Here is a 72,089-nt window from a genome sequence, read left to right on the forward strand (position 1 = left end):
ATTAAATAGTTATGGAATTCAAAACTTGAGGTCCTTATATGGTAATTAGACCATTAAAGAAAAGTATGTAGGTATTTTTTGGTGACTCATCCATGGAAATTTAGAAAAAGTTCAAGGACTAAATTGGAAATTAAATTAATTAAATTAATTAAAAGATGATAAAAGAAATATCATATTATTTTATTTCATCTTCATCCCCAAAATACATGGAAATCCTAGGAGAGAGAGAAGAAACTTTCTTGGCTTAATTGGGTAAGTTTTCTTGTCTCGTTTTTAGTAATTTTGATATTTTTGAAACTGGGATAGCTTAATCTATCTATTTGGGGGGATCAATTTGAAAAGTTATCAAAGTATGGAAATTATTTCATGGATGAATATTCTAAAAATTTAAAATTTATGGTAGAAAATGAAAGATTGTTGATAGATAAATAACTTTTACAAAGTGATATTTGATGAAAACATGATTTAAGGACTAAAATGTAAAGCTGTGAAAATTGAAGAAAAATTCCAAATTTTATAGAATGTACGTGCTGTAAATTTTATAGTGAAATTTTGGTTAGGCTTGGAATAGGGAGTAAATTGCATAAATTTCATTTTTCGAGCTAGAGATGAAATTGGAATTTATGGAAAAGTTAGGGGCAAAATGGTAATTTTTCCTAGGATGTAAATTGATCCCACTTGAATGTGAAATTGATAAATTGATGAATAAATTCATTTATATAGATCCGGATAACACAAATTCGAAGCTAGATCGAGGAAAAGAGAAAGTTTCGGATTAGTAGAGCTATATACGCGAACAAGTGTCGGGGTAAGTTCGTGTAACTTTATTGAGCTTATAAATATGATAAATTGAATGTTGTGTTGTATGGAATGTGTTTTATATTTATGTGAGTTAATTTGAATGTTATAACATAAGAAATGGTTACATGCTTGAGATTGTTTGAAAAGGGTTAAATTTCGTTTGAATATTGGATTTCGATGGATAAACGAAATTTCCCTACTGAATGAGGTCCTGCATTGTTGCTAACAGGGTTTAGCCTGGACTGGTAATCCTGATATAATCTCTCTCGAGCATATGTTACAATTAGGATTTAGCCTGGACTGATAATCCTAATTGAGCTCTTCTGAGCATATATTACAAAAAGGATTTAGCCTGGACTGGTAATCCTGTTATATGTTATGCGGCTCGAGAGTGTGCTTTCCAATTAAGTGCCCTAATGGGTACCCCTGAATATGAATTGGCAGGTTATTAAATTGTACCCCTTGAGTGTACTGTTTGAATATCCATCGGAATTTCAATGATTTAACGGATAAAAATACTTGACATGATATGAGAATTATGAGATGAAATAAATGATGTCTTGAAAGAATATAGTATGATGAGATCATCTATGCTTACTTGGCGCTTATGTGAACATTTATATAACTAACTTGTTTGATTGAGTGTATGTGTATAGGTAAATTTGCCAAATTGATGAAAAGGCATGTTATTGAATACTTAATATTAATAAATGTAAATTAGTAAGTTTCGATTTTGTTATACGAACTTACTAAGCATGTAATGCTTATTTAGTTTTATTTTCCCTATTTTATAGTGCTCGGAAGCTCGCAAAGGTTGGAGATCAGTTGGAGCATCATCACACTATCTACTAGCTTATTTTTGGTATATATAGTAAAAATCATTTTGATAATGGCATGTATAGGATACTTGGCCATTAGTGACTTGAAAATGATGTTTGTAACCTAGCCATTGGAATGACTAGTAATGATATGTTTTGGTACTTATAAAGCATAATGTCATGATAAACACTTATGTGTTAAATATAAATGTCCAAATGATGTTCAATGTTTAGGTTAAACAAATGTAAGAATTTAAATATGTATGGATGATATGTTATATTATATTAGATGTTAGAAATTTGTTTAAAATCAATGCTTGGATTGGTTGGCATTTGGATGTAAGTTTTGGTGCAAGATAATGGTAAAATTTTGGGTGAGAAATGAAGCTAGAAATGGCTTTATTTTGTCCACACGGGAAGACACACAGGCGTGTGCCTAGACTGTGTGTGACACACGGCCTGGTACATGGGCGTGTGGTTAGGCCGTATGTCCCCTACATGTAACACCCCGAATTTTGGGGTAGAAGTTTTGGGGTTCAGCAATTAGGGTCACAGGAAAGGGTGCACATATATGTTTAGTTATGCACCGTAGTGGCAAGAATGGACCTGCTGGTCTAGTGGTTAAGTGGAGTGTTAGTGTGTTGGAGGTTCTGGGTTCGAGTCTTACTTTGAGCATTTTGGAGAAATGTTGTTATTTTGTTTGTGTAGTTATTATTTTACATTTTCGTTATTATTATATTTTATTTTATTGGGGTATTTTTTTATTTTTACTTTTTGGGGTCGTTTCACGTTCTTTCTTTTTCCCTTCTCTGTTCTTTGTTTTTCCACTTATTTTGTTTTCTAAATTTTTCTCAAACGATTACTTTGTGGATTCAAGAATTTTGTGCCTCTGTCGTCTTCTTCGATCGCAAACAAGTGTGGGATTCAAACTGTTACTACACTGTTTTACTTTTCTTTGGAAAGTTATGTTTGGTTTTTTTTTTTTATTGTAGGCTAACCATTGATTTTTGGTTGTTAGTCAATGAAAGTGATAAGAAATCATCACTTTCTAATGTACTTTGATAAGGCAAAGGTTAGGGACTGTTACGGCGGCTCAAATGACGGTTTTGGGACTGATTTGGGGTGGACGTGTGCCGTGGCACACGGCCGTGTGGATTTGGGATTTAAGGTTCCAGCTAATTTTGGTGCCACACGGCCATATGGCCTGCTGGGGGTTTTTGTCAGAAATCACACAGCCGTGTCCTTTGATCCACATGGGGGTGTGAGTTTGGGAATTAGGGATTTGAGATTTGGGGTCACACGGCCATGTGACTAATTGGGAATAAGGGTTTCCACACGGGCGTGTGCTGTGGAGCACATGGCCGTTTTCGGGTGGCCACACAGACGTGTGAGACCCTTACAGGGCCATGTCTGCTCTGCACTTGATTTTGGGAAAATTGGACAGTGTCTTACACGGCCTGATCACATAGTCGTGCCTCTACACCATAAGGGTGTGTGTCTCTGTCACACGGCCGTGTGCTACCCTTCACACTAGCGTTTGGACCCCTATACGGCCTGGAGTGCTCCACACAGCCGGAGCACACGGACGTATGACCCTATCTCGCCAAGCATTGGTTTAGGCCAAATGTACGTGCAAATGTGACTCTGTGTGTTCCAACCCTCGACTGAGTTTTACTGAGGGTAATTATGACTCTGATCTGGACTTGATATGTGTGTCATTTGCGGTTGGTTGTGTGATGAGCTTGATACTGAATTCGAGTTATGAGTGTGCACTTGTTTGATTCTGTACTGTCTGACTGGGTGTGAATGGTTGCTTCTGATCTAAATGTCTGGAACTGGTATTCTGAGTTGGTGCATCCGCATACATACATCTACATACATACATCTGCATACAAAGCTTTTGGGTTGGATGTTGAAGAGAATGGAGATTAACGATTTGGCAGTTTATCTGCATACAGATAGCCCTAATACCCAGAGGGTCGTGGGCGGTCCCAATACCCTGAGAGTCATGGACATTACTGATAACGTTATAGCGGTTTACCGCCTAGACACTGTACCGTATGTACGTTAGCTACGCTATGTCCTATTATCTGATTTAGCAGTTATACTGCACGTCTGTACCGCGGTTTACCGTATTGCACAATACAGCTTATATGCTAGCTTTGCTGCGTAATATATCTGATTTGGCAGTTCATACTGCATGCCTATACTGCGGTTCTTTGCATGGCACTGTACGGCTTACTGATAGCCCTAATACCCAAAGGGTCGTGGGTGGTCCTAATTCCCTGAGGGTCAAGGACAATGCAGATGATCATCGTTTCCGGGAAACCCGGGATGACATCCTTTGGAGTATAAGGTTGGATGGGCTTTTCGAGGTCCTACTAGGAGTGCAGGGATGCGTGGGTTGATTAAATCCCCATAGGATGTATAGGGTTGGACGGAGTTGGTGTGTTGGCTGGATGGGTGGGTTATTTTATAACTCATTTTACACTCATATGCTTCTGTGCAATTCTGTGACTGAAATATTTGACTGTCTGATTGACTGAAAAGTCTGATTGTACTATTCGACTGAAAGGCACTCGTGCCTAAGGAAACCTTGTGTGATGGGCTAAGGCCCAAACTGATTCTGATTTTGATTTTGGAAAGGGCTTAGGCCAAGTTTGTGACTATTGGGTATTATTGTTATTGTGTTTGTCAGAGCCATACGACTGTAAAGTTACATATGGTCTGCACTTGTTTTAGACGTTCTGTAAGTATGTTCCTCTGTTGAACTGTTCATAGATTACTGTATTGGTATCTGTTTCTGTCTCTGTAGTTAGATAGTTATGATCTCACACTAAGCTCGAGTAGCTCACCCCCTCTTCTGTTTCCCCTTTCAAGTACACTTCGGAATTTGGATGCTGGACTCAGTAGGCAGAGGACTCAGGCAGTCTAAAAGGGAACTAAATTATAAGTTGTGTTTCAGTTTAAATTTGATATTCAGTTTGGAATGTAAGGATTTTAATATTGTGGTACAAAATTTGTTTAAAAGATTTAAACTGTTTTAAGACATACCTACTTATTATCCTAGTTTTAAATACTTTGATATTAATGTTTTCGGAAATGGAATTAAGGTTGATTGGTTTTATAAGATTTTCTCACAATCACTTCGATGATCAATGTAGCATTCCAAATTCTGTCTAGACTTCTAGGCCAGGTTTGGGGTGTCACTGTGACAGCCCAAAATTGACCCTAGTCGGGATGTGGTTTCGGGACCACAAAACTGAGGCATAAAAATAATTTAAAATTTATTTTGATGCCTATAATATGTGTGTGCTCATGTGTGACATTTTTGATGATTGATTTAGTGTTATAAAGGTGAATTTCACTAGAAGGGACTTAGTAGTGAACTTTGAAAGTACGATAGGGAAATGTGTGATGACTAATTAAAGCATGCATGCAAAACTATGGACTTGCATGTCAAATTTCCCCAAAACAAGCTAGTGGCCGCCATGACATGGTTTATGGGCAAAGAAAACATGTTGAAACGTGTTTTGTTAATGCATGATGAATTAAATGATAAAATAATTAATGATGTTGGATGAGAAACAAAAAAAATCAAAAAAAATAGCTCATCCTTTCCCCATTGCTTGTGCAAGTGAAAGAAAAACAAGAAAAAATTGTTCATCCTTGTTCTTTCCTTTTGGCCGAAAATACTAAGGGAGGAGATAGGATTTTTGCTTCATGCTTGGTTTAGAAGAGATCTAGAAGGAGATTTGGCTAAATTTGCATCAAGATTAAGGTATGTATGAGGTTGTGTTAGGAGTTTCATGCATGTTTTGGTTGCTAACTTGATGTGCATGTTAGCCATGGTTCAAATCCTTGTTATGCCATGGAAATGGCATTTGGCCAAAGTTGTTATTGTGTTAAAGCCATTGCATGCTAAATGTGAAGCTTGCTAATGATGCATGCAATGATGGATTGACTACTCTTGAAACTTCTTTGTACCAATTTTAAGTAAGACATTGAGTTTTTTTTTTGTTTAACCATGATTGAAGTTGAAAGGGCATGATTGTGATGTATTCGCCATGATGCATTCATGAGCATGGTTCATGCTTCTTGCATGTTAGTTAAAATTTGTGTTTTGGATGGCTATGGACACCTTGAACTTGACCTTGCACTTATATGTGTATATATGATTGCACATGATATTTTGATTATGAAGAAAGTGATGAATATGTTGTTTAAAGAAGAAGTTTGTTGAAGAATGTTGTGAAATTTGCATGTACATTCGGCCTAGTACACATATGATGTGAAAATCTTGCAATTTATTTTGATTTTATGCAAGAATGACTAAGCATAATCGGCCACATGAGGGGAATTATTGTGCATGCATCCGGTTAGAGGCAAGCTTAATGATGCCTATTCTTGACTTAGGTAATCGGCTACCTTGTTGTGAGCTAAGGCCGAATGTGTGCGTAATTAAAGAAAATTGACTAAAGTGCTTAGTTATGTGATGTTGAATCAATGATATGTGTATTCGCCAAGGCTAGCAAGCGAGACTTTAATAAATTGAATTTGTTTGAATTAGCTCAAGAGCTTAGAGGGCCACAATTGGATAAGGGGAAGGAAAAAGTGATCGAATAGCCGTCAAAGCCGTTCGACAACATCCGAGGTAAGTCCTCAAGAAATGACCCTACTCGAATTATGTGAAATGAAAAATTGATGTGTAATGACTATTGATTTATGTGTGTATGAGTATTTGAATGATACCCGGGCTAAGTTCCGAAGGCGATTATGCTAGTGATATGTTTGTGTTTGAGCCTTAGTAACGAAAATGAAATATGAATGGGAAATGATTATTGATGTATATGTGTGCATGAGCAATTGAATGATATCCGGGCTAAGTCCCAAAGACATTTATGCTGGTAATTACATCCGGGTTAAGACCCGAAGGCAATTGTGCTAGTGACTACATCCGGCTAAGACCAAGGCATTTGTGCAATTTGTGAAATCCGGGTTAAGTCCGAAGGCCTTTGTGCGGGTTACCATAACCGGGCTATGTCCCAAGGCGTTTGAACAGTAGCTATATCCGGTTAAACTCCGAAGGTATGTGATTTGAAAATTATAAGCTTGCTGGAAAATTTTCAGCTAATGCATTTGTGAAACTTCCCAATAACAAGGTATGTGTTGTGTGTGCTTTGCGCTAGGAGTAAGAGCGTATGAATATTCGCTCCTATGATGGAACGAGTTATCGGCCTTAACGAAGCCGTTATTTGTGTATGAACATAAGAGTTGGGATGGTGAAGTAAGTATGATTATGTGAATGTGTATTAATGAAATGATTCATTTGGCTATGTGAATGTAATGCTTTGGTTAAAGCTGATTTTATTGCTTGAGACTTACTAAGCATAAAAATGCTTACTCCGTTGCTTTGCCTCTCTATTTTATAGATTTTGCTCGGTAGCAATCGGATTCGGGATCATTAAAGTCGAAGTCATCTACACTATCAAAGCCTCCATTTTGGTATAATTTTGGTTGAACTTTGAAATGGCATGTATAGGACTACCCTAATGTTGAAGGTCATGTACCTTTCGGTTTTGTGTAAGCTTGGATAGCCATGCGAAAATGGCTTATATACGTTTTTAGTATGATTCTATAATAGTTTGTATGATAATCATTATGGGGTATGAAATTGTTTGAAAGGATTAGCCATTGGAATGGTTAATCATAATCACACTTTGTGCTATGTGTGCAAAAAGGGCCATTTGAATCGTGGAAATCATGAAATAGGTAATGGTTACTTTGAAAACAGATGCTGGCAGCAGCAGTGGTGTGGTTTTGAAAAATCACCAAAATTTGTAGGAATAGTATTAAATAGTGAATAAATTATGTAAATGAACCTTAATGAGTCTACTTTCATGTGGAATAAACGAAACAGTCATAGGAGTTACATGTTAAGAGATATTAAAGCTATTGTGAGATAGGGCCAGAACGGTTTCTGGGTCCCCTGTCGCAACTTTAAAAATTTATTATAAATTATCCAGAAAGAATTAGGAGTCATGCCTTATATGTACAGATTCCATTTTGAGTCTAGTTTCATTAGAAACAAACAGAACCAGTATTAAAGCCCTGTACAGAGAGATATTCAAGTTGTAACGCGCGAAGGTCAGAGCAGTCGATCCCTGTAACATGGGTGACTTTTACTAATAAACTGTACCAATTGGCCCAACAAAAAATTCTAGAAATAAATACATGGATGGATATATGAGTCTAAATTTAGGGAAAATTTACGGAATCAGTTTCCGAGTTTTGAAACTCGAGATATGATTTTTAAGGTGACAGTGACGCAGATTTCCAGCCTGTCTGGAAATGTCAAATTGGTGGGTGAAATATGTGGATTTGGCTTGTTAACCCTCGTGTCCGACATCGGCGATGGTCTCGGGTTCGGGTGTTACAATTTTATTGGTATCGAGCCACGGTTTAGTCGATTCTAGGACTACCGTAATATGTTTGGGGTCTAGCTATACATGCCATTAAGTGATAAATTGATAGTGTGGAGATTTCGACAATTTGAATTTGTGTTTGTTTATAGCAATGGATCCCGATCCCAATCGAGCAATAGCTGATGATGTGGAGAGTGTGGCGCTGCTCCCGCAAGGGACAGCCGGTGGACTCTCAACCTATGGCCAGCAATTGAATGATGAGGCTAGGCAAGCCTTTTATAGTGTGATGAATGATTGGTTCAACCAATACATTCGAACTAACACTACTGTTCCACAACCTCCATTCCCGACTAATGCAACCCCAAGACCTACAATACCTCCGAATCGACCAAATAAGGTCAAGTAAGCCCCAATGACAGAATTCGTAAACATGGGGCCACTGAATTCAAGGCTACGGATAGCGACGATGCCGAGCAAGCTGAATTTTGGTTGGATAACACTATCCGGTGCTCGATGAGCTATCTTGTACACCGATGAGTGCTTAAAGTGTGCCATCTCCTTGCTACGCGATTCCGCCTATTATTGGTGGAGTACTCGACTTCGTGGTGCCTAGAGAGCAAGTGACTTGGGAATTCTTTCAAACCGAAGTTCAAAAAAGTATATCGATCGAGATTCAATCGACCAAAAGCGAAGGAATTTCTTGATCTTAAGCAAGGTTCTATGTCGATCGACTCACGAACGAAAATTTGTGAGGCTTAGCCGGTACGCGCGAGAATGCATTTCGTCCGAAGCTATTATGTGTAAACGCTTCGAGGATGGGCTGAATGATGATATAAGGATGTTCGTTGGCATTCTTGAAATACGAGAGTTCGTAGTACTTGTTGAGCGAGCTTGTAAAGTCAAGAGCTTAGAAAGGAGAAACAAAAGTTGATGTGGGAACCGGAGAATTCGAAAAGGTCCTCGGAAAGTCTCTTCAACAGCATCAAGAGATTTCGAGATGATGTGAGCCGGTCTAGAGGCGCTTCGCTTTTCTAGACGAGGACGCGATCGACCCCGTGACCACACGAGTCACTTGATCGCCATGGTGGAAATGATCGCCGAGAGAGGCGAGTGTCTGCATTGTGGCAAATGGCATTCGGGAGCTGTTGGTTCCGTGATCGCTCTGCTATAAGTGTGGATCGGCCGACCACCTTATGAAGGATTGCCCGAGGTTGCTTGAACAAAATGTAAGTCGAGTGGAAACCCGGTGCTACCATCGCCGAGGTAGGCCACCTAGAAATGTGGGCAATGTTAGTGGCGATCGAGAGGATCTAGAGATGCTACCATCGATCCGAGGCTCGTGCTCTGCTAGGACTTATGCCATACGCACGCGCGAGGATGCTTGCCTCACCGGATGTCATTACCGGTACTTTCACTCTTTTCAATACTAATGTGATTGCTTTGATTGACCCCGGTTCTACTCATTCTTATATATGTGAAACCTTAGCATCCAAGAAGACTTTGCCTATTGAGTCTCTCGAGTTTGTAATTCAGTGTCAAACCCTTGGGTCATTACGTGCTTGTCAACAAAGTGTGCAAGAAAAGTCCCCTAGTGTTCCGAGGTTCTTTTTTCCCATGGACTTGATGCTTTTGCCGTTCGATGAATTGACGTTATTCTTGGTTTGGATTGGTTGACCATGCACGATGCGGTTGTAAATTGCAAAAGCAAGACTATCGATTTGAGGTGCGCGAATAACGAGATAATTCGGGTTGAGTCTACGGACTTAAAGGGTTACCAAATGTAATATCAACAATGTTGGCCCGGAAATATGTAAGAAAAGGGTGCGAAGCATACCTTGCGTATGTGCTCGATGACAAGGAATCGAAAAGAAACCCGAATCGCTGCGTGGTTTGTGAATACCGGATGTTTTCCACGAAGAATTGCGGGTTTACCACTGCTCGGAAATAGAATTTGGCATCGAATTGGTACCGTACCACTCCAATTTCGATAGCTCCGTGTTGTATGGCACCAACGGAATTAAAGGAGTTGAAAGCTCGGTTGCAAGAATTGGTGGATAGAGGTTTTGCTCGCCTGAGTTTTTTCGCCTTGGGTGCGCCGGTGTTGTTTGTGAAAAGAAGGATGGAACCATGAGGTCGTGCATCGACTATCGTCGACTTAATAAAGCGACGATAAAGAACAAATATCCGTTACCACGTATCGATGACTTGTTCGATCAACTGAAGGGAGCCTCAGTGTTCTCGAAAATAGATTTGAGATCGAGCTATTATCAATTGCGAATTCGAGATTCGGACATACCCAAGACTGCCTTCAGAACGAGATATGGTCACTATGAGTTCCTAATGATGCCGTTTGGGCTTACTAATGCCCCTGCGATATTTATGGATTTAATGAATTGGATCTTCAGACCATATTTGGATCGATTCGTAGTCGTGTTCATTGATGACATCTTGGTCTATTCAAGAAATGAGACCGAACATGCTGAACACCGAGGTTAGTGCTTTGCAAATTTTACGGGATAAGCAATTATATGCTAAGTTCAAGAAGTGTGAGTTCGGTTAAGAGAGGTTAGCTTCTTGGGTCATGTGGTATCTCGTGATCGTATTCGAGTCGACCGAATAAAATTTCAGCCATACTTAATTGGAAGCCTCAGAAATATTAATGAGGTTCGAGAGCTTTTTGGGCTTGCTTGTTATTACCGATGATTTGTAAAGGTTTCTCAACGATAGCCACGCCGATGACGGTACTCCAAAAGGATGTTAAGTTCGAATGGACGGAGAAATGTCGAAAAGTTTCGATCAATGAAAACTTATTTGATCGAAGCCCCAATTCTAGTGCAACCCGAATCTGGCAAAGAGTTTGTCATCTATAGTGACGCCTCCCTACTTGGGTTAGGTTGCGTATTGATGCAAGAAGGTCGAGTTGTGGCCTATGCGTCGAGGCAATTAAAGCCACACGAGAAAAATTATCCGACCCATGATCTCGAATTGGCTGCCATCGTATTCGCCTTGAAGATTTGGCGACATTACTTATTTGGTGAGAGGTGCCATGTGTACTCGGATCACAAAAGTCTCAAATATTTGATGACCCAAAGAGACTTAAATCTGCGACAAAGACGTTGGCTCGAGCTGTTAAAGGATTATGAGCTGGTCATTGACTATCACCCGGGAAAGGCGAATGTGGTTGCGGATGCCTTGAGTCGTAAATCATTATTCGCTTTACGAGCGATGAATGTGCACTTGTCCGTTCGATCCGACAACGTGTTAGTAGCTGAATTGAAAGCCAAACCATTATTGATACATCAAATTTGTGAAGCTTAGAAGGTCGACGATGAGTTGGTTGCAAAACGGGTCAAGTGTGTTCCAACAAGGAATCGGAGTTTCGGATCGATGATGACGATTGTTTGAGGTTCGAAGTCGTCTGTGTGTTCCAAGGAATTGAACTTATTTCGATAATTCGAACGAAGCCCATTGTAGCCGAATGGCAATCCACCCGGAGTACGAAGATGTACAACGATTTGAAACGTCGGTTTTGGTGACATGGTATGAAACGAGACATCTCCGACTTTGTTTGAGATGTTTAATATGTCAACAAGTGAAAGCGGAACATCAAGTGCCTTCAGGATTACTTCAGCCGATCACGATACCCGAGTGGAAATGGGATCGAGTCACAATGGACTTTGTGTCCGGACCGCCATTGTCGTGAGTAAGAAGGATGCGATTTGGGTTGTTGTTGATAGATTGACTAAGTCGGCTCACTTTATCCTCGTGCGTCACGGATTTTCATTAGATAAACTAGCTGAATTGTACGTTTCTCGATTGTGAGATTACACGGGTACCGATTTACATTGTGTCGATAGAGATCCGAGGTTCACCTCGCGATTTTGGAAGAAATTGCAAGAAGCTTTGGGTACCAAGTTGCATTTCAAAGACCGCTTTTCACCCCAAACCGATGGTCAATCCGAGCGGATAATTCGGATACTTGAGGATATGTTGAGATGTTGCATCCTCGAGTTCGATGGTTTATGGGAACGGTACCTACCTTTGATTGAATTCGCTTACAACAATAGTTTTCAATCAAGTATTAAGATGGCGCCTTACGAGGCTTTGTACGGGCGTAAATGCCGTACACCATTGTTTTGGACCGAGCTCGGTGAAAACAAAATTTTCGGAGTGGATTTGATTAAAGATGCTGAATGTAAAGTAAAAGTAATCCGTGAAAGTCCGAAAATAGCCTCCGATCGTCGAAAGTCGTGACGGATTTCAAACGAAAGGACATTGAGTATCGTGGGAGATAAAGTGTTTCTTAAAGTTTCGCCGTGGAAAAAGATACTCAGATTCGGCCGTAAGGGCAAGTTGAGCCCGAGATTCATTGGGCGGTACGAAATCTCCGAACGAGTTGGCCCAGTTGCGTATCGTTTGATTTTGCCCCCTGAACTCGAAAAGATTCACAACGTCTTCCATGTTTCAATGCTTCGACGCTATAGATCTGATCCATCGCACGTGATTGATCCATCAGAAGTTGAAATTCAAGCCAATATGAGTTATGAGGAAGAACCAATTCGTATCCTGGCACGTGAAGTGAAAGAGTTGCGAAACAAGCGGATTCCGCTAGTGAAAGTGTTATGGCTCAAACACGGGATAGAAGAAGCTACTTGGGAAACCGAGAACTCTATGAAAGAGCGATACCCAACCCTATTTACCGGTAAGATTTTCGGGGACGAAAATTTCTTAAGTGGGGGAGAGTTGTGACAGCCCAAAATTGACCCTAGTCGGGATGTGGTTTCGGGACCACAAAACCGAGGCATAAAAATAATTTAAAATTTATTTTGATGCCTATAATATGTGTGCTCATGTGTGACATTTTGATGATTGATTTAGTGTTATAAAGGTGAATTTCACTAGAAGGGACTTAGTAGTGAACTTTGAAAGTACGATAGGGAAATGTGTGATGACTAATTAAAGCATGCATGCAAAACTATGGACTTGCATGTCAAATTTCCCCAAAACAAGCTAGTGGCCGGCCATGACATGGTTTATGGGCAAAGAAAACATGTTGAAACATGTTTTGTTAATGCATGATGAATTAAATGATAAAATAATTAATGATGTTGGATGAGAAACAAAAAAAAATCAAAAAAAATAGCTCATCCTTTCCCCCATTGCCGTGCAAGTGAAAGAAAAACAAGAAAAAATTGTTCATCCTTGTTCTTTCCTTTTGGCCGAAAATACTAAGGAGGAGATAGGATTTTTGCTTCATGCTTGGTTTAGAAGAGATCTAGAAGGAGATTTGGCTAAATTTGCATCAAGATTAAGGTATGTATGAGGTTGTGTTAGGAGTTTCATGCATGTTTTGGTTGCTAACTTGATGTGCATGTTAGCCATGGTTCAAATCCGTGTTATGCCATGGAAATGGCATTTGGCCAAAGTTGTTATTGTGTTAAAGCCATTGCATGCTAAATGTGAAGCTTGCTAATGATGCATGCAATGATGGATTGACTACTCTTGAAACTTCTTTGTACCAATTTTAAGTAAGACATTGAGTTTTTTTTTTTGTTTAACCATGATTGAAGTTGAAAGGGCATGATTGTGATGTATTCGCCATGATGCATTCATGAGCATGGTTCATGCTTCTTGCATGTTAGTTAAAATTTGTGTTTTGGATGGCTATGGACACCTTGAAATTGACCTTGCACTTATATGTGTATATATGATTGCACATGATATTTTGATTATGAAGAAAGTGATGAATATGTTGTTTAAAGAAGAAGTTTGTTGAAGAATGTTGTGAAATTTGCATGTACATTCGGCCTAGTACACATATGATATGAAAATCTTGCAATTTATTTTTGATTTTATGCAAGAATGACTAAGCATAATCGGCCACATGAGGGGAATTATTGTGCATGCATCCGGTTAGAGGAAAGCTTAATGATGCCTATTCTTGACTTAGGTAATCGGCTACCTTGTTGTGAGCTAAGGCCGAATGTGTGCATAATTAAAGAAAATTGACTAAAGTGCTTAGTTATGTGATGTTGAATCAATGATATGTGTATTCGGCCAAGGCTAGCAAGCGAGACTTTAATAAATTGAATTTGTTTGAATTAGCTCAAGAGCTTAGAGGGCCACAATTGGATAAGGGAAGGAAAAAGTGATCGAATAGCCGTCAAAGCCGTTCGACAACATCCGAGGTAAGTCCTCAAGAAATGACCCTACTCAATTATGTGAAATGAAAAATTGATGTGTAATGACTATTGATTTATGTGTGTATGAGTATTTGAATGATACCGGGCTAAGTTCAAGGCGATTATGCTAGTGATATGTTTGTGTTTGAGCCTTAGTAACGAAAATGAAATATGAATGGGAAATGATTATTGATGTATATGTGTGCATGAGCAATTGAATGATATCCGGCTAAGTCCCAAGACATTTATGCTGGTAATTACATCGGGTTAAGACCAAGGCAATTGTGCTAGTGACTACATCCGGCTAAGACCAAGGCATTTGTGCAATTTGTGAAATCCGGGTTAAGTCCGAAGGCCATTGTGCGGGTTACCATAACCGGGCTATGTCCCGGCGTTTGAACAGTAGCTATATCCGGTTAAACTCAAGGTATGTGATTTGAAAATTATAAGCTTGCTGGAAAATTTTCAGCTAATGCATTTGTGAAACTTCCCAATAACAAGGTATGTGTTGTGTGTGCTTTGCGCGCTAGGAGTAAGAGCGTATGAATATTCGCTCCTATGATGGAACGAGTTATCGGCCTTAACGAAGCCGTTATTTGTGTATGAACATAAGAGTTGGGATGGTGAAGTAAGTATGATTATGTGAATGTGTATTAATGAAATGATTCATTTGGCTATGTGAATGTAATGCTTTGGTTAAAGCTGATTTTATTGCTTGAGACTTACTAAGCATAAAATGCTTACTCCGTTGCTTTGGCTCTCTGCTTTTATAGATTGTGCTCGGTAGCAATCGGATTCGGGATCATTAAAGTCGAAGTCATCTACACTATCAAAGCCTCCATTTTGGTATAATTTTGGTTGAACTTTGAAATGGCATGTATAGGACTACCCTAATGTTGAAGGTCATGTACCTTTCGGTTTTGTGTAAGCTTGGATAGCCATGCGAAAATGGCTTATATACGTTTTTAGTATGATTCTATAATAGTTTGTATGATAATCATTATGGGGTATGAAATTGTTTGAAAGGATTAGCCATTGGAATGGTTAATCATAATCACACTTTGTGCTATGTGTGCAAAAAGGGCCATTTGAATCGTGGAAATCATGAAATAGGTAATGGTTACTTTGAAAACAGATGCTGGCAGCAGCAGTGGTGTGGTTTTGAAAAATCACCAAAATTTGTAGGAATGGTATTAAATAGTGAATAAATTATGTAAATTAACCTTAGTGAGTCTACTTTCATGTGGAATAAACGAAACGGTCATAGGAGTTACATGTTAAGAGATATTAAAGCTATTGTGAGATAGGGCCAGAACGGTTTCTGGGTCCCCTGTCGTAACTTTAAAAATTTATTATAAATTATCCAGAAATAATTAGGAGTCATTCCTTATATGTACAGATTCCATTTTGAGTCTAGTTTCATTAGAAACAAACGGCACCAGTATTAAAGCCCTGTACAGAGAGATATTCAAGTTGTAACGCGCGAAGGTCAGAGCAGTCGATCCCTGTAACATGGGTCACTTTTACTAATAAACTGTACCAATTGGCCCAACCAAAAATTCTAGAAATAAATCCATGGATGGAAATATGAGTCTAAATTCAGGGAAAATTTACAGAATCAGTTTCTGAGTTTTGAAACTCGAGATATGATTTTTAAGGTGACAGTGACGCAGATTTCCAGCCTGTCTGGAAATGTCAAATTGGTGGGTGAAATATGTGGATTTGGCTTGTTAACCCCTCGTGTCCGACACCGGCGATGGTCTCGGGTTCGGGGTGTTACAGTCACACTGCATCTTAAATTTGAGAAAACAGGATGCTCAAAATTGAGTACACGAGCAGAGACATGGACATGTGTCTCAACCTTGTGTGCGACACAGCCTGGAACACGGGCGTGTGTCTTGGCCGTGTGAAACCTGCACCTAATTTTGAAAAATTAAATTAACCACATGGCCTAGCACACGAGCGTGTGGCTGGCCGTGTGGCACAAGTCAGAGAATTACACGGGGTCGAATAGGCCTACAGCATGGGTGTGCCCTAGGGTCACACGGGCGTGTCCCTTGGACCACACGGGCGTGTGAACCTTGTGACTTGTAAATTTTTTGAAATTTCACGAAAAATTTTTAGAGCTCTCAGTTTGATTTTAAAGCTCATATTGGGCATCGAGGGTCCATTTAAGGGATGTTATGAATAATCTCAAGAAATGAATAGTGGCTATTATGAATTATCTGTAAATGTCCTGAAAACTCCAGTAACACTCCGCAACCCTGTTCCGGCTTTGGATTCGAGTTTAGGGGTGTTACAGTACCACTTATTTAATAGCATCACATACATTATACTTATTATAGCATAGTACCAATTCACACGAAGTTATAAAACATACCTCATATGCATGTTCAACTACTATTTTACCTTTCATCATTCAACCACAAATCATTCCACACTTCAACATTATAAGGCAAATTATACACATACCAAAATACCAAAACATAAGCCAAAACAAGTGGCTAATCTCAACAAAACATTTATAGGCCAAGATTAGCCAAAATAACCTATACATGCCATTATAACCAAAATCAAAACATCTAAAAGTACCGATAGAACCGATGGATAGTTTGGTATAACTCTGACAAGCTTCCAACCCGATCGAGCTTCTGATAATCTGTAAAGTAAGGGATAAACAACTATGTAAACAATGAATGCTTAGTAAGCTCGTACAAATTTTAAACATAATATTCCAATTCAATAATAAACTTTATGTGTTAAATATAAAGCTATACCAATGCCTTAAGATTTATCAACTACATAACCATGAACTCATAAATGAGTAAATCTATCAACATCATATATATATATATTCATTTCTAACTTAATAGAATTTTATAAACATTATACACCATCATTAACCTTTTCATAGAACTATGAATTACTTCATTTACTTACTTTCCATTCCATTTAGTAAGCATAAACTTAAATAACAACAGCAACTCACTTATTAGTATATCTATTCACACCATAGACAAGTTCATCCATAACATACGTAATTTCTCATATATAAGTACATCATTCAATTCATCAATCCCTTTTTAAACATATGACATTTTAATAATGAACTTACCGTTTCATTTCCTTTTCTTACCTGTTTCATTTGTATTGTAATATCCTGATTTTGGACCTAGTCGGAATGGTGGTTTCGAGACCACAAATCTGAGATAGAAATAATTATTTTATAATTATTTTGTGGTCTATGATATGATTTCATGATTGTGTGAAAATTTCATGAAGAAATTCTATGCATAAAGTGCTTAATTTGAAGTTAAGGACTAAATTGAATAAATTGCAAAACTTGTGTTTTAGAAGCATTTTGCATAAAATTGAATTATATTATTAATTAGAGGTCCTTAAAAAGTAATTTGACCAATTTCTAAAAAAAATTTGGACAAAAATGGGCTTGGAAGGGTAAAAATTTAAAGAATAGTAAAAAGGGCATTTTGGTCATTTAGGGGTAAAATGAATTAAAAGACAAATTTTAAAACCCAAATGTGTCCATCTTCAACCCCATGGCCGAATATAGCAAGGAGAAACCATGGATAGGGTTTTTCAAGCTTCCAAGCTCGATTGTAAGTCCGTTCTAGCCTCGTTTTTAATGTTTTTTACGTTTTTGGAGTCCCGATAACTTGATTTAGCTTATGCTAGCAATAATTCAACCTAGGGTTCATAATTGGAAAAATACCCATAGGTGAAATTTGTGTATTTTGGTGTTTTATGATAGAATATGAGGTTTTAAATTATGTTAGACAACTTGTGCTACTCGGTTTTAAGTGAAAATGAGTAAAAGGGCTTAATCGGTAAAAATACCTAATAATCATAAGTACATGTTAGAGTGAGAATTTGATGTTGCTATAGAAGGGAAAAACGATTAGCATGTCATAAAACATAAGAAAATAGGCTGAAGTTTAATTTACGAGCTTTGGGGAAAAAGTGTAAATATGCAAAAGTTAGGGGCAAAACTATAATTTTTCCAAAATATGATTTTGAGTCAATTTGAATAATGTGAGTCCTAATTAGACTATATTTTAAATGATAGAGCAAGGAAAACTGAAATTCGGGCTAAAATGGGGAAAATACCAAGTTGTGGACGAAATGGTAAAAGTAGCCATTTTCGTATACGAGGTAAGTTCATATGTAAATGTTGGTAACATAGTTATTATTTTAAATGTTTTAATGTTATTTAAATGATATGATAATTATTATGAAATATTATACTTGTGATAATTGTTTGATAATATGTCAAATTATGTGATATACTTGGAAAATGTGAAATACTACCGAGTATCGGTATCGGCATTCCGTAGAAGATGGTTGAGACACATGATTGGGAAAAAGGTCCCATTGAACCTTAGGAATGGATTAGGATACAAATGACATGTCACTGGGATATTTGGGCATCCGAACTTGTTGAGTTGAGTCCGAGTTCACTTATGGATGCGAATGTCCGAACTCGTTGAGTTGAGTCCGAGTTCGTGAGATGTAACTAAGCATCTGAGCTCATTGAGTTGAGTTCGAGTTCGCTTATGGGTGGGTTACATGGTAGCTTGGCTACATATGTGGCACTTATGTGCAAACTTTCCATGTATATCCGAATTATATTCCGATGTGTTAAACGGGTAAAGTTCTACTCAAATGGAGGAATACTCGAGATGAAAGGGACGTATTGGTAAGTGTTGTGAAATGGATACTTTGAACAGGTATGTACTTAACCCTCGGGTTGAAAACTCAATATAACAACAATATGGTAAGATGATAAATGAAAATATGATATGAATGTCTTGGTGATGATTATGCAAATGATGTTTTATGTTTGCTTATATGGTTATGTTACTTGCTATTTGCATGTGAACTTACTAAGCATTATGCTTACTCCCTCCTTTTCGTTCCTTGTAGTTTTGACAAGCCAGCTCGGAAATCGGGAACGGTCGGAGGCTCGCTCACACTATCCGTATACCATCTTGGCATAATGGCTTGTATATTTTGGGTATGGCATGTATAGCATTATAATCATTTTGTATATATGGTCTTATGATATGGTTATTGAGTGGTATGGAAATGCTTGGTAATTATTAGCCATTGGAATGGCTAATCATGATCATATTTGGTGTTATGTATGTCAAATTGCTAGCTAATCCATGGAAACCATGAAATAGATAAAATTTACCATAAAATAGATTCAGACAGCAGTAGTGACGTAAATTTGAAAAATCACTAAAAATATTAGAAATGGAATTAAATGATAAATAAGTTATGGAATCGAAGCTTCATGAGTCTATTTTCATATGGAAGAAACAAAATAGGTATATGAGTTATATTTTGTGAGATATTTAAGTTTTGGTGGAATAGGGTCAGAGTGATCTCTGTATCCCCTGTTCTGACTTTAAAAATTCACTATAAATTTTAAAAAAAAAAATTAGGAGTTTTATTTTATATGTATGAAATCCTTATTAAATCTAGTTTTATAAGAAACAAACAGTATAGTCATTGAAACTCTGTATAGGGAGATATCTGATTCGTAATACACATGGGTCAGAGTAGTTGAACCCTGAAATAGGGGAGGGTTTAACTAATAAACTGTACTAATTGGCTGGACCAAAAATTCTAGAAAAAATTTAGTAGATAGTTATATGAGTCTAATTTCAGGAAAAATTTACATAATTGGATTTCGAATTTCGGAACTCGAGATATGAATTTTTAAGTGACTATAATGCAGATTTCCAGCTTGTCTGGAAGTTTTAAAAATAAATTGTTTGAGCTGTTAAATTGATAAATTAAGTTTAGTAACACCTCAAGCTCGACTCTGGTAACGGTCTCGGGCGTAAGGGCGTTACATGTATAATACCAAACATAAGCATAAACATCAATCATGATATCAAGTTTGACATAAGCCTAATCACCATCATCCATACACAAGTTAACGCATTTTAAGTATACAATTCATTTGGAGTCAATCACATAATAAACCATTTTATAAGAAAATTCACCTTTTGAATCATACCAGTTTTGCATGAACATAAGCATATTCCTATTTTTGTCAATTATCATTTCATTGTATATCATTAATATTAAACATGATATAATGTAACCATAAGCTTAGCATAAACCTAAGCATTATCCACAATCTCAACTATTGAATTCATTTATGTTCAGATAAATATTCAATAAATAACAAATCTTTCAAAATTCTTTAAACAGACCACCTTACCGAGATTTTCCATTCGAAGAATGACTTACGGATAAGAGTACATCATCAACAGAAGCTCATAGAGCTGATTCACCAGAACACACCAACAGAAGCTCATAAAAGCTGAGCAGAAGCTCGTGAGAGCCGAACAGAAGCTCGTGAGAGCCGAATAGAAGCTCGTGAGAGTTGAACAGAAGCTTGTAAGAACTGATCTACCCAAATCACTCCAAACAGAAAGTAAAACACGAGAGTTCACAACACATGCTAAACCTCGATTTACTTGGGTAATATGCCGATATCTCCCTCCAATACCATCTCCACTCCCCCGTCATACACCAAATCACGAATGTACTCAAATCTCGCGTTCAATCTAAATTTAGTATTAAATTCGATAATATATTTCCAAAAATAATTCAATTCTAACAATAGAACATATATATAATACCAATCATCAATTTATACAAATGTTAAATTTTAACCGTATGAACTTACCTAGCTAAATTGCAGAAATGTCAAGGTACATGGGTATTTTGGTAATTTTTCACTCTCCTTGATTTTCCACCCGACTTTGATCTAAATTAATAATTTAATTCAATATATTAATTTATACAATAAAACAATTCATTTCATGCAATTTGGTCATTTTTGACATTTTTACAAAATTACCCCTGAAGTTTTACTTTTATTCAATTTAGTCACTGAGCCCAAAACATGCCAATTGTAACATCCCAAAATAGGGCCTAAACGGAATAGTGGTTGCAAAACCACAAATCCGAGGTATAAAATTTATTTTATTATTATTTTGAGGTTCATGGTATGATTGCATGATTGTGTGAAAATTTCGTGATGAAATTCTATGTATAAAGTGCTTAAGTTGAGGTTAGGGACTAAATCGAATAATTTGCAAAACTTACATTCTAGAAGTTTTTAGTATGAAATTGCTTTGGAATATTAATTAGGAGGGTTTAAATAAGAATTTGACCAATTTTAAGTTCATGGACAAAAATTAGGACATGGAAGGAATTTTTGAAAGTTTAGTAAGGAGGGGCAATTTGGTCATTTGGATATTAAATGAATTAAAAAGGGAAAAATAACACAAATATGGCCATCTTCTCAATTAGTTTCTGCCGATTTTTGCTCTCCTCCATAGCTGGGGTTTCTTCAACTTTCAAGCCTCATAGTAAGTGATTCTAAGCCCCGTTTTTAATTATCTTTACGTTTTTGGAGTCCCGGTAACTTGATTAAGCTTATTCTAGCAATAATTCAACCTAGGGTTCATATTTGGAAAAATACCCATAGCTGAAATTTGTGTATTTTGGTGTTTTATGATAGAATATGAGGTTTTAAATTATGTTAAACAACTTATGCTACTCGATTTTAAGTGAAAACGAGTAAAAGGGCTTAAATCGGAAAAAAAATACCAATAGTCATAAGTATATGTTAGAGTGTGATTTTGATATTGCCATAGTAGGGAAAAATTATCAGCATGTCATAAAATATTAGAAAATAGGATGAAGTTTAATTTACGAGCCTTGGGGAAAAAGTGCAAATATGTGAAAGTTTAGGGGTAAAAATATAATTTTGCAAAAGTTTGGGCACAGACTGTTTTAATAAATGTGAATATTAAATAAGTTAAATTTTCTATTATAGATCAAGAAGAACGAAATTCGGGAGTAGATCGGGGCAAAGAAAAAGTAAAGGACTAAATTATAAAGTTTAGTCACATTTTGTATCAAGGTAAGTTACAGTAAATAAATGCAATATTCTTTTATTTTACATTATTATTTTCAATATCCAGCATTTATATATTTATGTTATGAAAATGTTTAAAGTCGAATTTAAGGTGAAGTGACAGAGGAAAAGTGTTAGAAAGCCCGGTTGAACCCTAGGAATGTTAGGATATTAGGGTTGACAGATGTAATGAAATGAGCCATGTAAGTCCATATTAGAAATATGGCTTTGGAGACAGATTGAGCCATGTAAGTCCATATTATATATGGCATTGGAGACAGGAATAATTCATGTAAGTCCATGTCAAAGACATGGCATTGGCGAGATATTGAAAGACGTGAATGACCCTAGTATCCTTAGTATTCCGAGTGGTTCAACGGGTCAGGTACGAAGTTAAATTACAATGAATTAACAGCAAAGGAAAAGTAGATTATATTTATGAAAAGGAAAGGTCGTAAGAAAGAAGGTAAGGGATAAAGAAGAAGATAGAAATTGAGAAGTAAAGAAATTTATGATGTTAGATGATATTATGCATAATTATCCATTATGTTGAATGTTGTGATTTATTTGCTTGTAAGCTTACTAAGCCTAGTGCTTAATCTCTTTATTTTCTTCTTTTATAGTACTTATCTAGCCACTCGGGATCGAAAGAAACGCTCGGAGGCCGATCACACTATCAAAGAAATAACTCGGTATAATTAGACGTTTTGTTTTGGGTATGGCATGTATAGAAACTTAGCTACTTTTGGTATAATATGAACAATGAATGATGTGTAAATACTTGCTGTGATTAGCTAATAAAATGGCCGATGGTATACATGTTTATTAATATGTATGATTGAATGGTGATTATCACATGAAAATTATGAAAAATGTGAAAGTAACCTAAAAATAGATTCAAGTAATAGAAATGACGTAACTTTGAAAAACCACTAAAAATTGTAGAAACATATTTTAAGATGAATAATATATGAAATTAAATCTTATTATGTCTATTTTCTTATGGAATAAGCAAAACAGGTAAAGGTATTATATTTTATGAGATATCTGAGTTTCAGTGAAACAGGGTCAGAGCGATTTCTGGATCCCCTAGTTCAACTTTAGAAATTCACCATTAATTGTACAAAACTAATTAGAAGTTGTACTTTATATGGTTAGAATCCTATTTTGAGTCTAGTTTTAATAGAAACAAACGGCTTAGTCATATGAATTTTTTACAGGAAGAAACGTGGTTCAAAGTAAGAAGAGGTCAGTGCAGTCGAGTTTTGAAACAGGGGAAACTTGAACTAATAAACTGTACTAATTGGCCAAGTCAAAAATTCTAGAAAAAAAATTAGTAGATAGATATATGAGTCTAGTTTCAGGAAAAATTTACGGAGCTTAATTTCGAGTTTTGAAACTCGAGAAATGAATTTTTAAGCAACCATGACGCAGAAAAATAATTTATTCCGGAAATTAAAATAAGTGGTTTAGAGTTGTTTAAAAGGTAAGATAAGTTTAGTAACACCTCAAGCTTGACTCCGGTGACGGTTTCGGGCGTGGGGGTGTTACACCAATTAACCATTTTTAATGCAAACCCATTCTAGCCAAATATTCATGGCATTCAATACAGCCCATTTTTGCAATAATTTCACAACAGACACTTATATTTTTACTATTTCAACAGTTTAGTCCCTAATAAAAATTTTATTAAAAATCACTTAATAAAATACTTTTAAATAAAAATTAATATCTAAAATTCATCATTTAACATAAAAAATCACAAGATTCATCAATGACAACATTCAAAATCTTTAACAGTTTCAAAATCGCAGGTACAAACTAACTGGATCTAGTTACAACGATCTCAAAAATATAAAAATTACAAGAAATAGAATCGATTATACTCACATGTAAAGGAATAAAGCCAAAACAGAAACCTCCCCTATAGCTATGGTGTTCGGTGGAAGAAGAAAATGAAATAAAAATGTGTGACACCCCTAACTTGACCCTGGTCGGAAAGTGGTTTCGGGACCACAAAATCGAGTCACAAAAGTATATAAATTTTCTTTTCTATGTTTATTATATGTAAAGTTTCATGTGTGAAAGTATCGTGTTTTAATTTTGTCATTTGAATGTGGAATTATTAAAAAGGACTTATGTGAGAAACTTGAAAATGTGATAGGTTGATTTGTAGTGGCCAAATATTGTATGGTTTAAAGTATGAGGACTTGCATGTCAAATATCCCTCCCTCAAGTTAGTGGGCGGCAAGGCTAGTGGATGATTGCCATTTTATGCCTTTTATATTAATAAATTAAATGTTAAATGAATAAATTATATGAAGTATGGACTTATATTAAAAGAAATGGGTGATAAAAACAAAGTTGGTTCATCTTTCTCTTCTCCATTGCCGTACCTAAAGAGAAAAAGGAGAAATTGAAGTTAAGGCATTTGGTCACCTTTAAGGGATTAAGGTATGTTAATGCTCTTTCATTGAAAATCTTTGTATATTTGGAGTGGTCATCAAGTATAAAAGCTAGCTCATGGCAAATGTTTTTGTAAATTTATGAAGATGACATTTGGTCATGGATGTTTGTATTTTTTTTGATGTTGTTTTTGATGCTTTAGTGTATTGAAGGTTGATTATAGATGAGTTGAGCTTGGTAAAAATTGAATAGTTGTGGACAATCGGCTATGTTGAAGTGCTAAATGAGTGCTAAATTGAGCTTATGATAGTAATTAGAATTTGGGAAATTTATGCATTTTTGTGGTCCAAGTGTGATAAGAACCATACGGTTATGGCATGTAAGCATGAAGATTTGTGGAAGTTTTAGAATTGGCCTAAGTGTTTTCGTCATTAACATATATATATTGCCGAATGTATGCTTGAAGGATTGGTTAAGTACATTGTTGTTAAATGCTTGTTGATTTGTATAATTGTTGCCTAGCTACGAAATGAACTTAGGATATTATGGATAAGTTCAAGAGTGGCAAAATTGAAATGAAGTTTGCTTGTGCCGAATGTGCATATAAGTAAGTGGAGTTATGTTATAATAGAACTAAGTGTGGCTAGTAAAGCCTATTTAGTTTTCTTGCTATGTTTGACCATAAATATGATACATATTGAAATCTATTGTTTTAGATATAGATTAAATGATATGTGATTGCCAAATGTGATTGTTAAGTGAATAATATTAGTTAAGTACTCAAGCAAATCTATTGTTTTACTTAAGCTTAAGAGCAAAGAGGATCAAAGTCGGATAGGGGAAAAGAGGAAGTAAACGAATAGCCGTGGATATCTAGTCGTCGACCACTTTCGAGGTAAGTTTTAAGTGATTAAACGTTGAGTAAATTCAATCATAATAGAACATAATGAGTTGATTTAATAAGATATGATGTGGCCATGATATGTTTTAAACTCAAATGGTAAGTTCATAAGTGTTTGGACTTGGAAATTTAAGAGCAAATTGTAATAATTTGCTTAGGACAACAGCAGTAACGTGATTTTAGAAAATCACCATAAATTGTTGGTGTGGAATTATAGGCTGAATAAAATATGTAATCAAAGCTTAATTAGTCTAGTTCCTTATAAAAGAGGCCGTGTGAGCAAAGAAATTTCCTATAAAGAGATATTTAAAGTTGTGTGAGACGGTGTCAGAATGACTCCGAAATCCCCTGTTCTGTTTTTAGAAAATCGTTATAATTTTCACAAAAATGGTTATAAGGTAAAATTTATATGCTTAGACTCCTTAATGAGTCTAGTTTCAAATTAAATTGAATATAACACATTTTGAATTCTGTACAATGAGAAATCTGATTCGTAGTGAGGAGTGGTCAGATTAGTCGAACAGTGAAACAGGGGAAAACTTTAAGAAAAATCTGGTATTGATTGGCCACACCTAAAATTCTGAAAATTTTATAGATGAAAGATACATGAGTCTACATTCGGGGAAAATTAACGGCAATTGATTTTGAATTTTGTAGCTCCAGTTATAAACAATTTAGTGACTGTTGCTCAGGAAAACTGCTTGTAGTGAATATGTGATTTTGTTGTAAACTTTGATGAAACTATTTGAGTTGCTTATAAGCTATTGCTGAAATTGATGTACAAGAAAAATATGAAATATGTATGAGATATATATATGTGACAAGGCCTAATGGCCCATGTGATGAATGTGAAAGTGCATATATGTGACAAGGCCTAATGGCCCATGTGATGAATGTGAAAGTGCATATATGTGATAAGGCCGAATGGCCAATGTGATGAATGTGAAAGTGTATATATGTGATAAGGCCGAGTGGCCAATGTGATGGATGTGAAAGTGTATAAATGTGATAAGTCCCGAAGGGCATTTGTGTCAGTACCATATCCGGGTTAAAACCCCGCAGGCTTTATGCGAGAATATTATCCTGATTAATGTCCGTAGGCTCCGTGCTCGTACTATATCCAAGCTCTAAAGACCCGATGACTACGTGTGGAGATTATGTCCGGTAAGACCCGATGACCACGGTGGAGATTTTGTCCGGTAAGCCCGAACTAAAGGTTTCATTGAAGATTCGAGTAAAGCGTAAGATTATACGACTTCACAAGTAATAATTGGTAATAAATACATTCAATGCGTTAAGTTGGTCGTATGTATTTTGAGATTATATTTAAGCTTGATTTGGACTAAATCACAAGGTCGTTATATGATGCATATGTGAGTAAAGTAATAAGACCGTTTCTATGATTATTGTGCATTTGGTCGATGTGGAAAGTTAGGTGAAAATATGTAATGTACCTATGTTTACAAGAGATCACTATCAAGTGAGAATTTATCTGCCTATTATATATGATGAGATGTGCATATTCGGTAAAGGGATGGTATGCCCGAAGGAAGAGTGAAATAAAAATACGAACAACTATGTTATAATTTGGTTGTTATCTGTTGACATTGCTTAAAACTTACTAAGCATTGTAATGCTTACTCGCTTTACTTTGTTTCCTCTGTTTTATAGATCTCATTTGGAAGCTACAGGCTCGGGGATCGTCAGCAACTAGTCACACTATCACTATCCACTGTTTGGTACTGCTATGTTTTGGATTATCTTATGGCATGTATAGAATAGACTAGTAGCGGGAGGATATTTTGGTTAATGTATATAAGCCATGCGAAAATGGCTTTAAGTATACTTTGATCATAGCATTATAATCATTTTGTACGTCGTCCGTCGAGAGGTATGGAAATGTTGGTAACGGTTAGTCATGGGAATGGTTATTCATGATCACTTTTGGTATATGTATGACAAACTCTAGTTGATCCATGGAGGATCATGAGATAGGTAAAGTTTACCTTAAAAAATTGATGCCGGCAGCAGCAGTGATGTGAATGTGAAAAATCTCTAAAAATAGTAGAAATGGAATTAAATAGCGAATAAATTATGTAAACAAACCTTGACAAGTCTATTTTCATAGTAAAGTAACAAAATGATCATATGGACAGTATGTTAAGAGATATTTAAGTCTTCGTGAGACAGGGCCAGAACGGTTTCTGGAGTCCCTGTTCCAACTTTGGAAATTCATTATAAATTAACCAGAGACATTTAGAAGTCATGCCATATATGTATAGATTCATTTTTGAGTCTAGTTTCTATAGAAACAAATGGCATCAGTATTGAAGCCCTGTACAGGGAGATATCTGAATCGTAATGCATGAAGGTCAGTGTAGTCGCACCCTGTAATAGGGGAGAATTTAACTAATAAACTGTACTAATTGGCCCGACCAAAAATCCTAGAAAAAAAATCTGTAGATGGGAATATGAGTCTAGTTTCAGGAAAAAATTTACGAAACTGATTTTCGAGTTTTGGAACTCAAGATATGATTTTTAAAGTGACAGTGACGCAGTTAGCCAACTGCCTGGAAATATTTTAAATGAACTGTGAAAGCAAGTGATTTAAGTCTGCAAACCCCTCGTGTCCGACTCCGGCAACGGTCTCGGGTACGGGGTGTTACAAAATGTTTCAATTTCACTTTAATTTATGTTAATTTCTTTTTAATTACAAAATTGCCATTGAATCTATATTATTTTATCATTTCTATTCAAGTTGCCGTCCAACCCTATTAATTAATGCTAAATTACCACATAGGTCTTTCATCATTTAGTTAATAAGCTATTTAATCATCTAAATGTAATAATTACTAAGTTTTGCATCTTTTACAATTTAGTCATTTTTCTTTAATTCATTATCAAAATGTTAAAATTTTTCAATGAAACTTTAATATCACCTTAATGATATTTCATAAATATTTATAAAAATATTTACGGCTCAGTTTATAGAAACGAGGTCCCAATACCTCATTTTCTTGAACCACTTGACCTTAAGGTCTTAGCACTTGAACTTAATAAATCGCTTATAAAATAAAAATCACTATATCAAAAACCTTTCCAAGTCACAATTAACTCGTAAATATTAAATATAATATTTACGAACTTACTCATTTGATTTGGTGGCCCTAAAACCACTATTTTCGACTCCACTGAAAAACGGGTTGTTACACAAAGTTTAGATAAAAAAGAATGTAACTGTTTATGAATCAAGACTTCAATTGATGTTGTTCGATGGTTAAATTTGCAAGGATGTGCTTTTAAAGGTCATAATGAAATATCTAATTCAAGAAATCGAGGTAATTTTCTTGAATTGATTACATTGTTAGCTCCCTATAATGATAAAGTTTCAAAAGTTGTTTTGGACAATACTCCAAAAACTGCTAAATATACTTCTCATATGATCCAAAAGGAGATTTTACATATCTTGCAAACAAAGTGCGTCATAAGATTCATGAAGACATTGGAGATTCTAAATTTTGTATCATTATTGATGAGGCATGTGATGAATCTGAAATGGAGCAAATAGTTATTGTTTTGAGATATGTTGATGAGAAAGGACTTATAAAAGAGCGTTTCTTTGATCTTGTACATGTCCAAGATACTGCAACAATAACTTTGAAAGATTAAATATGTGTTGTTCTTTCTCGTCATTGTCTTAATGTTCAAAATATCTGAGGTTAAGGATATGATGGTGCTAGCAGCATGTAGGGTGAATGGAACGGTTTGCAAGCATTGTTTTTAAATGATTGTCCTTATGCATATTATGTTCATTGCTTGGCTCATCGACTCCAGGTAGCATTAATTGTTACTTCTCAAGAGGTAATTCCTATTCATAATTTTTTCTCTGATTTGAACTTCATTATTAATATAACTAGTGCCTCTTGCAAACGCCATGATCAATTACAAACTGCCTAAGCAATTGAAATTGCAAATATGTTGGTAATTGATGAACTTGAAACTATTAAAGGACTTAACCAATTTGACACTATGAAACGAGCTAGAGAAACCCGTTGGAGCTCTCATTTTAGTTCTGTTTGTAGCTTGATAAGGATGTTTGATGCTACTTATTATGTTCTAGAAAACATTATTGAAAGTAGCTCTAATTGTTCTATCAGCGGGGCCGGGGATGCAGCTGTAGCATATAAGAAGATTACATATTTTGATTTTATTTTTATCTTACATCTAGCAAAAGAGATAATGGGTATTACAGATATTCTTTGTCAACATCTATAACAAAAATCCCAAGATATTAGTCTTAAGCACTAAAACTTTTATACAAAAGTTGAGAGAAGATGGTTGAGACAATTTGTTGGAAGTTGTGAAAGCATTTTGTGAAAAACACAATATTGAGGTTCTTGATATGGATTCTCCATATGTGGTAAAACGTGGTCGTCACCAACATGTTGATTTCAATATGGAGCACCATTATCGAGTTGAGATATTCGATGTTGCTATAGATTCTCAATTTATTGAGCTAAATAATAGATTTAATGAATGGACAATTGCTCTTCTTACCCTTAGCTCCACTTTGGATCCTAAGGATGCTTATAAATCCTTCAATATGAATGATATTTGTTGTATTTTGGAAAAATATTATCCTCTTGATTTCACTGAGCAAGAGAAAGTAATCTTGAAGTATCAGCTGCAACATTATAAGTAAAATGTTCCAAATCATCTGAAATTGCAAAATCTATCTGCAATTTTTGATCTTTGTCAAGGATTACCAGAGACACATATGTCAAAGGTATATTTTCTTGTTGATAGATTAATTTATTTTCTGTTGACTCTTCCTGTTTCAACCGCAACTACAAAAAGAACATTTTCGGCTGTGAAAATTGTAAAAATAAGGCTTCTCAACAAAATGGAGGATGAGTTTCTTACAGATAATCTTATTGTTTATATTGAGAGAGAGATTGTTGAAACTTTTGATTCAGACTCTATATTTAGTGATTTTATTTCCTTGAAAGAACATCATGCACAATTTTAAGTAATGATACGCTATTTCTTCTTAATTGTTGGAATACTGCTTCTTTTGATTTGATTTTTTATATGCTTAAATCTATTATCATGTTGGAATACTACTTCTTTTGAATCGATTGTTTATATGTTTAAATCGATTGTTACATAGCAACTCTAATGTTAGCTTCCCTCTCCCCCCCAACCCCCAACCCCCAACCCCCAAGATTAACATCCTGGCCCCGCTAATGAAGCTACTATTTTCTATTACTAATAAAGAACTTAAATAATAGTACATATAATTGTTTCTGCTTTCAAATTCACTTTTTTTCTATTACCAATTTTTATTAGTCAATTATAACAAATATAAAACCTACCAAAATTAACAATTAAGCTTACTATTCTCTTTCAACAAAAAAGGAAAGAAATCCCTGATTTCAAATACCGGATTCCTACCTTTTTGCCAGCAATGAAAAATCTAGAACAATTTATTGAAAATATATGAAAATTTATTAACATTTTAATTGAAAGAATATGAAAATTAATAAGAAAAATGGAAAATTAATGTGCTAAAAATTATTAATATCCATATTATTGCTGCCTTGATTCAGTCATCAAGAGCAACATGAAAGGGTCGAGGAGAACTTCAAAGCCGCCGCCGTATTGTCTTATTGTTACATTGTTGATGTTCTTCACCTTCGTTTGCTTGATTTTACATCAGTTTTCTTACAAATCAAACACCCACTCTCTTGTCCACCCACAACATGTAAGAAATATCTTCCCCCATTAGCTTGTTTTAAATGTCAGATTTTTATTTTTATTTTTATTTTTTATGTTTGTTGGTGTTTTAACTTCAGGATTTTGAAAGGAAAACTCTGCTGCAAGCATTAAGGAAAGCTTCAATGGCTGATAGAACAGTAATCCTGACTGTCGTTAACGGAAATTGGGCGAAACCGGCATCAATCCTGGACCTATTCCTCGAAAGCTTTCAAATTGGCGAAGGAACGAAACGCCTTTTAAACCATCTGCTTATCATTGCTGAAGATAGCCAAGCTTTTCAGTACTGCAATTCCAAGCATCCCCATTGTTTCCAACTCAAAAACTTCCCAAAGATACAACCAAGAACCCCAAGGAACCTCATGTTGAGTCCAAGCAGAGTAATTTTATTAACCCAAATTGTAGAATTGGGTTACCATGTTGCTTTCACTGTAAGTTTATAAGTTTTCTGAAAATTGAGATTATTTTAGCTTTTGAGGCAAGTTTAATTCTGGTTTAAGATTGCAGAATGCAGATGTAATGTGGCTGAGGAATCCATTGAGTAAACTTGTGCCTGATATCGAATTGTCAATCGCTTGTGAGCTTTATCTGATGGATGCTGAAACTTATGGTATCAGTGGAGATGGAGGATTCTTTCATCTCAAAACCAACGAAAGAACTTACCAATTCATGAAAAACCTAAACTTAAAAAGGGTTTTGTACCCTGATTCTGAGCACCAATCCCTCTGCAAAGTTTCCGGGAACAATGGCTTCATCGACCTTATCAGAATTAAAGTTTCATATTTCAGTGAAGTGAATTTTGGTAGGCTGTCTGCCATGTGATTTGAATCAGATATATACCATACAAGCAAACTGCTGTGAAGACATTGATAGCAAGATCCATGATCTGAAGCTTGTTCTTGATGACTGGAGAAAGTTCAAAGAACTGTCTGCAAATAATGCTAGCTCGAAACGGTCGCCTTTATCGTGGAGAGCTCCACAGAAATGTATCGCATGATTTCAATTCTCAGAAAGCCCCTGGGACAGGTTTTTTGCCCTCATGTAAGCTGTCCAGGTGAATCCAACAAATATGTTTCCGATCTTATAGCTTTTTACGGTAGACAAATAGTATAGATTCAAACATTTTCCTATTCTAAACATCAAAAACCAAAAACCGATAAAGGTTGGTCAATTGCCAATCATTGTATGGATTGTAACTTCACATAAATTGATAATTGTCCTGAGACATTACCTCAGTTTTAAGATTACATATCACAAGATGCCGAATATAATCCGACAAACAATGCAAGAAACCATCGATTTCATAAGCACCTACCTAACATGAATTCAATAAACACTAGGACTGAAACTATCCAAGAGATTCGTCAATAACGCTTTAAGCAATATGATTTTCAAGAGTTCGAGAACCGACTAACAGATTAGTTTTATAGCTGCCGTTGATTCAACAGATTTTACGAGTCTGTCCCATTTAAATTCCAACCAACCTATTTAACTCAACATGAAGCAGCAAGCTCCAATATATTTCTTTCATCGTGTGATCCACCACCAAAGTTGGAGAAGAAGACTCAGGCATACCTAAGAATAAGATTTCACACCTTCCTTTGCAACTCAACGAGTGAATGAGCATAAAGAAAAACGAAAAACATAAACACAAATTTCAACATATAACTGATACTAACTGCCTTAATAAGGTCAGGAAAATCATGGTGATGTATAAACTGCCTTGAAATCTATTAAGGAATGAACATTTTTACTAAAAACATTTACAGGGTGAGGGTTCAACCAAGAACCAAAGATAAAGATTAGTAACTAAAAAGGCATGGCTAAATGTGATCAATAGGGAAAGTCTGCGTCGGGCATGTCCCAGTTATCTTCGTCATCCCCATCCTTCTTCTTTGACGATTCTTCTTGTTTGCTCGGTTGCGAGTATCTTGCTTGGGGACGCCTGCTCAGAGTGATGAAGAAGACAATCATAGATTATAGCAGAAAACAACATGGAGGATGCTCACCATTCACAAAGTAAGATTTTGACCCTAAACTCAACAAGAACATAAGAACTAAGAAGGGGAGGCTTTACCAAGTTCATCGGAAACTAATAAAAACTATGAATAGACAAGCTATATATCCATTGAGGTTCAATGCTACACCTATCTTAAACACTACTCTATATGCTAAATTTTGATGCCTTAATTATAAGATGATGAAGTTGTCTCCTAAAACCATATACCGGAGATAGATTGACTGAATTCGTATTTAACCATTGTAGTGGTAAAATCAAACCAAAGAAAACTACAACAAGCTTCAATGTTTTTTTTTTTTTTTTCCATTGGCTAACATACAAATATCTAACCAAATAAGCTTGTGATAAGCATTTTAAGTCATAACAAAACTGAATTCACAATTTCTAGCTTTATTTCTCTTTGCATAAATTCTATTCTCCCCACTTACTCTCCTTCATGCTTCACTAAGGGAACCAAATTTGCCTAAATTTCATATGAATTCTTCACCAAGCTTCAAAGTTTTTTTTTTCTTTGGCTAACATACAAATATCTATCCAAAACAGCTTGTCATCAGCATTTAAGTCATAATTAAACTGAATTCACAATTTCTAGCTCTATTTATCATTGCACCGTTGTTTTTCAAGCTTCACAAAAGAAACCAAATTTGCCTAAATTTCATATGAATTTTTCAGCCTTTCTCTTCTTTTCCCCTCAAATCAAGAACCAATAATACCCACAAAAACCAAAACTTTCAAAGCTAAAACAAAACCTAAATTAAACAAAAATTCAAAAGAAAAAAAAAGAGAGGAAGCTACACGTAGGACACGGCAGCCGAAGTTCTTATCTTTTTACCTTCTACGATTACGCTTAGCAGCCTCGCGTGACTTTCGTTTCTTCTCATCTTGCTTATTCTCATGGAACCTTCTTCTTTTACATTCTTGAATAACACCAGCTTTCATCACCTCCCTTCTGAACCTGTTAAGCAGCTTTTCTTCAGGTTCATTATCATCCACAATAACCTGAACGTTGTAAGCTGATTTGAAGAAAAGGGTATTCGAATATGCAAGGGAAGGGCATATTACTGATGACAATTCAGTTGATGATGAAGGGGATTGATCCTCTTGAGCTGACAACGAAAGGAGAGTGCTTTTGGGCTTTTGGGATGAGAGTGAAAGGTTGTTGAGAAGAGGCGCTTTGGGCGGCGGCGGCGGTGGTGGTAGAGGAATGGAAGGCAAAAAGGAGGAAAGGAACTTGGAAAGAGAGAGCCAAGTAGCCATTGTTACGGATTGGTGGAGTGTTTGTGGATGGGAATTCTATTGGCTTTGCTTTGATTGTTTTATCATACATCAACATAAGAAGATTAATTTGGGATCATTTTGGATTACTATGTCATCCAAATTGTTTTGGTTCAGCCATCTGGGTCTCAAATTATTAAAGCAGGAGGCTTGATATAGATGAGGTTTGCAAGTTACTTTACCATATCCCCATTTAACAAATATATACATTCGCCACTTTTTTCATGCGACTGTAATGTTAGAAGCTACAAAATTACTTTAACTCGGTTGATATTCAGTACGAGGGATGCGAATTCAAGTTTATAATTTTATTTAAAAGTTGATAATGATATATTAGTAATTATAAGCATTGTATAAAAATAAATTACACTTATATATTAAAAGAGGAGTATAAGGGGAGTAAGTTGGTCGGGACGAAAAGTAAGAGGTTATGAAGAGAGAGAAATACAGAGGGGAGCAAGGTGGTTGAGGTTGATTCACCCGTTAGGATGAAGAGTCAAAGATTATGAATAGTGGAAGTTAAGAGAATGTAAAGGCTAAAAACTCTTAATAACTCACGTGATGTTTGGTGATCAATAATTTCATGTTTATAATAAAAATTAAACATATGTTCAAATGATTATCCTTAGAATGTGAGTTTACAGTTGACCTCTTAATTTATTGATGACAGATTTATTATTTGAGTATTTTTCTGACTTATCACGATGGAGTATAACAAAAATAATAATATTAATGTATTTTAATGAATTTCAATTATTTTTATTATTAACATATTAAATATTTGATATAATCATTATTATTAAACAAATATTTGAGTTAAATTACATGATTTTATCACATTTTGATCAAATCTACCATATAAATACATATAAAAATTGCTTACATATTAACATAATATTGTGAAGATGTGTAATTTATAAATTTTATTCATTATATTGTAAGTATAAATTCTATTGTATTTAGAGGTTGCATATAATTATAAGGCTTGAAATCATGTTAATACTAAATTTTGATATTGATGACCGAAAAGATATTTCAAAAATATATTTATATATAGATAAGTACCTAGTGATATCACACGTGTACGGCTTGTTAAAAGAGGGAAACATTTACGAAGTACAATTTACAGATTGAGAATGAATTTAAGCTGGAAAGACTAGAGAGCGTAATAGCAGGCTTTTTCTTATCCTAATAATATAAAAAATTAATTAAGTATTAAAATGAGACAATTAAAAAATTAAATATGAAAATAGATAAAGGCTCTAGTGTCTATCGGTGTTGCCTGACCAACCGACAACATCACTCCCACTTTTCCTCCAATTATGCCAAAGTCATTATTTTTTAAAAAAAAAAATTAGTATTGTGTTAGGCAATGTCAATATATATATTTTAAGTAAAATACCAATATTTCTTCGGATATAGCGGAGTAAAAATATGTATTTTCTAATAATGTTGTGAGTAAAAAATATATTTTTAATAATGTTGTCGTCACAATACTAATAATATTTTTAATACTTTCTTTATTGTTGGTTAAAAAACAAAAGAAAAGTCAAATCCCCTTTTCTTTTACTTTTTTTTTTTCAATTTTTAAGAATTTTTTATTTAAAATAAAAAGGAGGTTTGGTCCCCCTACCCCACATCACCAGAAGAGGAAAAAAAACACAAAGGGTCAACAAAAAATTTTGAGTTCTCAAAAAAAGGGTTTAGTACATTTTGAAATAAAATTATTTTTTTGAGTTTTAGGAGGAAAATAAGAATTATTAAGGTATGTTAATTTTTTTGTAATAATAAATTTAAAAAATATTTTTTATAATTTTAGATTAGATTTTTGTTTATTTTAGCTATAACTTCTAACATTATATTTTAAAGATTAAATTTGTAAGGTTTATGGATATATTAAGATAGTTTTAGTATTGTATTTTTTATTTTGTAATAATAATTTACATATTTTAATATTAAAATATAATTTATATTTTACAAAATTAATATTAAAAAATTAATTATAAAAATGGGTTAGGAAAAAATTTATTTTCGTTATTTGTATATTGTTTATTTGTTCACCAATGATTAAAATTTTATTGTTTGTGTAGATATCGAAATGAGTTCTTTTATTAGAGCAAATGATCACACAACAATGATGATTAATGTGCCGGTAAAAAATGTTATTTCTTATCCATGGGTATAGTTATAAAATTGCACGTCAATTTTTATTTAATTGGAACATTTTAACTAATGTGCTAATTTAATATGGTCAGGGTGAGTACTGCGGTTGATGGCATGTGTCCATGGTCCAAACTATCGACCGGACGAACGGGTTATGCCGTACTTGGATGCCGTTGGATTTAGATTAGCGACATTGCTCCGGATGATCGAGTTAAGGGTCGACTTAATATCTGCATTGGTTGAGCAGTGATGCTCGGAGATGCACACATTTCATTTGCCGTGTAGGGATTGCACCATCACCCTGGAAGATGTTGCACTACAACTCAAGCCCCCAATTGATGGTTATGCGATCACAGGTTCAAGTAAAGTGTTTGAACTTGCGACTCTCTGCTATCACCTGCTTGGACGCTTGCCCGGTGATGGTGAAGCTAGATTTATGAGTTTGAAATTTCCCTAGTTGAAGGAAATTTTTGAAACCTTATCGAGTAGTTCTACTAAGTGGGAGAAGATTTGCGCTGCTCGGGCTTATATACTGCAGTTAATAGGGGGTACTTATGTTGGACTCAAATAATAATAAAGTGCACTTGATGTACTTGCCCCTATTGTCTAATTTGGAATATGTCTGTTCGAACGGTTGGGGCTCCACAGTATTAGCAGCGTTGTATTGTGAACTTTGTCGGGCAACAAAGCACGAAACACAATATATAGACGGGTGTCTGATACTACTGTAGTCTTGGGCTATAACACCCTATACCCAGCCTGGTCTCCAAGCCCGAATATTGGATGCCACACCTGTAACACCCCGAACCCGAGCCCGTTGCCGGTGTCGGACACGAGGGGTTAACAAGCCAAACCCACTTATAGCACCGACCAATTTGACATTTCCAGGCAAGCTGGAAAACTGCGTCACTGTCGCCTTAAAAGGCATATCTCGAGTTACAAAACTCAGAAACTGATTCCGTAAATTTTACCTGAATTTAGACTCATATATACATCCCTGGATTTATTTCTAGAATTTTTGGTGGGGCCAATTGGTACAGTTTATTAGTTAAAGTCACCCATGTTACAGGGGTCAACTACACTGACCTTCGCATGTTACAACTGGAATATCTCCCTGTACAAGGCTTCAATGCTGATGCCGTTTGTTTCTAATGAAACTAGACTCAAAAAGAAATCTGTACATATAAGGCATGACTTCTAATTCCTTCTGGATAATTTGTGGTAAATTTTCAAAGTCAAGAAAGGAGATCCAGAAACTGTTCTGGCCCTGTCTCACGAGAACTTTAATATCTCTTAGTAAACTGATCATATGATCGTTTCGTTACTTTCATATGAAAATAGATCCATCAAGGTTCGTTTACATAATTTATTCACTATTTAATACCATTCCTACTATTTTTAGTGATTTTCACATTCACGTCACTGCAGCTGGCAGCATCTGTTTTAAGGTAGGCCTTACCTAAATTGTAGTCTCTATGGACCAACTATAGTCTTGTCATACATAGGTCCACTTATGATCATATTTAGCCATTCCAATAGCTGATCATGTGACTAACACCCCCATTCCAATCCATAATCACATCATGAAACCATATATAATTACAAACCACAATTTCGAATGGTCTAATGCCATACTCCACCTTTACGAGCCATTTTCGCATGGCCGTACACATATACATCACAAAGATACTTGAAAACAACCAAGGGTAGTCCTATACATGCCATATCCAAAATTCAACTAAAGGAGTACCAAAAGGGCTTTGATAGTGTGGTTGACTTCAACTTCGATGATCCCGAATCCGATCGCTAACGAGCAAAATCTATAAAACAGAGAGCCAAAGCAACGGGTAAGCATTTTTATGCTTAGTAAGTCTCAAGTAATGAAATCGGCTTTGACTAAAGCATTACATTCACATAGACAAATGAATCACTTTATTAATACACATTCACATAATCGTACCTACTTCACACTTCATCAATATATACATTCACAAGATATCAACCCATTTCAAGAGCTGAAAATTCGTTAGTCGATTGAACGAATATTATTTCAAACGTATCGACTTTTCCATTGCACATGTAAACATACCTTATCCTTTGGGCTTTTCGAGCGTACTAATTGGATTTATTACAGCAACCAACGCTCACCTTCAACCCAAGCTTCTTCAGAATACAACCGGATATAACCACACGCACGAATGCCCTCGGGTCTTAGCCCGAATATAACGACTTGCACAAATGCCTTTGGGTATTAGCCCGGATATAACAACTTGCACAAATGCCTTCGGGTATTAGCCCGGATATAACAACTTGCACAAATGCCTTCGGGTATTAGCCCGGATATAGTCACTAGCACAATTGCCTTCGGGTCTTAACCCGAATATAATTACTAGCATAAATGTCTTCGGGACTTAGCCCGGGTATCATTCAATTGCTCATGCACACATAAATCAATAATCATTACACATCCATATTTCATTTTCGTTACTAAGGCTCGAACACAAACATATCACTAGCATAATTGCCTTCGGACTTAGCCCGGTACCATTCAAATACTCATACACACATATGTCAATAATCATTACACATCCATATTTCATTTTCGTTACTAAGGCTCAAACACAAACATATCACTAGCATAATTGCCTTCGGGACTTAGCCCGGGTACCATTCAAATACTCATACACACATATGTCAATAATCATTACACATCCATATTTCATTTCACATAATTCAAGTAGGGTCATTACTCGAAGACTTACCTCGGATGTTGTCGAACGGCTTCAACGGCTATTCGATCACTTTTTCCTTTCCTTTATCCAATTGTGGCCCTCTAAGCTCTTGAGCTAATTCAAACAATTTCAACTTATTAAAGTCTCACTTGCTAGCCTTGGCCGAATACACATATCATTGACCCAACATCACATAACTAAGCACTTTAGTCAATTTTCTTTAATTTCGCACACATTCGGCCTTAGCTCACATCAAGGTAGCCGATTACCTTAATCTTGATGCAAGTATAGCCAAATCTCCTTCTAGATCTCTTCTAAACCAAAAATGGAGCAAAAATCCTCCCTTTTTCCCTTAGTATTTTCAGCCAAAGAATTGAGAATGGATGAACAAATTTTTCTCCTTTCTTTTTCCTCTACTCACGGCAACAAGGGGGCATCCATCCATTTTTTTGTCAACCTTTTCTTTAATGCTAACACATTATTTAATTGCTCCCAACATGCCTCACTAACCCAACATGTTGGAAACATGTTTTCCTTGCCCATCATATCCATCTTGGCCGCCACTATAGAATAATTTGGGCAATTTTGACATGCAAGTCCCCGTTGTGTCAACATGCACAAATAAGCCATTACAAATTAGCCTATCATTTTTTACCATGTTTCACCTTGATCCCTATTTAATAATTTCTCATACATTTGGTAAAATTAGAGAATGAAACTTCCACATATTCATGCACACACATAGTAAGCATAAAATATAACAATTAATTATTTTTATGCCTCGGTTTTGTGGTCCCGAAACCACATTCCGACTAGGGTCGTTTTAGGGCTGTCACAACTCTCCCCACTTAAGAAATTTTCGTCCCCAAAATCTTACCGTAAATAGGGTTGGGTATCGCTCTTTCATAGAGTTCTCGGTTTCCCAAGTAGCTTCTTCTATCCCGTGTTTGAGCCATAACACTTTCACTAGTGGAACCCGCTTGTTTCGCAACTCTTTCACTTCACGTGCTAGGATACGAATCGGTTCTTCCTCATAACTCATATTGGCTTGAATTTCAACCTCTGATGGACTAATCACGTGCGATGGATCAGATCTATAGCGTCGAAGCATCGAAACATGAAAGACATCGTAAATCTTTTCGAGTTCGGGGCAATATCAAACGAGACGAATCGAACCGACTCGCCGGATATCTCATATGGCCCAATGAACCTCGGGCTCAACTTGCCCTTACGGTAGAATCGAGTATCTTTTTCCAAGGCGAAACCTTGAGAAACACTTTATCTCCCCCCTGATGCTCGATGTCTTTACGCTTCAAACCCGCGTACGACTTCTGACGATCGGAGGCTATCTTCGACTTTCACGGATTACTTTCACTTTCATTCAAAGATCTCTAATCAAATCCACCCGAAAATTTTGCTTTCACCGAGCTCGGTCCAAAACAATGGTGTACGGCATTTACGACCGTACAAAGCCTCGTAGGGTGCCATCTTAATACTTGATTGAAAACTATTGTTGTGCGAATTCAATCAAAGGCAAACACTGCTCCCATGAACCATCGAACTCGAGGATGCAACATCTTAACATATCCTCAAGTATCTGAATTATCCGCTCGGATTGACCATCGGTTTGGGGGTGAAAGGCGGTGCTGAAATGCAACTTGGTACCCAAAGCTTCTTGCAACTTCTTCCAAAATCGCGAGGTAAATCTCGGATCTCTATCCGACACGATAGAATTAGGCACCCCGTGTAATCTCACAATCTGAGAAACGTACAATTTGGCTAATTTTTCCATTGAAAAATCCGTACATACGGGGACAAAGTGAGCCGACTTAGTCAGTCTATCTACCACGACCCAAATCGCATCCTTCTTACTTGTTGACAATGGCAGTCCAGATACAAAGTCCATTGTGACTCGATCCCATTTCCACTCGGGTATCGTGATCGGCTGAAGTAATCCTGAAGGCACTTGATGTTCCGCTTTCACTTGTTGACATATTAAACATCTCGAAACAAAGTCGGAGATGTCTCGTTTCATACCATGCCACCAAAACCGACGTTTCAAATCATTGTACATCTTCGTACTCCCGGGTGGATTGCCATTCGGCTATAATGGGCTTCGTTCGAATTATCGAAATAAGTTCAATTCCTTGGAACACACAGACGACTTCAACCTCAAACAATCGTCATCATCGATCCGAAACTCCGATTCCTTGTTCGAACACACTCGCCCGCTTTGCAACCAACTCATCGTCGACCTTCCGAGCTTCACAAATTTGATGTATCAATAATGGTTTGGCTTTCAATTCAGCTACTAACACGTTGTCGGATCGAACGGACAAGTGCACATTCATCGCTCGAAGCGAATAATGATTTACGACTCAAGGCATCCGCAACCACATTCGCCTTTCCCGGTGATAGTCAATGACCAGCTCATAATCCTTTAACAGCTCGAGCCAACGTCTTTGTCGAGATTTAAGTCTCTTTGGGTCATCAAATATTTGAGACTTTTGTGATCCGAGTACACATGGCACCTCTCACCAAATAAGTAATGTCGCCAAATCTTTAAGGCGAATACGATGGCGACCAATTCGAGATCATGGGTCGGATAATTTTTCTCATGTGGCTTTAATTGCCTCGACGATAGGCCACAACTCGACCTTCTTGCATCAATACACAACCTAACCCAAGTAGGGAGGCGTCACTATAGATGACAAACTCTTTGCCGATTCGGGTTGCACTAGAATTGGGGCTTCAATCAAATAAGTTTTCATTGATTGAAACTTTTCGACATTTCTCCGTCCATTCAACTTAACACCCTTTTGGAGTAAGCCGTCATTGGCGTGGCTATCGTTGAGAAACCTTTACAAATCGTCGGTAATAACCGCAAGCCCCAAAAAGCTCCGAACCTCGGTAATATTTCTGAGGCTTCCAATTAAGTATGGCTAAACTTTTTTTCTGTCGACTCGAATACCGATGCAGATATCACATGCCCCAAGAAGCTAACCTCTCTTAACCGAACTCACACTTGCTTGAACTTAGCATATAATTGCTTATCCCGTAAAATTTGCAAGACTAACCTCGGTGTTCAAGATGTTCGGTCTCATTTCTTGAATAGACCAAGATGTCATCAATGAACACGACTACAAACCGATCCAAGTATGGTCTCAAGATCCGATTCATTAAATCCATAAATACCGCAGGGCATTAGTAAGCCGAATGGCATCACTAGGAACTCGTAGTGACCATATCTCGCTCAAGGCGGTCTTGGGTATATCCGAATCTCGAATTCGCAATTGATAATAGCCCGATCTCAAATCTATTTTCGAGAACACCGAGGCTCCTTCGCTTGATCGAACAAGTCATCGATACGCTGTAACGGTATTTGTTCTTTATCGTCGCTTTATTAAGTCGACGATAGTCGATCACGACCTCATGGTTCCATCCTTCTTTTCACAAACAACACCGGCGCACCCAAGGTGAAAAACTCGGTGAGCAAAACCTCTATCCACCAATTCTTGCAACCGAGCTTTCAACTCCTTTAATTCCGTTGGTGCCATACGATACGGAGCTATCGAAATTGGAATGGTACCGGTACCAATTCGATGCCAAACTCTATTTCCGAACAGTGGTAAACCCGCAATTCTTCGTGGAAAACATCCGAGTATTCACAAACCAGCGCACAGATTCGGGTTTCTTTTCTAACTCCTTGTCATCTAGAACATACGCAAGGTATGCTTCACACCCCTTTCTTACGTATTTCTGAGCCAACATTGCTGATATTACAGCTGGCAATCCCTTTAAGTCCGTAGACTCAACCCGAATTAACTCGTTATTCGTGCACCTCAAATCAATAGTCTTGCTTTTGCAATTTACAACCGCATCGTGCATTGTCAACCAATCCAAACCAAGAATGACGTCGAATTCGTCGAATGGCAAAAGCATCAAGTCCGCCGGAAAACAAGAACCTCAAAATACTAGGGGACTTTTCTTACACACTTTGTTGACGAGCACGTAATGACCCAAGGGGTTTGACACCCGAATTACAAACCCAGTAGACTCAATGGGCATAGTCTTACTGGATGCTAAGATTTCACATATATAAGAATGAGTAGAACCAGGGTCAATCAAATCAATCACATTAGTATCGAAAAGAGTGAGGATACCGGTAATAACATCTGGCGAGGAAGCATCCTCACGTCTGGCGTATGGCATAAGTCTTAGCAGGAGCACGAGCCTCGGATCTGATGGTAGCATCTCTAGGCACAACAGAAGTCAGAGTACTCCACCAATAGTAGGCGGAATCGCGTAGCAAGGAGATAGTACACTTTAAGCATTCATCGGGTGTGCAAGATAGCTCATCGAGCACCCGGATAGTGTTGTCCATCCAAAATTCAGCTTGCTCGGCATCGTCATCATCTCAGTAGCTTTAAATTCAGTGGCCCCATGTTTTCGAATCTCAGAGATCGGGGCTTACTTGACCTTACTTGGTCAGTTACCGGAGGTATTGTAGGTGCGGGGGTTGCATTAGTCGGGAATGGAGGTTGTGGAACAGCCGTGTTAGTTCGAATGTATTGGTTAAACCAATCATTCATCACGCTATAAAAGGCTTGCTTAGCCTCATCATTCGGATTGCTAGCAATAGGTTGAGAGTCCGCGCGCTGTCCCTTGTCGGGAGCAGCGCCACACTCTCCACATCATCAGCTATTGCTCGGTTGGGATCGGGATCCATTACAAATAATTAAACACAAATTCAAAATATCAGAAATCACCACACTATCAATTTATCACTATATGGCATGTATAGCTAGACCCAAACGTATCACGGTAGTCCTAGAATCGACTAAGCTGTGCTCTGATACCAATAAAATTGTAACACCCCGAACCCGAGCCCGTTGCCGGTGTCGGACACGAGGGGTTAACAAGCCAAACCCACTTATAGCACCGACCAATTTGACATTTCCAGGCAAGCTGGAAAACTGCGTCACTGTCGCCTTAAAAGACATATCTCGAGTTACAAAACTCGGAAACTGATTCTGTAAATTTTACCTGAATTTAGACTCATATATACATCCCTGGATTTATTTCTAGAATTTTTGGTGGGGCCAATTGGTACAGTTTATTAGTTAAAGTCACCCATGTTACAGGGGTCAACTACACTGACCTTCGTGTGTTACAACTGGAATATCTCCCTGTACAAGGCTTCAATGCTGATGCCGTTTGTTTCTAATGAAACTAGACTCAAAATTAAATCTGTACATATAAGGCATGACTTCTAATTCCTTCTAGATAATTTGTGGTAAATTTTCAAAGTCAAGACAGGAGATCCAGAAACCGTTCTGGCCCTGTCTCACGAGAACTTTAATATCTCTTAGTAAACTGATCATATGATCATTTCGTTACTTTCATATGAAAATAGATCCACCAAGGTTCGTTTACATAATTTATTCACTATTTAATACCATTCCTACTATTTTTAGTGATTTTTCACATTCACATCACTGCAGCTGGCAGCATCTGTTTTTAAGGTAGGCCTTACCTAAATTGTAGTCTCTATGGACCAACTATAGTCTTGTCATACATAGGTCCACTTATGATCATATTTAGCCATTCCAATGGCTGATCATGTGACTAACACCCCCATTCCAATCCATAATCACATCATGAAACCATATATAATTACAAACCACAATTTCGAATGGTCTAATGCCATACTCCACCTTTACGAGCCATTTTCGCATGGCCGTACACATATACATCACAAAGATACTTGAAAACAACCAAGGGTAGTCCTATACATGCCATATCCAAAATTCAACTAAAGAAGTACCAAAAGGGCTTTGATAGTGTGGTTGACTTCAACTTCGATGATCCCGAATCCGATAGCTAACGAGCAAAATCTATAAAACAGAGAGCCAAAGCAACGGGTAAGCATTTTTATGCTTAGTAAGTCTCAAGTAATGAAATCGGCTTTGACTAAAGCATTACATTCACATAGCCAAATGAATCACTTTATTAATACACATTCACATAATCGTACCTACTTCACACTTCATCAATATATACATTCACAAGATATCAACCCATTTCAAGAGCTGAAAATTCGTTAGTCGATTGAACGAATATTATTTCAAACGTATCGACTTTTCCATTGCACATGTAAACATACCTTATCCTTTGGGCTTTTCGAGCGTATTAATTGGATTTATTACAGCAACCAACGCCACCTTCAACCCAAGCTTCTTGAATACAACCGGATATAACCACACGCACGAATGCCCTCGGTCTTAGCCCGAATATAACGACTTGCACAAATGCCTTCGGGTATTAGCCCGGATATAACAACTTGCACAAATGCCTTCGGGTATTAGCCCGGATATAACAACTTGCACAAATGCCTTCGGGTATTAGCCCGGATATAGTCACTAGCACAATTGCCTTCGGGTCTTAACCCGGATATAATTACTAGCATAAATGTCTTCGGACTTAGCCCGGGTATCATTCAATTGCTCATGCACACATAAATCAATAATCATTACACATCCATATTTCATTTTCAGTTACTAAGGCTCGAACACAAACATATCACTAGCATAATTGCCTTCGGGACTTAGCCCGGGTACCATTCAAATACTCATACACACATATGTCAATAATCATTACACATCCATATTTCATTTTCGTTACTAAGGCTCAAACACAAACATATCACTAGCATAATTGCCTTCGGGACTTAGCCCGGGTACCATTCAAATACTCATACACACATATGTCAATAATCATTACACATCCATATTTCATTTCACATAATTCAAGTAGGGTCATTACTCAAGACTTACCTCGGATGTTGTCGAACGGCTTCAACGGCTATTCGATCACTTTTTCCTTTCCTTTATCCAATTGTGGCCCTCTAAGCTCTTGAGCTAATTCAAACAATTTCAACTTATTAAAGTCTCACTTGCTAGCCTTGGCGAATACACATATCATTGACCCAACATCACATAACTAAGCACTTTAGTCAATTTTCTTTAATTTCGCACACATTCGCCTTAGCTCACATCAAGGTAGCCGATTACCTTAATCTTGATGCAAGTATAGCCAAATCTCCTTCTAGATCTCTTCTAAACCAAAAATGGAGCAAAAATCCTCCCTTTTTCCCTTAGTATTTTCAGCCAAAGAATTGAGAATGGATGAACAAATTTTCTCCTTTCTTTTCCTCTACTCACGGCAACAAGGGGCATCCATCCATTTTTTTTGTCAACCTTTTCTTTAATGCTAACACATTATTTAATTGCTCCCAACATGCCTCACTAACCCAACATGTTGGAAACATGTTTTCCTTGCCCATCATATCCATCTTGGCCGCCACTATAGAATAATTTGGGCAATTTTGACATGCAAGTCCCCGTTGTGTCAACATGCACAAATAAGCCATTACAAATTAGCCTATCATTTTTTTACCATGTTTCACCTTGATCCCTATTTAATAATTTCTCATACATTTGGTAAAATTAGAGAATGAAACTTCCACATATTCATGCACACACATAGTAAGCATAAAATATAACAATTAATTATTTTTATGCCTCGGTTTTGTGGTCCCGAAACCACATTCCGACTAGGGTCGTTTTAGGGCTGTCACAACACCACCGTCTCATGCCATATACAATAAGTAAAGTTCATTCTAAACGAAGCATCCTCCATTTTAGTATCCATATAGGTTTTAAATCAATTATACTTGTTAGTCATCAAAGTTACATGCAAACCATACATGAAATAGTCTTATAACAATAATTAAACATGCATACGGTCCATTTAAAAAAATCTCAAAACTGTCACGTAGGTACCGATACTAACACTAAGGTATCAATATTTTCTTTAAGTGGTATCCATACCACCTGGAAAAACAGTACCAAACTTGCATTCTGTTTTTCAATTAAAAGCCAAAGTCTCGAAAACTATCAGTACTTGCCATGAAATATCAATATTTTAACCCTGAGTATCGATACTCGAGCAAAGGTATCGATACCAAATCTCTATTCTGACTCACTGCACATTTCAAAACACAAAGGTATCGATTTTAAAACCCGATTATCAATACCTCTACTCTAGAACTTAAAAATGCAACATACATAAACAATTAATCCATTCCAATTAAGTTCCTAAACATCATACATCAATTATTTCAACAAATAATCATTCAATGACCTAATTAACAGTTCAATATCGCAAAATCGTGTTCAAGAAAGTAGCAACAATTCATGAACCTACGCACAACAATAACATGTAATCTTTATAAACTGAACCAAAAACTGGCAAAATGTTTAGAAGTTAACATGGCTATAAACAAGTCTACCACATTGCCTTATTCATAGCTCAAGTATCGATTTTTTTGACATATTTTATAGCTATTTTTCGAAAATTCATTAAAATTTAAGAATTCTTTAACGAAACGTCAAAATAAGTTTAGAAACATTCTAATCATGTTAAAAAAAAAGTTGAAAACCACTTTGAAACTACTTTTTTATGCAAAATCTCAAAATCCACCATTAACAACCCAATTTTTTACTTTTATTCAAAACATGCGATTTAATGGCTAAAAACTTGGTTTTAAAGAATAAATAACATTTAAAACTAACGGGAAGATGAATTGTTACCTTAGTTGACGAAAAAATGAATGTTTGATTGAAAACCCGAAAGCTTAACAATGTAGAAAACTAATGTGATTTTGGGTGTTTTCTTGGATTTTATGGAGATATTTAGCTTGGGTGATGATAGAAATCAAAACAATTAAGGTTGAAAAACAAAAAGTGGAAGAGAGGAGCTTTGGGAGGAAGGGACGGTTAAACCATGAAGATGGAGAAGGCTAACGTGAAATTTATAGGTGGGGGGTGATATTAGTGTGACTTTTATAATTTGGTTTATTTCTTCATAAAGACACAAAATTTTGACCCTTTTACAAATTAGTTCCTAATTCAAAATTGAATGTCTTTAAAACTCTTTTTCGAAAATTGATTTAATTTTCAAAAAATCATAGTAAAAAACATGACTGATAAACCATGTCAAAAAATTCCAAACACTCTACAGCTAAAATCCCTAAAATACCCTTAAAACTCTTAGGCCCTATTTTGGGGTATTACATGGGCGTTGTACATGATGTTATTTCAAGATCACTAAATACATGTGTTCCCACTCGTAAATATGTAATAAATAAATAAATAAATCTTGGATCAAGAATTATTTTTTTTATGAAAACATGTTCTTCCAAGTTTGCTTTGTTTTTAGATGATATACTTGTCTGGGTACCGGGAAGTCGGAAACCCTCATTGCCTATCAACAAATGATTGAGGCACACACCGGGGAGGGGGTAATTTATTTCTTAAAATAAAATTATATTAATATCATGTAATTACTTTATTTATTTATGTTATTTTACTCATGTCACTATAACCATGTTATGAATTATGTAGTTCGTGTAAATGTCATATATCGCGCAGGACATTGTGTCTGTAATTCCTCTGTCGGCTCATGTCCACTCACTCGTATGGTGCATTAACGCACTCGTGTTGAATTTTTTAACAATTGATTCGTGTAACGAGGATCGATTGGGGTGACAATTCGAGTGCAAACAAGATGTTTCGGACGTTCCACAGAATTTTGACAATGTCCACGGAATTAACAAGAGGGGAAAAGATGCAAAAAATTGGGCATTAAAGCATCAACAACATATTTCATTGTGGAATGCCCGATAGGAGAAGAGGCCTCGGTTGGATTTATTTTTTTTAATTTCACGCCTTCAATCGACTATCAGCGTTGGTAAATGGTATAACAGCCCATTTTTCAATAAAATCGGAATAGTGGTTTCGGGATCACAAATCTGATCCAAAAATAAAATTTATTTTTATTTTATTACATGGTTCGTAATATGTTAGAAATGCCATGTGAAAATTTTGATAAGAAAATTTTACTGATTATGTGTTTAATTATGGGAAGGACCAAATCGCATAAAATGAAAAAGTTGAATTCTAGTAGCTAAAAGGATCAAATAGCTATGGAATTCAAAAATTAAAGTCCTTATATGGTAATTAGACCATTAATAAAAAGTTAGTAGATATTTTTGGATGATTCATCCATGGAAAATTAGAAAAAGGCTAAGGACTAAATTGGAAATCAAAATAATTAAAAGATGATAAATTATTATATAGAAATAAAAATCATTTTTATCATCTTCTTACCCAGAATATTCCATGGAAAGCCTAGGAGAGAGAGAAGAAACTTTCTTGGCCAAATTGGGTAAGTTTTCTTGCTTGTTTTTAGTAATGTTGATATTTTTGAAACCGGGATAGCTCAAACTATCTAGTTGGGGGATTAATTTGAAAAGGTACCAAGGTATGGAAATTGGGTCACAGATGAATATGCTGAAAACCTAAAATTTATGGTAGAAAATGAAAGGTTGTTGATAGATAAACAACTTTTACAAAGTGATTTTTGATGAAAACATGATTTAGGGACTAAAATGTAAAGTTGTAAAATTTGATGAAAATTCTGAAATTTATAGAAAATATGTGTTGTATATTCTAGATTAAAATTTCAGTTAGGCTTGTAATAGGGAGTAAATTGCATAAATTTCATTTTCCGAGCTTAGAGACGAAATGAGAATTTATGAAAAAGTTAGGGGCAAAATGATAATTTTGCCTAGGTTGTAAATTGAGTCCACTTGAATATGAAATGTGATAAATTGATGTAAAATTTACTCATATAGATCCAGACAGACAAAATTCAGAGCTAGAACAAGGAAAAGAGGAAAATGTCAGATTAGTAGATTTTACGTACACGAGCATTTGTCGAGGTAAGTTCGTGTAACTAAATTGTGTATATTTATATACTTGAATTAAACGTTGTGTTTGTGATTGTATAAATATCATATATATATATATATATATATATATGTATGACATTGAAAACATATTCGAGAAAGCCTGATAAGTGATAATGCCTGAAATAAATGATAATGTCTGATAAATGATAAAAAAAAATGTTATTGTTATACTCGAAATGAATGTGGAATGTATTTATTTGAATTATATGAATATTATAAATGTATGAAATAATCACATGCCTAATAATGCTGGAAAAATGTTTAAATCCCAGTTGAATAAATGGAAAATTGATGGATATGTGATTTTCCGAAATGAATTAGGTCCTGCATTTATTGCTGACGGGATTTAGCTCGGACTAGTAAACCTATTGACCTCATTACAGAAAGGATTTAGCCCGGACGGGTAATCCTGATATAAGTCCTCTTGAGCATATCTTATAGATTGGATTTAACCCAGACGAGTAATCCAGATCAAGCTCCTTAGAGCATATGTCATAAAAAGGATTTAGCCTGGATGGTAATCCTGTTGTATACATGTGTGGCTCGAGAGTGTACACTTTGAAATAGTACTTTATGGGTACTATTGAATATGAATTGACGGATCCTGATTTGTAAACCTTGAGTGTACTTCCTGTGTATCCATCGATATTTCAAATAAATTCAACGGGTGACAATCCAGACATGAGAAGATATGAATAATAAAATGAGTTATTACACGTATTCGTTTGAAATACAAGAAAATGATGATACATGGACAAGTGATATATGAAAATATGAGAAGATGATATTTGTATATGGAAATCATTTGATGAGAATGTTCATCCTGATTATAGACTTGTACACCTTGAGTGTACTACTACTTGTGTGACCTTGGTATTTCGAATGAACATGAAATAATCTGAACTCGAGATGAACTATTATGAAATTATACTTGTAATATAAAGAGATGATTCATACATGTTAAATGAATACATGTTGTGGAAAGCATATGTGCATAGAAACTTGATTGTTGTTGAGCCTATATATGTTTTGATGTTATTATGGAATATATGACTAACAAGGGCAATGAGGATATGTGTAGGGATTGAGGTCAAATTGATTGAATATGCCTTACATAGTTACCTCAAAATAGAATGAATGGTAAGTTAAATACCATGTTATATGAACTTACTAAGCATTTTATGCTTGCTTAGTTTTATTTCCCTGTTTTAGAGTAAATCGGAAGCTCGTTGGATTGAAGGCTTGGCGGAGATCACTCACACTATCTATCGGTCTATTTTGGTACATATGGTAAATTAATTGTGGTTATAATGGCATGTATAGGTTATATTGGCCATATTGACAATGTAAATGATTATCGTAATCTAGCCATTGGAATGACTGTTTTGGTACATGTATATTGTATTTAAATTTATTTTATGGAGATAACATAAGTATTTATTATTGATTGATTGAGAAAGGTTAAATGAGTATGCTTATAAAAACTAAGTTTAAAAGCATGAATGCATGTAAGAATATATCATGTTAGATGTTATAAATTGCTTGAATTCAATGCTTGGATTGGTTGGTATTTAGATGTAAGTTTGGTGCAGGAATTTGGTATGATTTTGGGTGAGAAATGAAGCTAGGAATGGCTTTATTTTTTCCACATGGGTAGACACACGGGCGTGTGTCTAGACCATGTGTGACACACGGCCTGGTACATGGGCATGTGGTTAGGTCGTGTGTCCCCTGCACCTTAAATTCGAAAAAATAGAATGCTCAAACTTAAGCACACGGGTAAAGACACAGGCGTGTGTCTCAGCTGTGTGTGCTACACTGCCTGAAACACAGGCGTGTGTCTTGACCGTGTGAAATCTGTACCTACTTTTGAAGTATTTAATTAATCACACTGCCTATTCACACGGGTGTGTGGCTGGCTGTGTGGCACAAGTCAGAGAGTTACACGAGGTCGAACACGGCCTGTAGCACAGGCGTGTCCTAGGGTCACACGGGAGTGTCCCTTGGACAACACGGGCGTATGAGCCCTGCACCTTGGAAAATTTTTAAAATTTTGAGAAATTTTTTGAAAGTTTTCGATTAAGTCCCGACTCGATTCCATTGCTTTTTTGGGCCTCGAGGGTCCATTTAAGGGACGTTTTGAATAATCACAGTAAATGAATAGTGATTGACATGAATTATCTGAAAATATTCTGAAAGTTTTGGTAATACTCCATAACCCTGTTTCGGTGACATACACAGGTTAGGGGTGTTACACATGGAGAATGGACAGTTGTATTTATTTGCTGGGCTATTGATGGTAGTCCTTAGACACATGCACTGATGAGGGAACCAACAAAGTCATAATGCAAAACTAGCGCTCAATGTTTACATTTTTTTGTCAATTTAGCCCTTATTCTTTTTTTAGCTAAATTTGGTCACTAACCTTTCAAAAAAGGCATAATGACTTATTTAACCATCTAATTTTACAAAAAAAATGTCATGTTAACCCTTCATTTAATTTTCACCTCTTTTAACCCTTGTACTTGTGTTGTTTGCCAAATCACCCAAAAATAGATGAAAAAGTTAATGTTTGTAAACATTGTTGACGTAGTATACACATAAATGGCCACGTGGATGCCACGTCAGCAATTAATTAATTTTTAAAAATTAAAAAATTATAAAAATTATTTAAAAATTAAAATTATTAAAATTATAAAAAAATATTTTTTAATATTAAAATTTTTTTATTAATTGCTATGTGGTACACATATGGACTGCCACATCAGCAAAGTTAATAAACGTTAACTTTTCCATTCATTTTGGGGTGATTTAACAAATAATGTAAGTTTAAAGGCTATAAAAGACAAAAAATTAAATGGGGTTAGAATGACTTTTTTTGTAAAGTTGGAGAACCAAATAAATCATTTGCCAAAAAAAAGTCAAATCACTTTCTTTAACAGAATTACTAACTAAAATATTATTTTTTTAACAATGTTGGTGTGGTGATTCATGTGAAGTCCACTTTAACATGACATTACTTGTCTTATATGTCATGTCAACAGCAATATTAAAAATTCTAAAATTTTAAAATTTTAAATTTTAAAAATAATAAAAAGTTCATAAAATTCAAAAAATAGTATAAAGTATATGTAGATTGTCATGCGGATTGCCATGTTTAAAACCTTAATGTTTTAGTCAATATTTTCGTTAGCAAATTAACTTTTTTTTTAAAAGTTGGTGGTCAAGTTTAATCTTTTTTTAAAAAAAAGTTGAGGGTCAAATTTAACTCAAAAAAATAAAGATCAAATTAACAAAAAATTAAACATCAAAAACTAAATTTATCATTATGCTTGACTAAATAGTTATCACATGGGAACACAACTAAATGAATGGACATAGAATTAGACTGATTCCCTAAGTGCCTTTCTAGATATTCCTCAATGTCCTAGCTATTCACAGAATGTGAGAAGCAGATGAATAATCATATGCTTCCAAAAGAAATCGAAGAATTTCTTGAGAATCCTACAAGATCCATTCGCTCTTTTTTCTCTGATAGATGGTCAAAACTTCATTTGGGTTCAAATCCTACTGAGAGGTCCACTAGAGATCAGAACATAAAAATATATAAAACATAAAAAGAATCAATTATGTTATGTTTCACAATTCCACCTAATACTAATATTTTTGGATTTGTTGTGTTTTTAAAGACATTATATATAACAACCCGATTTTCAGTGGTACCAAAAAAGGCGGTTTTAGAATCCCATTTCGTAAATCAGATCCATAAATATTAAATATAAATATTGACAGAGTTGGTATAAAAATTTATTAAAGTTTGATCTTTTAATTTTGTCTATTAATTCTTTAATTTAAGTACAATGACTAAATTGTTAAAGTTTCTCGCTATAAGTTTTTAATTGGCCAAAATCTTAAGGACTTAAATTGCAATTAACCTAATATCTAAAAACAAAAATAAACCATCTTAAATAAATTTTAGTGGATAGTAAATTTTAGATTCCTTAAGCATGTTTAATATTAAATTAACTAATTAGTTAAATTAATCCTTAATTATGGTATAAAAGTAAATTAGTGGAGAAAGATGACAACCATTGTCATTTTCATCTTTTCACCATCCCATTTAAAAGAAAAATATAAGGAAAAAGCTTTGAAAGCGTTCAAGCATTCAACCATGATTTAGTAGGTAATATCAAATCATTTTCTTGTAATTTTTATATTTTTTAGGTCATTGGAGCTTGATTTAGATAGCTCATGTATCAATTTGAAAAACTTTTAAGGTTTCTGAAAGTTTTCATTGTTGATTTTTTGAAGAAATTGGTGTTAAATTGATAGATTTTAAGCTTAGATATGAAAAAGGACTAGATTATAATGTTTAATTATCAGTTTTGCATATAAGGACTAAAGTGAATAAATTGTGAAATTGATTTGAAATTTTAGTAATAATAGAAATTAGAGAGTCCTTAAAGGATATAATTGAGGTCGGTTTTCAAATCGAAGCTCAACATTAAAAGTTATGGTTATTTCGGTTCTAGGGACTAAATTGAATCAAATGTAAAACTTTAGGGGTATCGAAAAACAAATTTTCATAGGTTCATTCATATCATGATTTAATGTATAAATTTTTAATATCGATGGATTGAATGAAATAATTGTTTAGATCGAGAATTGAATCCAATTAGACATAATCGGGAAAAAAACAAAAATTGTCGATTAGTCTCTGAAGGTTAAACTTGTTTTCTTTTTTGACCTAGTAAGTTCATATGGTATTTAGGCATTTAAATAATTATGTGTTTGGTTTGTATATGTATAATTGATTGTGAATTAATTGTTAGCAAATTAGTATGAAAGGTGAGATTTAGATTGTAAAAAAATATTAATTTGTGTAATAGATGCCCGTTTGAACTTAGTAAATGTTAGGATATGATTGGCATGCAAATAGGGTTTTGTGTATGCTTGTACAGGGTTGGCTACAAATGTTACCGAGATCCAACATTTGGTGGACTCCAAGATACATGTGACACAGTTTTAGCTTGGACTGGTAACCTGATGTTTTTTTAAAGGTTTAGCCTGGATAGATAACCTGACATGTATATATATTCAACTTAGACAAGCAATCAAATGTGTCGTTATAAAGGTTTAACCTAAACTAGCAACCTGACACGAATATACTTAGCTCAAACGAGCAACTGGTGTGATGTAGATACCTGTGTGTCTGGATCTGTTTGTTAGGGTTCATCAGGCGATACAACTTATATGAAATGAGAAATTGAATTAAAATAAAAATAACTTGATTTCAAATAGAAAGATGTTGAATTAAGCATGAAACACATGTTTGAATGAGTATGTGATTGAAATTGTTACTTAATATGTGATGAACTAGCATATTGATCATTTATAGCATCATATGGTTTGATTTTGGTATAATAATCACCTTGTTGATGTTGTGATATGTTATGCTTAACCAAACTATTCCAACATTTTGGTAGTTTAATATATTTAATGAAAAGATAAGGTAAGTTGTTGTTTAATGCCTACGAACTTATGAAGCATTCTATATGCTTACCCTGTTTGTTTTCCCTTTTTCCTTATAGATCGTTACCTTGCAAAACATGTCAAATTGGATTATCCCAAAGCTCACACTATCCTATTACTAAATCAGTAACTTTTTTTTATCATTTTGAGTCAGGGATTGTGGCATGTATATAAGTGTTTGGAGTAACATTTATTATGTAAGAGTCTTGATGAGTTAACTTTGGTATATGATGATTTTGAATGTGTTCATGGCATGATTTTGGTTAATGCATGAATATATAATGTTTGATGCTATTGGAAAGTTGGAATGTGAATCTATTCATGTTGGTATACACATGTTGATTGAATGAGATAAGTAACAGAACTAATGTAATGCCTATTTGAAATGGTAAGTTTACTTGTCATGCTTGAGTTTTATATTGATATATGGTTGATTTGGTTTAAGTTTAAAGTCTATAAGCTATAAATGGAGGAAATATACACGTGTTTGAAACTATGGTCAAATCGCATGATTCAATATGGCATATCATATGTAAATATAAGTGTTAGAATAATTTGTTTGGTATTTGGTTTATGTTATTGAAATGTTTAAACATAATTGATGAAATGATAATATATGTTGTTATGGAATTAAAGTGGTATGTTTGAATCTATTTGGTATGTTTTAGGTAAGTTTTAAGTCATTTGGAAATGGCAAGTAATGCATCTTTTGAATGGTTATAGTTGGAGCATTGAAATAGGTACCAAATGGTTCTCTTTTACCAAATACAGGGTCCTTATCCCAACGGGCAACTTCTCTCGTCGCAATGTCAGTCGACAGTGAGCCATGTCACGATGTCGAGTGGCCTGAGATCACGACGTGATATACTATTTTGGCAATGTCCCGACATGGAATAGATGATGTCACGACCTCGACCTTAAACTTTTAAAACTTTGTAATTTGGTCATATTTCGTGCCCAGATTGTCAAAAGAGCTTTCGTAAGCTCGATTAAGACTCAAAATGATGTATTATTGTAATGTAATCATGATTTATGTTTGAACACATGTGAAAATGGTTATTATATTATGAATCTGTGTTTAGTTGCTCCAGCAACAAATATAACATCCTGTAGCTCGGACCTGACGGCTATGTCAGGCAAGGGGTGTTACATTATAAAAGCTTCCAACTGAGTCTTACTTCAATTGCCATTAGTATTGGCACTGTTACTAGTGCAAGAGGGCATGAATTCGAGTATGTTGAAACGTGTTTATTTTTCTATTTAAAAGTTAGATATGCATTGTATATATACAAAAATGACATTATAAAAGCTTTTATGTATCATCTCACACCACAAAGTAAACTTACTATTTTTTTTTAATTTTATGTCTAAAACCATTTTGTTGACAAATATATCCATATTCTTTAAAAATATGAAAAAGAATCTATTATGTTATGTTTCACAATTCCACCTAATACTAATATTTACGAATGTGTTGTGTTTTCAAGACATTATAAAAGCTTTTATGCTGCATTTAGGTTAAAACGATGTTTTAAGTATATGAACAAAAAATTAATAATAAAAAAAGAAAGAATAAATAAAACACCCTATTTCAATGGTAGAGCCTATTGAAGGATTGTGGGGTCACTTGACCACCTCAAAAAAAACTTTTATCATTTTTTTATATAATTAATTAAAAAATAAAAATATCCCAAAAAATTGAAAGTGAATCACTAAAATTTTTGAAAAAGTTATTTATAAAACAAATTATTTTATACAAAATAAATGAATCTTTCTCCACCTATTAAAAAGTAAAACCCAAAAAATCCCTAATTCTTTTATTTTTTTAATTTCTCTCAAATTTCTTTTATTCTTTGACACACTCTCTTTAGAATTTCTATAAGATAGGTGATCAATCTTTTAATACTTTCAAGTGGGTCTCCTAATTTGTCAATAACTTTACTTTGTTTTCAAGTTTTTTTTAACAATCTCTAAAAATTTACGATTGTGACTTTTCTTGTGATTATTTAAGATTTTTATGCAAGATTTAGTTTTTTTTCTATTTATTGAATGATTTTGGGATATTGCTTTTGTATGAGATTATAATATCTTGATTGGGTAATAATTTTTAAAGGTCAATTAAAACAAATCCTCCAAGAAATTGGGATTGATTGTATTTATATAATCTTAAATTTCTTTAATATTGATTAGAAATGTAGTATTCTTATTTAAAATTGTTATTACTAGTGTGATTATTGTGAATTTTGCATTTGAAAATTGACATGGTGCATTCTCATAACACCAAAAAACACTTAAATGATTTTTATTTTTGTGACAGAAAATTGCTAGTTGTATGTTGACTTCATAAAATCTTTGTGTTTAAGGCTTAGATTTATTTGTTCTAAATGTTTAATAAAAATGAAAAAATATTTTAAAAGAATGTCTACTAGTGAAGTAGATGAATAACAACAAGAAAAAAGAGTAAATAGTCAAAGTAAGATACAAACCAATTCAAAAAAAAGTACACATTATTCAAATTGGAGATTAATGGATGAATGATTGTTCAATTACATATGTCGAGAAAGGCATTTTTAACAACTTTGACAAATAGAAGATAGTTCAATAGTTTCAACACATGAGAAAGTGTCGTGGACAATTGTAAAAAAAAGGTACGCATATGTTATTTACATTTATTTGATGTACATTTTCTGTTAGTTATTATTTTAATAGTTTTGTAATAATCTTACATTTAGTCATATACATCGGGTAATATTATGCATTAATTTATATAAAGGCTAAATTAGGCAATTATGTCGTTTTTTTTTAATTAGGCTTATAAGCTATATTTTAAAAAATTTAAGGAAATAGGCCATTTTTGGATAGAGAAACGAAAAGTGAGCCCAGTTGGACACGCTTTCCATTTCTTTCTCCCAAGATTAGGATTTTTAATATTTTTAGGTTTAGGGTTTTTAATATTTCTACGTTTAAGGTTTTTCTTTTAAATTAGGTTTTAGGATTTATGGTTTTCAACTGAAATCGGGGAATTTCATAGGTAGTTTTGAGGAGTTAGAGGTGTGATCACTCGTTTCATAACACATACATTTTATATGTCATGGCGAGATAGGACTATCACCTCAAAAACCAATTTTGGGGAAATCTGGTTTTGGGGTGATTGTGCTTGATAATATTAGGGATCCAAGTCTAAGTGGAGGTCCCAATCGACGGTCCTGATGCGATCACGGGTTCCAGTATAACTGGGGGCTAGTTGACAGTTGTTACGTGATCACGAGTTCAAGTTTTTTGGATACCCCATAAATGATGTCTTATATATACCATACATAAGATTAAGGCCATAATCATAGGGAAAATGGAGGGATTTCCAGTGTAATCAACGTAATTTTTTTCTCTATTTCTACGTAGATGGTATCTTTAACCTTTAATTCTTATCCGAAGACTGACATCGAGGTGGACACAAGAGGACTCTTAGGGGGAGAGCGATGTTTCAGCGGAAGTAGAGGTCAAACTCGGGTTGGTGTGGCAGCGGTTGTAGTTAATAATGGGTTGTTTAATAACAACAACCGTTGTTAGCCCGAAAGGAGCATCACCTTTACTCCACCAAAATAGCCGCTCCCCACGTGAGAGTCCTCCTGCGTCTATGACTGTGCGGACCTTCAGATAAGAATGAAGGTTAAAAGTATCGGCTACTTGGAAATGGAGAAAAAAATTACTCCGGTTATAGCGGGAAGACCCACAATTTTTCCCTATGATTATAACCTCAAACTTCCATATGTTATTTATAAGGTAACATTTTTGGGTATCTGAAAAGTTGGAGCTCGTGGCCACATAACGACCTTCAATTGACTCATTCGTTATACCTTGATCCATGACCACATAATGGTCATCAATTGAGACCTCCGCGTATACTACCACCCGTGACTCTACAAAGCAAAATCATTCCGGAACCTAACTTCCTCAATATAGGCTTCGAAGGTAATGGTCTCATCTCGGCATGATATATGAAATGTGTGCAGCTATGAGTGATATCGCATCACTGACGAATCAATAATACCTCGAGCATCAACCAAAAATTTTTAGCAATAGAAATTTTTAACACCGAGAAATGTTTTATAAATGAGAGATGGATAAGCTGTGGAGAATATGTTTGAGGGACGATGAAGCATGGACTGGAAGACCCCTTTTATAGGCATTGGAGAAGGGCTGGATTGTAAAGTAGAAATTTCCCGCGGTCAAAAACGCGCTGCTTAAGAACATGTTGGGGAAGGACTAGCATTCTCTAGGAAAATGTTCAAAACGTGTTTAAAAATGATAGAAAAATTGGACGGGCACGTACTTTTGATGAAATTATTTTGTATAATTGATTTTCGTTTTGAGGCATCAAATACTATTAGGGGCACTATTTTGATGAAATTATATAACTTCAGAAACGCGTTTTTGAATAATACTTTGCATTTCATCATCATTGTTTAATGAATGCATGTATTCATAAACATATTTCAAAGTACGTATTCCCTCTCTCGTTGGCTTATTTTCTTGTTAAAGGGACATAAATTGCATTTAGACAAGCAACAAAGTAATATAAAAAATCTAATTGTTAAGTTGCGAGAGTCATTTGTACTTTTTCTAGCAATCCTCTACTTACTTTTTTGGTATTGTTAATCCAATTCGAGGGCTCGAATTGGATTAACAATACCAAAAAAGTAAGTAGATAAGTGGAATCTATTATTTACTACGACGGTCAAATATGTAATACGGAGGTCGAGGTTATATTTGTAAAAGCACAGTCTATGGAATTGGTGTTCAATATACAATTCAATTATGTGAGCTACGGACAAGAATTAGGAGAAAAGTTGAAGGATTGACCTGGGGAAGAATTTCAAGGTTGCAACGTAAATATCTTGCTTCTATTGACCCCTATAGGTATGACCTATTTAATGTGATGGCAAGCTATAGCTTGAGACGGTCATATCATTTCACGTATCAAGCGGAAACATTGTAATGGAGTTATACATCATGTTTGCCGAGGTTGATGGACCTGGCCCATCTTCGGCCACTATTGCAACTAATGTTGGAATCGGAGCTGAAGTAGAAAGTCATACTACACGGTTGTGCTGTGTGTTCACTAGCTTGTTACAAAGCTCCTACTACGGTGTCCCCGAAACATCTATGGGTAAACACCCATTGGTCTCTGGCAGGGATCTAAACTTCGAGAACTAGTACCAGTCGGGCTATGAGCATAACCTTAATCTCGATATTCAGGCTCGACATTCAATCAGTGTGTTCGATTTCAACTTCGGTGTGGGCTCGATGCCATGGGCCAGAAGCACTTACATCGGAGGTTCATTGACGTACATTGGACACCAAAGTGGTACAGATTTTGGCAGGTACATGGTTCATAGAAGAACCGATGACTTACTCCTTTCGACAGAGACTGACGAGGGTACATCGAACACTTTTTTGAAGGGGACAATAAAGGCATAGATGATGAAGAAGATGCAATCAAGGAAGAAGGTGCGGCCGAGGAAGAAGATGTAGGTGAAGAAGAAGGGACAGCAGATGTAGTTGACTGGGAAGGGTTAGACCCTGAGCCAATCCGGTAGTGCGGACCTGATGGTTTGGAGGTGGCACTATTTTTCAAATTGGAGTCAGTTCCAATAGAGCTAGAACCTTGCGAGTCTGATGATGACAACTTGGACAATGCTCCAGATCTAGATCTACTATACATAGCATATGAACCTCTACCCCACATAACCAACATCGACCTATTGGCTAAGGGTGGTTTAGAATTTCCATGTCTACTATATAAAACACCTGTCATGAAAGCACATCACGTGATGTACAATTACTAGAAGTTGGTATGGAATACCCAAGCAAAAATGCTTCCCTTGCTGCACTGAAGCGATATAGCTTCAATAACGGTGTGAACTACCACCTCACGAAGTCTCGTTCCAAAAAAATCTAAAGAAAGTGTGCAATTTGTGATGGGAGGTGCAAGTGGAAAATTATGGCATCTTTACAGAAGAAAACTGGGTTGTGAACGATAAAGAAGTACTCTGATCCACATACATGTGTTATAGCAGGTACAAGTTAAGATCATCCTAGGCTAGACTTTGATATGATTTCTGACATTATTTTATCGATGGTGAAGGCAAGTCCTAGGATTTCTGTCCTAATGTTGATTGTGAACATCCATAGCTAGTACGACTACACTTTATCATACTAAAAGCGTGGGTTAAAAAACAAAAGGCTACTGATAAGTTGCATCATGGTTAGGACAATTCATACAAGTATCTATGGCAATGGTGTTAAGTGTTAGATTTGTACGTTCTAGGTTCCATAATCGATCTAGAAATGCACCTAGCATACTTTGACGATCAATTGGTCCTTGGAAAAAGAGTATTCCATTGATTCTTTTAGACCTTTGAGTAATAAAGAGAAGCTATCCAACACTGCAAGCCTTTAATACAAATTGATGGCACCTGGTTATAAGAAAGGAATTAGCATCAGTTATTAATTTTCATTGCTCAGGATGATAATCGGAGGATTCTACCAATTGAGTTTGCAATAACTCCAGGAGAAACGACATACGACAGTGATTTCTTCTTGAGCTGATTGCACAGCTGCGTTTGCCCGCAACCCAACATATATGTCATATATGACAGGTGAACCAAAATCCTGTCTGTGGTTAAGCGGCATAGTAGCCCTTGATATCACAACCATCATAGGTACTGCTTACGACATGTCAGATCCAACAACCACACAAAATGGCCTTCGAATAGTGAGTGAGATGCAATCATCGACATGGGTATGTAATTGGCAGTACTTGTACAATCATGTTGTACCCTATTTCATTCATTGTTGGCATTCATGGGTATGCTTTTCTTGACAGGTTACAAGCTCATCCAACATCGTTTCCATGAAATTTTGAACAACTTAGGCGTTATCAACAGCTACGGTGTAGCATACCTTACCAACAAGCCCTTCAAATAGTGGACGGTATGGGCACATAATGTCAAACTTAGTCGAGTGTATCAATTTTTTACTAAAAAAGACGCGTCATTTGCCAATAACCTCGACTGTGAAAGAAACATAAGGACGCGTCATTTGCCAATAACCTCGATTGTGAAAGAAACATACTTTCACCTTGCAGCGTAGTTTCTAAAGAGGGCGACAGTGTACATTAGACAGATAGTGCGTGGTGACATACACTGGACAGATAACGGGTGGCCATACTTGGTGTAAGGATGTAATGAAAGAAATTAGACGAAGTACGACGAGAGTGAACACTATGTATGTAGTATGCCACTTGCGTTTGAACCTAGATTTTCGAGTCACAGAGCATACTAGACCGGACCAGGACATGTCAGGGGCATCATATTGTGTTGACCTAATAGGGGAGACTTGCAATTGTAGGAGGTTCTAAACATTTCGTTTCCTATGTGCATATGTAATTGCCACATGTGGGAACATAAGAATTGAGTACACGCCTTACATCAATGATGTGTACAGTCTAGAATGCATGCATAAAGTATAGAGTCCTGAATTCCCACCCATCCTTGATAAGAGTACATGGCCGTTAGTTTCTAGTGCACCGTACGAGTTGGCATCGAACATGAACCTACATCGCGTTCTAAAAGGTTGCCCAAATACCACTCAGATACGGAACAATATGGATATTCGAGAGAGGGACGGTCAATAAAAGTTATATAGGTACTGTAGAAACCTGGGGCATACGAAGGCAAATGTTTTATGTTGAGGGGTACTTTAGGGCTTCAACGTTGATAGCATTATTTCCTTTTAGAGAATATATTCAATACAATGCTTTCATTATTCTGGTGTTCAAATTTTGTTATTTCTTATTAACTTACACATAACTCATTTTAGAATGTAACAAAGACAAATATAGTGTTAGAATGAAAATTTATGGTTTCTTTATTTATGTCATATATATTTACATTGTAGTAGTAATAAAAAAATACATCACCCGTGTCGTGGAAGAGAATGTATGCCACAGAGTGGTCGACAACATTTGAAAGGAGGATTCCTATGCACAATCGGAGATGTGGGCCTACAAACTTCCTCGTTGCCATCGTCCTCATCATCATTTCCTTCAACCCCACCCTCTTGGTCATCTCCTTCTCCATCATTGTCATCATGTTTGTCTTGGTCTTCATTTTTGTGTTCTTGTTCGTATTAATCTTCGTCTTCTCCTTCGACTCCATCGCCTTCCTCCATGCTCGAGTGCAGTGTCATCCTAGCCTCCCATCATGTATCCTCTACTCCACTAGTAGAGGGTTGCACATATGACCTACTCCAATAAAACATTAATGCGGGCGGTGTTTGTGTAACAACTTGTTTTCAGTGGTATCGAAAATAGTGGTTTTAGGACCACAGTTTCAACAAGTAGGTTACTAAATATTATTAATTTAATATTTAGAGTATTTATTAAAGTCATATTAAAATTTAGTTAAGAAATTTTAACGTTTAAATAGTTAATTAAATAAAAAGGACTAAAACGTAAAAACTAAAAAGTTAAATTCTATTAGTTAAAGGCACTAAATAGTTAAATTACTAAAGTTATAAAATTTTATGTGGCAATTATACCATAATCTAATGGTATACACAGTTAGTGTTTTAATTTAACTAATTTATATGCTATAATTAATAATAAGGTTAAGTTAAACTATAATAAAAACAAAAGCAAAACCTTTTATTATTATTTTTATGTTCTTTTTCCTTATGCCAAAAAAACACCATTTTTGAGACAAGGAGGTTCAATCAAGCTTCCCCCTTTGCATGGTTGTGTTTTTTAAGTTAGTTTTTAGTGATTTGTACATTTTTGTTATCGTTTTAGCTTAATCTAGCTCACTTGGGGATTAATTCGTAAAATTTTTAAAATTTTAGGGACTTACCATGAATGAATTGGGTGTTTTTGTGAACTTCATTGATAGAATATTAAATTTGATTGATAAATAAGCTTATTTTGTTAAGTGATTTTTAGTGAGTTTAATGTTTAGGGACCCATTTGCGAAAATAGTAAACTTTGATGTAAATATTATGAAATGATGAAAAATCTGGGCTGATTAGAAGCCCTAAGAAATTTGGCTAGCATGGTTGGTAGCTAAAATGGTAAATTTACAAGTTTCAGGTTTAGGGACTAAATTACATAAAGGTAAAATGTTAGGGTAATTTTGTAAAATGATTATAAAAGGGCTTAATTGTATAAAATTGCTTATTTAATTGTTGGAATGGTATTAATTGAATAAAATTCCTATTTAGATTAAGAAACGCGCCAACTGGATATAAATCAAGGAAAAGCTAAGGTTTCAGACTAGTAGTCGGCTCTGTGTTTGCAACTATTTTAGTCAAGGTAAGTTCGCATAAGGATTAAATTTATTACTTGATGTTTTGAATGAAATGTTGATAAATATTATGTTATGTATAGTTTAGGTTGATATTTGTATATTATTTTGGTATTAATGATCAAATTATGATGTTAATCAAATTGAATATTATGTTTCAAAAATGTGTATTTCATGGAAGTATATTTGAAATGGTATAATAGAATGCAATTAAAGGATTTGGATATGTACAATGGTCTTGTTTGAACCTCGTGAATAATTAGTATACAAATGACATGTCATTAGGGGATTATTTACAATTTTGTGTGCTGGTTTCGGATGTTCTACTAATGGCTGAGATCCTACATTTGTTGCAGATTCTCCACAGCTTGCGTGAACAGTATCGTGTAGCTTAACATCCCGACCTACAGCTCATGTGAGCAAGCCCATTTCATAGCTCGTGTGAGCATATACGGTTACATGTTACGTTCACAGCTTATGTGAGCATTTCCTAAGTATCCAATGTTATTTCATTTTGTTCAACAAGTGACTACAGCTTAAAACGAATATATATGTATATGAAATGATTTATAATCTTGAAAGATGAAATGGAAAATGTTGATATAAGTATTTAAATTGAAAAAGGGTGTTTATTAAGTATATGATGGATGAAATATGTATTTGAAATGCTTATTAAGAGATGTTCCATGTTTTGGTTGGATTTATATGTTCTTTGATACACATACTAACCTTGTGAAGTGGTGTGTGTAGGAAAGAAAAGTATGCTCATGATCTAATGAAATTATTCTTGAATGGTTTAAACATAAAATATGTTTGGTAAGTTTAAGTTTTTATTATACGAGCTTACTAAGCACTAGTTGTTGATGTAGTTGTTTTCTTTGTCTTGTAGATCATCGGAAAGCTCGATCGGTTGAAATCTCATCAGAGCACATTCACACTATCCATCCCACATTTTGGTAGATTTTGGTTGTTATGTTGATGGTTATAAATGTCATGTAATAGGTGTTTTGTGCTATTTTGTAAATATGGTTTTGGTTTGGCTTGTAAATGTCTAAGTTTATGTGTCATATGGATATTTTGGCTATTCTTTTTGAAAGTAGGAAACTTATGGTAGAATGGAATGAGATTGAAATGGTTATTTAGCATGTTTGGTATGTGTATAAGGTGCGAACTAGTAACATTGTGTTTGAATTGTTTTGGTGTGTGAATTATGGTGCCAAGTAATGGCATATTGGTTAGGCACATAGGGTGAATGATTTAACATGTTTTTGGTATGTGTGAATGTGTTTTAACCATGTCAATGTGATTGGAAAATGTTTGGATTGGTGTTCAGGTAAGGGTTGTTAAATTGGCTTACATTACGGGTCATTTTGGTAGCACACAACCTGAGACACAGGCTGTCACATGGCCGTGTGTCACACGTGACAGCCTGTGTCCCACACCCAGTCACACCACATGGCAGTATGTCATTTTAATTTTAAGTACACAGTTGGCCACACAGTCTTGCCTTTGAGCTACATGGCTGTGTGAACCCTGTTTCCAAAATTTTTCAACTTTTCTAAATTTTTCTGTTTTGTTTGAAATTAGTCTCTAAATGTTCTCAATCTATTTTTAAGGCCCTATAGGCTCGGTTTAAGATCCGTAAATGTGGTTATACTATGAATGAATATTGAGATTGAATGTTATTATTTTAAATTGATTAATTTTTTTTATGTGATGTTAATTGTTTCAATTTGTACGGTAATACTTAGAAACCCTAATCCGACAATGGAGACAGGTTAAGGGTATTCCAGTTTGTGCCACTATTGGTGTGTAACTGTAAGGTGCCACAAAACCCGGATACATCGGTATTGACCCGAGCATTGACTCTGACATTTATGTTTGTATCAATGTTGTCATCGATAACCATGCGTGTGTCGACATCTAGCCCGACATTTGGGTCAACATCAAGGTGTAGAATGTGGGGGACGTGTAAAAGCCCGTTTTCAGTGAAATGGAAACAATGGTTTCGGGATCACAAACCCAATATCAAAAAATTTATTTTATTATTTTTTTATTGCCTACAACATGATAGTAATACAGTATAAAAATTTTATTAAGAAATTTTACTGTTTACATGCTCAATTTGATAAAAAGACTAAATTGCGTATAGTGCAAATGTTGAGTTCTAGCAGCTAAAAGTATTAAATAGCTATAGAACTTTAAAGTGTAAGTCCTTATATGGTAATTAGACTATTTATATGTTAGTGGATGAGAATGGTTTGGCAATATTGAAATTTTGATTAATTTTAAAGGTTAATTAAGTAATTAAATGATAATTAAAATAGGTAAAATGCTTTCATCTTCTTCAATAAAACATTTCACTGATTTTAGCAAGGAGAAACCATAGCTAGGTTCAGCCATGCTTGTCTTGCTTGATTAGGTATGTATTTTTTCCAATTTTTGATGATTTCTATGTTTTCAGGATCGTTGTAACTTAATCTATCTAGCTCAGGGACTAATTTTTGAAACTGTTAAAATATTAGGGCTTTACCATTAATGAATATAGATGAGTTTTGATGTTTGATGATAGAAAATGGACAGTTGTTGTTAGATAAACAACTTTCGTAAAGAGATTTTTGATGAAATAATCAATTAGGGATTAAATTAAAAAATAGGAAATTTTACATGGTGAAATTGTAAAATAAATGAAATATAGGGCATGCTAGGGACTTAATTGATATTAGGCTATAGTGGGTTGTAATGGAATTTCATGAATTTCCATTTTTATGAGTTGGGGACTAAATTGTAAAAAATTAAAAGTATGGGGGCAAAATGGTATTTTTCCAAAAAATATGATTTTGGGTTAAATTGAATGAAATATATATTCAATTAAGTTAAATTTATCCGTATAAATCAAGATAGATCTTGTACGGCTTTGATCGGGGCAAAGAAAAAGTCTCGGATTAATCGCTTCAGTATCTACGTATACTCATCAAGGTAAGTTTGTGTAATTAAATCGTGTTTATATGTGTTAATTGAATTATATATGTGTTGTGGAATGTCATACATACATATACATATATATATATATATATATATACACTGATTGCATATCCAACGACGTACGACGATTATCGAGCCCCGTTTGAACCTTAGGAATACGTAAGATACAAATGACATGTCATTAGGGTTTACATATTCAGATGCTAGTCCTGAACGTCCTATCGATGGCTAAGGTCCTTATGTGTTGTGGATACTCCACAACTCGTGTGAGCAGCATCATGTAGCTACATTCCAACCCACTGCTCATGAGAGTATTCCGATTTACAGCTCGTGAGAACATATTGATTTACAGCCCATGTGAGCATACACGTGTACAGGATTTGACGGATTACAGTTATATGATTTAGAACAGTATGTGTGATCTATCTTGGGTATCCAACGATATTCTAAATGGTTCAATGGGCAATATTTTGAAACAAAATGGTAAGAATTCAATACTAACTATACAGGGATACATATGAATTACATGGAAATGTTGTTACATGGTATATGGAAACTTGAATTAGATGATACATGATTATGAAACTTAATCAATTGCTCTGCTCATCCATGATTTACTAGTTTATATATGTATTTACATGGCTAACATGGTTGATGTATATATGCTTAGGCATTTGGCCAAATTATGTTGGGATATGCTATGTTTACTTACCTATTGTGTGACTAAATGATAAGTTATATTCTTTGTTATATGAACTTACTAAGCTTAAATGTTTACTCTGTGTTATTTTCTGTGTCTTTTAGTAAATCAGAAGCTCGTTCAGGTTGGAAGCCTGTCGGAGCTATGTCACACTATCCATGGGCCTTTTCGGTACTTTCAGATGTTTAATTTTGGTTATAATGGCATGTATAAATATTTTGGCTAATGTTGGCCTATGTGTTTTGGTGGTTGAAATAGCCAATTGGCTTGTGTTATGGCATTTTGGTAATGAAATGAACTTAGTTTTAGCATGTAAATGATAGCTTTAATATGGATGATGTTTGGCTTAATATGCTTGAATTATGGAAGATGAAGTTATGGTTTAAATATGCATATTATATATGGCTTGTAACTTGTTAGAAATATAGAGAATTTGTACTTTGTTTTGAATGGCTTATATGGTTATTGATGCTATTTGTTGAATGGTATATTTAGCACCATTCGGTAAGTTTATGGTTAGCAAATTCAATGGTATGTATTGGTACAAATATGCCGAAAAGTTAGTTGAGTATTTTTGTCAAATAGAGTACATGATTATACATGTTTACATGTTGTCATTTGGGGTGTCTAACGGCATATTGGTTGTATGTGATTATACCATATGTATGAAGCTAGAATATGCATAATTTTGATGCTTTGTTATGGTTTGTATATATATGCATTTTTGGTTGTATGTATATGCCTTGATGGGTGAGAAAAATGGCTTGTAAAATGGCCTATTTTCGTCCACACAGGCAAAGACAAGAGTATGTGTTTCAGCCGTGTGTGACACACGACCAGGTGACATGGCTGTGTGTCCCCTGTAGCTTTCGAAGGATTGCAATTCAGGCTGTTACACGGCCTGGCACACTAGCGTGTGAGGTTATTTCGAAGGATACAAGGCCTGGCACGCGGGCGTGTAGCTTGGCTGTGTGACCAAGTCAGTGAGTTACACGGGCATAGACACGGGCTGAGACACGACCGTGTGTCCTTACTTTAAATGCCCATATAGCTTGAGACGAGGCGTGTCTCCTGGCTGTGCGAGTCACACGGCACGGCCATGTGACCCCTGCAGTGTTGAAAATTTTCAATATTTTTTGAAAAATTCTCTGAGTTTCCGATTTAGTCCCAACTTGTTTCTAACACGTATTTTGGGCCTCAATGGCTCGTTTAAAGAACAATATGTATGTTTTGACTTGGTTTTAATATGTTTATTTATATGATATGAAATGTTTATAAATATGAGTTCGTTTGATTTGAAAACTCCGTGTTTGATTTGAAAATTTTGGTAATGCTCCGTAACCCTGTTCTGGCGACGGATACAGGTTTTAGGTGTTACAGGATGTCGATTCCCCAAAATATGTACCTACGAGAATAGAAAATTTGAGGACATGCAACGGTGGTGCATAGTACGGTGCTTGTGAAAAAAATGGGGTTTGTGAAATGAATAGGAATAAGTGGAGCGAACTGACTGGAATATTACGTAGACATAGGCGACGCTTCTTCAGGTCGAGTCGATGACGAACCCGACGTGCAACCGCGTCTGGCCCTAAGCTGCCGCTCAAGTGGTCTTCGTTGCCTCTTCTGACGAAGTTGCCTACTTTTCACCTTTACAGATAGCAAATACAACTTGCCAGCGACTTTGAGCCACAACAAGTACTCTAAATAGGCCATTGTGTCTGCTGAGAAAAATGGTTCGCGGATGGGTAAAAATTCCATCCTACAATCTCAAGGCTTAATGTAGTTCTTGTGCATCTCTCGCTAATCCTCGTTGTTCTTCCCCCGCATGTCCACATTGTGTAGCTCCTTCAAGTCTTGTAGTGCCGACAAAATTTGTTACTGATACCAAACTGTTGCATCACCCTATTTGATTCATGCATTTCCACCATCACATACACTACCAACGGCACTTTCGCGTCCCACATTCCTTGATTGGTCAATACTTCTGACGGGATGCAAGATATGATATCGGTGTCAGCGTATGACATCTATTCAAACTGAAATGCACAATTGTAGATTTCGTTATGTACAAAATTTTATTTTACAAATCATTGCATAATTAATATAGGTTTGAAAGAATAAGAAACTAACATCGGCTTTTGAGCTTTGATCTAACAGTAACTTAATATCTTCCAACTCATCGAATAGTCCCATGTATAACTCGGCTCATGGGTCCACTTTCAAAAGTGATATGTTAGTTCAAACATATAATAAATAAAAACATTTACTATACAGACTACGTATTTACTAATAAATTATTTTTACATTGTCACCAACAGAAACATGTATAGGTGTTCATACGGAGGCGTAGAAATGGTAGTTGTCACCAGGCCCACGACTGCAATAGGAGCAAGCAACCACCGATTGACATCTTATCCGGTTCTGTGGTCCGACACAACTCCTGATATAATGTGACCAACATGGTTGATCCCCAACTCAATTTTACGCATTCTTTGAAGTCTATTAGGTGTAGTAACCACCTTATGTGTACCAAATATCGAGATTTATCGGGCATTAAAATGGTCCAATTAACTGAAGGATGAATGTTCGGGCGTATTGTTCTTTGACGACCTCGGTCGCATCCATAAGAAGCTTATCGAAAATTTTCACCAACCAATTCATCGATATCCGGCCACTATCAAACTTGTTCGGGACCTTCCCCAACAATGTCGCGTAGAGATCCTCTTTACTAAGAACGATCGTTGCTCCCGTGATGATTAACCCATCCACCGGCAGCCCGAGTTATTACGCCACGTCTTCCAGTGTGATTGTACACTCATCGCATGGAAGATGGAAAGTGTGTCTCAGGCCTCCTTCTTTCCACCAATGCGTTGATGAGTCTAGGGTCAGGTTTGTAGCCCTCGAGCAAATGAGACGTATGCAGGAATCTTGCCTATTGCAAGTAACCATAAATTCCAGTGATCGGAGGCTTTGCCAAATTATGTATGAATGCCTCCAAAACACGATCATCTGCCTATTTATAACAATAAAAAATTTATTTTAATTTATAAAAGAAGAATTTAAATTTAACTTAATCGAAAGAATTAAGAGAATAGTATGTAAGTGAAAAATAAATAAATTTTGAGGTATTTATAGGTAAAAAGAATGACAGTTGTCCCTTTTAATTTTTTTTACCG

The 72,089-nt window shown here is 35.5% G+C and overlaps 1 protein-coding gene, 1 long non-coding RNA gene and 1 pseudogene across 2 annotated transcripts; 2 read left to right on the top strand and 1 right to left on the bottom strand.

Moving 5' to 3' along the window:
- Positions 1 to 30,961: 30,961 nt before the first annotated feature.
- On the top strand, positions 30,962 to 32,631 carry LOC108455414 (uncharacterized protein At4g15970-like; annotated as a pseudogene).
- Positions 32,632 to 32,926: 295 nt separating this feature from the next.
- On the bottom strand, positions 32,927 to 34,759 carry LOC108454582 (30S ribosomal protein S21, chloroplastic-like). Its single transcript, XM_017753085.2, has 2 exons — positions 34,124 to 34,759; positions 32,927 to 33,216 (listed from the first exon to the last, which is right to left on the bottom strand). The coding sequence occupies exons 1-2, from the start codon at positions 34,546 to 34,548 to the stop codon at positions 33,105 to 33,107; spliced, it is 537 nt and encodes a 178-aa protein (XP_017608574.1). The 5' UTR covers positions 34,549 to 34,759; the 3' UTR covers positions 32,927 to 33,104.
- A 19,664-nt stretch (positions 34,760 to 54,423) lies between these two features.
- LOC128280598 (uncharacterized) lies at positions 54,424 to 57,177 on the top strand. Its single transcript, XR_008270690.1, has 2 exons — positions 54,424 to 54,520; positions 56,641 to 57,177. It is a non-coding gene; the product is annotated as an uncharacterized LOC128280598 (long non-coding RNA).
- The last annotated feature ends 14,912 nt before the right edge of the window (positions 57,178 to 72,089 follow it).

This window comes from Gossypium arboreum, chromosome 9 (genome assembly GCF_025698485.1).
Source record: "Gossypium arboreum isolate Shixiya-1 chromosome 9, ASM2569848v2, whole genome shotgun sequence".
Classification (NCBI taxonomy): Eukaryota; Viridiplantae; Streptophyta; class Magnoliopsida; order Malvales; family Malvaceae; genus Gossypium; species Gossypium arboreum.

Bases quoted from the DNA above. Each gene is read 5' to 3' on its own strand.
- LOC108454582 (XM_017753085.2), bottom strand. From the start codon at position 34,548: ATGGCTACTTGGCTCTCTCTTTCCAAGTTCCTTTCCTCCTTTTTGCCT. The intron at 33,217-34,123 runs GTAAAAAGATAA...CACTCTGAGCAG, and splicing joins GCTAAGCGTAATCGTAGAAG to GCGTCCCCAAGCAAGATACT.